Source organism: Salvelinus sp. IW2-2015, linkage group LG37 (genome assembly GCF_002910315.2).
Source record: "Salvelinus sp. IW2-2015 linkage group LG37, ASM291031v2, whole genome shotgun sequence".
Classification (NCBI taxonomy): Eukaryota; Metazoa; Chordata; class Actinopteri; order Salmoniformes; family Salmonidae; genus Salvelinus; species Salvelinus sp. IW2-2015.
Window position 1 is genome coordinate 11,427,367 of NC_036876.1, and position 72,089 is coordinate 11,499,455.

Here is a 72,089-nt window from a genome sequence, read left to right on the forward strand (position 1 = left end):
GCTCGTTAGGGAATAATTATACATTTACTGGGAAATTAAAGAAACAGGCTTTGATATTACTGCACAATTACTAATTATCCCTTCAGGTTGTACATAGTCGGAGTCAAATTAATAAAAAACATTTGCATATATTTAACATATTGTAGGGCCATGTTCAAATTCTTTTGGTTTTTGGAAAGGGGCCTAGTAGACTCTGCATACCCTTCACGAAGACCCACAAGAGGCTGTGTTGTTCTCTGAACCTCCTACTCTATCTCTCGTGCATCTGTGCCACACAAAATGGATGTCCGTGTTTATTTCACTCTAATTCCTAATTAACTAATGACTCATTTACATTTTGTATTTTTATCCTGTTGCTTTGGATCTGACCCTGGATCTCCATTGTGGAGCTAGCCTATAAGCCAATTGAATTACTCATGTCCCATTCGATATTTACTAGGTTTTGCTGCTGTAACATAAGATGTGGCTACTCTCGTTAGGGAGTGGTGGAAGAATGAATTCTATCATTATTTTCCTGGGAAAAAATCTGGAAATTGGAATCAGATAAGTGTTATGGAGGGAATTGATCATTTTATAGTGGTGACAGGCCAACTAAAGTCCTGTCAAGCAACAGTAGACTAAATATTTCATTGATCTTTTAACGATTGGATTTGTCTTTTCTAGAACTTTTTGAGGAAGGTTTATCTGTATGAGTGACAACACACATGCACAATGAAATCTGCCACTCACGAGCCAAACCCGTCATAAAAAAATTCCCCACAACAACACAGCCGTAAATCTTGGGGTCTTTCTGGTGTGTGATGTTTACCGCTCAGTGAACCCGCTCGGTGCCAATGACCTCAGTCTGACCACATGGGTTCGCTGTGCGTTCCACCCGCCTGTCCGGCCCAGCCAGGGAGTGAGCTCAGACCTTCTCCAGCTGGAGAGACTTAAGACTTCCTCCTCCACACACAGCACGCACGCACGCACAAATTATATACAGGGAACAGATACTGTACAAATGTGTATGTCTACGAGAAGACAATTATGTGGGGATGAACAGTGAATCAGTGTATGGAGTTGGGTGAACTTTGAACTTGTCGCTGCATTGAGGAAAAGTTGTGTCTTAAATACCACATGATTTACTATGAACCCTTTTAAAAGACACTGCAGACAAGACCCTTTTCTTCCCTTTTGAGAGAACTTCGTAAACTGAACCCAAAGTTGAACTTTGTTTCTTGCTTGCTACCCACCAAATAAAAGTAATCAAACCCTACAACAGATGTTGACGCGGTTTGACAGTTTATGCCTCTGAACAAGAGACATTTTTGTGTGTCCACAACAGGGCTGGAAATGTTGCATTCAGCCCCATGGCAACACAATGAACAGTGTTTTCAGGATGGTAAAACTAACAATCACCCAAATAAAAACTAGAAAGTCAGGGAACATCTAAAATGTAAAAAATGTCATGCCATGAGGCCCCTATTGATTTTTTTAGAATGTTTGAGTGACTCAAATACAGTAGCATAAGAACACGGCAAAAGCCATTGCAAAATGTGTAGAATTGCAGGAAATGTGCTTTAAAACGGCACATTTTCTCTCAGCCCATGACAAAATGTGTAAACTTGCAGGTAACTAGCTTTAAAACTATTACATTTTCTCTCCACCCCTTGGCAACGTGTGTAGAATTGCAGGAAATTAGCTTTAAAAGAGCAACATTTTGTCTGCAGCCAAGAGGATGATCTCTAAACTGCTTGGCCGGAGAATGCGCCGTTGGCCACGCCCACTACCACATCCCCCCCACACTACCTTTGCCTTCGCTGCCGGAAAAAATCCTGACGAGTATCACATAAGAGAAACAAGGTGAAAGTTGTTTGCTCTCTTTCTGCCAGAGAAAATAACCACTTTTCCCTGACCTACATTTAGACCTCGGTGCTCATTGTTTTCTCTTTCTCTCTACCTCTTTTTCTAATGCTATCATTCTCTCTAATTCTCTCTTCTCGGATGGAGAGTCTCTGGACTTCCTCAAAGCTGCGTGGCAAGATGTCACACACACACACACACACACACGTGGGCTCTGGCCGAATACAGGGCGTTAATTCTTTGCTATTGTTGTAGTTGGCGATGGGGGTCAATGGGTCACAGAGAGAGCAAGAGGGGGATGTATTTTTTTTATTTGACCTTTATTTAACTAGGCAAGTCAGTTAAGAACAAATTATTATTTTCAATGATGGCCTAGGAATAGTGGGTTAACTGCCTTGTTCAGGGGAAGAACGACAGACTTTGACCTTGTCAGCTCGGGGATTCGAGCTTGCAACCTTTCGGTTACTAGTCCAACGCTCTAAACACTAGGCTACTTGCTGCCCCATGCGTGTGTCACTTCCTGGATAATGTCACGCTCATTGCCAGGTGAAATGTGGGGCAGCGGGTCGATTGGCTGTTTGGATCTTAGCAGACGTGGAAACGCAGGCAGGGCTCTTAAAGGATTGATTTCTCCCATGTGCAGGGAGGAAATGAGGAAGGGAGGGATGGATGGAGAAAGAGACACTATGGCTTAGTAGCTTGCTCAGGTCATTAAAGCACACTCGTCGGTGTAGAACTGTAAACAGTCATCGGTCTTGAGTGCTATAAGCTTTCACACATCCACCCCCAGGTCCAATACAATGTCCGTCATGTCTATTGGATTTAGGCCACGAAGCGTAATTCAGCATAACTCCCTCCCTCTGGCTTTCCAGGAAGTTAATTCTCCTGAGAGCTCCTTCACCTACAGGGAGAATGTCAGAGTCAAAGCTTTAACTGTCGATAGAGTTTCTCCATCTTCCTATGCTTAGCTAGAGTGCATCTTTATCAAAATACACAGCCATTGGCCTTCAGTATTGTTCGCGTCGGTCCACGCGGCTCCAGAAAAACTGACCTTAGATCAGGCCCATTAGGGACAACCCATCCTATTCTTAAACTGAATCGTATATCTTCATTACTATTCAGACACAGCCAGAGACCTCAGGCGGTTCGGGGAACAGTCGGCCTGCTAACATAGAACAAACCTCAGAATGTTATGGATTCATCACCTTCAGACCAGGAAGAGTAAATAGGACAAAGCTCAGTTCTGTATGCTATCGATACTATGGCAGGGAAAATAACACAGGGTGGAGGTGGGTTCACAGATATAATAACGTGTCCTCCCATAGGACGGTGTTGGAAAGTCAAGTAGATGCAAAGCCTCTTCACGCTCGTTGTCAGCTTGCAGCGCTGATGCATAATCTCTCACACCCAAAAACAATTTGTCACGGCAAACTGTTTTTTAAGCAAATAATACCTGAGGAATCATCATTGTGATGCAGCCATAGGTACGAGGCGGTAGCCAAACCAAGGATAGCTAAAGTTAAAAAAGAGACTGGCCCTCTGGCTGACATACAAATAAACGAATGTGTTGTATGTTTTAGGACATAACTGACATATAGGTAGATGTCTATGGAAAGAGTGCACTGACAGCCCCCCCGAGACCCCTCTGCAGTAGACCCAGCTCCTGACCCTATGGTGGTCTCTGGGCGGCCCTCTACTGTCTCTATGTGACCTTTGAGCCACGGGGTCACGATCCCAGGTGATAAAGGAACACAGGAGGGAAAACAGGGACACAGAGGGCAACACACAGGACACCCCATGAACACTACGCAACAAATAATTCATGGCCCTGACATTTAGTTTTAAGCCAATATGTCCTTCCGTTTTGGACCTTAAAGCACCTCTGTGTATGTAGTTGAGTAATGAAGGTGTGGTAGTAAGAACAATATGACAGTATTTTTTATATTTGAGATGTTATATTTGAGATCTGCAAAGCAAATAGCAGAGTAGCTCCACTACTAAAAACTAAAATGTACTTATCTAACCAGATTTAGGTCTCAAAATTCCGATATGTGGAATTAATTACAAGCGCAAGTATGTATGTACAGTGGGGTCTGAAATTATTGACACCTGCTGATAAAGATGAGCAATAATGACTGTGGAAAATAAATAATTAAAATACTGAGCTGTATTTTATCCTAAAAAAATGGGAAATTATATTATTTTATACATACAATTGCTCAGAGAAAAAAGGTAGGGGTCAAAATTGAAACCCCAAAAGATTCTTATCAATAAAGTAGTCAAATGTTTATTTTTTGGTCGCATATTCGATTCTTATTTACAATAAAAGTGACTCCAAAATGACACAATACATTATTTAACATTCCTTTCTATTGGCCACAAAATAATCTGAAACACAACCAAAACTAACTGTAAACGCATTCCAACACATTTGTAGAGTCACAAGCTTGATGTAGTCATTGCGTGCAAGGATTATGGGACCAAATACTAAACTTTTGCCTACTTTATTTATAAGAATCTTTAGAGATGTCAATCATTTCAACCCCTACCTTTTGAGAAAATAAAGTATTACTGTTAAACAAAATCTCTTTCCTCATTTTTTTCACTTACAATATAGCTGGGTATTTTAATTATCCTTATCAAGGGTGTCAATAATTTTGGACCGCACTGTATGTATGTATGTATGTATGTATGACTGATAGTCACAGCTATTCTTGTAGCATCATATCACAGCATCAACTCCACATCTAAAAATAAAAATACAAAAAAAACGAGTACAATTGAAATAAAACATTGCAATAATGGTCCAAACTGAACTGAGCGTTCAGTTGGAGTACTTCATTTTCTTGAGTGGTCTGGTGGAAGGTCGGAGATCGTCTGGGCCATGGGCGAAGGCACACTCCTCGGCCTGCAGTGGGCATCCGTGAGGGTGGTGGACGTGGAACCAGCAGGCCCGGGTCTTCAGGGCACCAGACATTAGGTGCTTCCGCTTAGAAACATCCCTGGTACCCTGCAGCCCTCTAGGCCTCTGGGCCTGTACCCGCCAGTCCCGGATGTGGACCATACCACCTTCCACTGAGGGAGAGAAGAGTGGAGGAGAGGGGGGAATTTAGTAAAAAACGTTTTTCTTGCACTGACTAGGTATTTTCCAGGCCTGTAATCAGGTTAAAGAAGCAAGCCTTAAGAGAGATTGCAAAATGCAAATTCCTTCATGCTGAGTGCAAATTCCTTCAAGATGAGAATGGGAATGATTCCATCGACTTTTCCAAGCATTTCATATCTGTATGTGGCATTCCAATAAGCCCTGGATTGCTTCAGTATGATTCATGTATGCAGACCCAGAGCCAATGATATACAGTTCAGCAAACTTAATAGCCATCATGTTAGCACCAAAAGTTCCAAAATAATCAACCTTATCGTGAACATGCAAATAAGAACGCTATTTTCATGTGATGTTTGGTGCCGAAATAGACACAGCAGATCTCCACATAGTATCTACTGTATAGACATCTATGGCAGCATCCCAAACATCCCTACCCTTACCCTTTGGGCCCTGGTCCAAAAGTAGAGCACTATATAGGGAATAGGTGCCATCGCTCTGGTTAGACACACTTGGGGCTCAATCTTCTTTGAGAGGAGTGTGTGGATGCGGAGTTTGTACTGCACGTACCTCTGAAGACCTGGTGGTTGTTCTTGAGCAGGGTCTGCAGACCGCCACATTCTTTCTTCAGGACCTGCAGAGTCTCCTGCTCCAACAACTCAGCCACCTCTCTCACGGACAGCCTTCCTGGAGAGGAGAGAGCCAAGAGTGCAATTTGGAATGAAAAAGGAGAAGAGGAGGGTGGTTAAGGGTTCAATAATGGAGGACTAGGACAAAGGGATGAGAAAGCCATAGGAGGTGATAGTGGTGTGATGAACATTACATTGGCGTTGTAGGAAAAGGACTTGGGTGGGTAGGAGTGACTTTTGGGATGAAACCAAGGCTGAGTTCCAAATGGCACCCAATTCTGTTAATAGTGCACTGCTAAAAAGCAGTACACTACAAAAGGAATAGGGTCCCATTTGGAAAGCAGACAGAGACAAGGGAGTTGTGATAAATTAGAACCTCAGAAAATAACTTATTCTCTCAGACAGTTCGTCTAAGGTGTCAGACCGTCAGAGCTGTGAAGTCAATTAAAATCATAATAACAGAGGACATTTTTGCCAGCACAGTTCCCAGCGGCCATTTTAAAATAAATCCTGAGACATTGTTGTCTGTTATTTCCCACCACCACCATTTCCCCACTGAGGGACATATTAAAATGAACCCATTCCCCATGGGTCTTAGATAATGCATATACATGGCCAAAAAGTCTAGGTGTTTCCACAATATTTGTAATCCGAGATATAAATTCACATTTTAGCTTGCAGCAGAGCAGCTAGCCAATCTTTAAGTTCCATTTCATGGAAATTAAGGTATTTCTGTCTTTGCTTTCCCCTTCTCCATGGATAATTCAATCTGTGTTGACCTTTGGTTGATATAAATGACAATCTTCTCTCTTTGGCATATGGGAGCGCAATTCTACCTTTGGTTCCCTTCCCTCATGCTCCTTGTTATTTTATTTTTGTTACATCATATTATATCAGAACGAGTTGTCGTGGCACCCATTGTAATTTTTCTGCTGTGGCAAAGCCTTACTAACAAATTACAGCGCAAAACTTGCCAATCAATCAAGACCCATCCACTCTTGATTATCAACTTCAAAACAGTTCTGTTGGTTTTGTATACAAAGACATTATACATAAACTACTTAGATTACATAGAGATCATTGTTTTAGTACTGTACCACATTACGTAACAATTCAAGACACTCAAGTTTTGTTTGCAGCTAGGAATAGTATTCCAACGTATGTGTGAACGGAGGGCAGCAAAGAGCAGTCAGAGCAGAGACGCCAGGGGGGCCCAGGGCCTTAATATAAGATTAATACTACGTTTACAGCTGCCCTTAAGAGACTAGAGCCTACAATGCTAATAGAGATTAATGGGATAAGTGGGGCTATTGACAATGTGGATTCAGTTTGGACCTGGACTGGCCTCCCAAACCGTTATTAATGGATTGTCCATAGATAGTGTGTTTGTGTAATGCTGTGGGCTTAAAAAGGTACAGTCAGCAAGGTGACATCGTATTACTGAGTGTATTAAATGGCTCCTAGGTAGATGCTCAGCTAACATAACATTGATTGCGGGTTAGCAAGTATTTATTTAGTGATATTCTATAAGTGGAAAGAGAAATGCTGCATTTAATCCTGTATGCTAAAATAGTGAATACTTAAAGTGGAACTCACAGCGTTTTAGTAACATGAAATCTTTGCAAAATCTTTTCAAATACACCCACTGGAGGAATTAAACCTTTAAAAAAAAAATTGTTCTGACAAGCGAGCAGTTAGATATGGTCATTTTCACGTTTTAATAAATTCATAGAATATTAGGGCATTTGTGAAAATTCTAGAGCAATATAGAGTGGGAAAGCGGCCGTGCGTTTGTCCAATTAATAGGCACTGTAGTAAATATAACCTTAAAAAAACATCTTACTTGTCCAGACCGGAGTCTACGCAGCCTGGTGCATCATAGTCAATCAGAGCTACACACGGGCCTGCCATCATTCACTTTGAACTGAACTGTGTGTTTACAGGCAGTAGCAACAGCGTGACTTTAGATCATTTAAACACATTCGCCAAAGGCCATAAAATACACCTGAATGGATTTCTACAAATATTGAAATACCAAGCGAGTCCTCTTACATTTGGGAACTTCACAATCCTATTGATCAAACAGCCTACCCTTTTCATTGTTCTCTCTCCCTTAGTTGCTTATGCACATTAACAAGACCAACAACTAATGCTAGCCAGAGCGAGATGAGCTAAAATCTAACGAGGGAACATTAGATAAACCCTCTAACTTTTTCAGTTAGTTGGCTGTCAAAATTGAACTGATAAACGATAGGGAATAGTAGCCTGCTCATCCTTCTGCAGCTTGCCCCAACCCACATTTTGACAACTGAATAGGAACTTGCCTGCCAGCCCGCCCAATTTGATTGATGCTAAATACATTTGATTGACAACGAAGAGATATACCAACTATAGATACGTCGTTCAAGTTCAGCGTAGTTAGCTAACAAAGCAATTCACATTTCTTACTAGCTAACCAAATGACACCTGAATCTTTAGCTGTAGCCACCTAAAAACAATATGAGGGGGGAAAGTTGGTCACTCAGCCACTCCTCCCAGCAGCTAGCTAGCTAGCTAACATTAGGCTCCGTGTTTTTAGCTGCTAAATAAATAGCTAGCTACATAAATAGAAACGCTAGCCCAGGGGTGTCAAACTCAATCAGCTCACGGGCCATATTGTAAAAAAAAATACAAAATCAGCAGCCGATTATTTTATTTGAAAAAACATGGGCCTTTATAATGTCCACTTGTGTAACATAGGATGATATATTTAAGCAATAAGGTTCGAGTGGGTGTGATATACTGCCAATATAACACGTCTAAGGGCTGTTCTTATTCATGGCGCAACGCGGAGTGCCTGGCTACAGCCCTCAGCTGTGGTATATTGGCAATATACCACAAACACCCAAGGTGCCTTATTGCTATTATAAACTGGTTAGCAAAATAATTAGAGCAGTAAAAATAAATGTTTTGTCATACATGTGGTATATGGTGTTATAAACTGGGTGGTTCGAGCCCTGAATGCTGATTGGCTGAAAGCCGTGGTATATCAGACCGTATACCATGGGTATGACAAAACACTTATTTTCACTGCTCTAATTACGTTGGTAACCAGTTTATAATAGCAGTAAGGCACCTCGGGGGTTTGTGATATATGGCCAATATACCACAGCTAAGGGTTGTATCCAGGCACTCCCCGTTGAGCTGTGCATAAGAACAGCCCTTAGATGTGTTATGTTGGCCATATACCACACCCCCTCGGCCAAAAGAGATAAATAACATTTGTCCAGCCTTTGCTTGCAGATGTGCATAATATGTTGAAGTTGAATTCACCGATGCGAGTACATCAGGCTATAATTAGTAGATGACTCAACTGTTGACTCATTTATATTCGCTTCTGTGTCCTATTCGGCCCGCAGGCCTTATGTTTGACACATGTGCGCTAACCTATTAGCCACGTTACGACTGACTTGTGATCATTGCCCTTTCTAGTTGGATTGTTTTGACATTTCCAGCCTTAGTTAGTCTTCCATTTTTGTTCAAAATATTGAGTCATGGAAACTGAAACAGCGCATCCCAAATGGGTGGAGGCAGCAAACAACGTACCAGGCCAGCTGTGATTTACAACCTGATACCAATATATTTTGGACTACCAAGAAATGTATTGGTGAATTATATTAATCATGCATTGAACTGCATACATCGACTATGTCAACAATGTCTTATTGTCTGTCATGGAATTTTGAGTCAAATGGTTTTGAAGCATAAACTGGGAATATGATATTTGTTACTGATATTATGATTGTCTGTTTGTTTAATATTTGCAAAGTAGTTAAAACGCTGTCAGTTCCACTTTAATAGTAGCACTTTGCTTTGCCATCTAAAACGGCACATTGAAACTCGGGAGCTAGCCACTGTCCATGCAAGCTGCCCCGGCTTAACCCCCGCTAACCCTCCCTCTTTTCAGAGCAGCGCCATAAAGTAACTGGTAGAAATACCTCAACACAAATACAGACTCATGCATAAAAGATGGGCCAGAGTGCATTATTCATTCAGTCATCTCCATCCTGGATTACAGGCTCTGTCTCTTCCCCTCTTTTTCTCTCCCTCCCTTTTTCATTCCCTCCCTTTTTCACTCTGACTAGACTTCATCTTCTTATCTCATTCATCGTACAGGGGGAGGGGTGTGTGTGTGAGGTGTGTGTGTGTGTGTGTGTGGTGTGTGTGTGTGTGTGTGTGTGTGTGTGTGTGTGTGTGTTGTGTGTGTGTGTGTGTGTGTGTGTGTGTGTGAAGGATGAGGGGAAAGTCCGGAAAAGGTTGATAAAAGAGAGATGGGGACAGTGTGTGAATGTGGTGCCGAATGGCGGAGGATGAAACACTGACAGGGTTCAAAGCAGGGTTGTGCTGCGCCACCAGGGGCTTTCCTATTGGTGCTGAGAGGGAGCGATAGACAGGAAGAGGTAGAGATACAGAAAGAGGTGGGGTGGGTTAAGGGCATGATGGCCCACCAACATTGAGTTCCTGCACACACCCGATCATCCCGAATTTCGCTGAATCAACAATACACCATGTAGTACACAGTACACAAATCCAATACACTCCATAATAGTAATAAATCCAAGATCAGATATGTACTTCATGTTCTGTTTTCCTAAACCTGTTATGACCTCAATTACAGCGCATGTAAATGCAGACTGAGTGAGACTTTATTGTATTTTGAGGGAGAGATTACCTTGTGATTTGATTGACAGTTTAGCTATTAAAGGCCCATTCTCTTACCTCCCGTGTTCCAGCTGCCGGGGACATCCCCACCTTCGTCCTTGGTCAACCCCAGCAGAGAGGTGGCCACACGTAGGACTATACCATCTACAAAGTCCCGGGGAAGGGCGGCACAGTTCCGCACTGTCTCGATCCTCTCTCGGGGCTGGAATCCAGCTCCCCAGTTGGTGCCGTGGATCCTGTCAGTCTCTGAGTGGTCGTGGTGGTGCTCGGCTTCACCCTCGGCGTTTGACTCTCGAACTGTGACCCCGGAGCAGGTCTGACGACCCTGTATATACTTGTCTCTACACTCCTCTGCCTGCGGCTCATCCGACAGCTGGTAGCTCCTCGACTTTCCTACCAGACACACCTGTAAAGCAAGGGGTTAGATTAAAACAACATGAGTGGTTTGCATTAACATGTTAGCGTGTACAAGTGTCATTGTTAGCATTAGCATACCCGCTTTGTGGAGGGGATTCTCAGGCAGTCCTCCTCTGTGTTGAACCCACAGGCTGTGCTGACTTCAGAGATGAAGTCAATGTATTCCTTATACTGGGACTTCTTACAGTGTCTCCGCTGGTACTTCCCATAGAAGTCAAAGAAGCAGCACGGCAGGACAAAATACCGGCAGGAGAAAGATGACCTAAAGTGGGAGGAAAGTGACCGAAATTACACATCAAAACCATGTGGTTTGGTCACAGTTATCAATGTACTTTATAATTGTCTATTCATCCTTAATTCATCCAGGTGAGTTTAAATGAGATATGATGGAACCTCTTTTTTAAGGGAGCCCTAACCACAGATAGCAGGCAGCATAGAGGTGAGAAAATACCACAAGTACAATGGATGTAAGTACAACTGACTCAAAGTGAGGTGAGAAAAATATGAGATTAAGGCAGGAGATGAGGACAATTTCAAATCTATGGAGGTTGTTGGAGCATTCAAACCAGAACAGGAGAGTCAATGCAAAGTTAGAGCCAAGCTCAACATTGCCACCAGGTGGCTGCCGCATCAGACACGACACTTCACACACCTCCATTCCCCCTTCCCAACTCATGAAAAAAACATGATTTCAAATTCAAGAGATCAGTTGCCACTTGAGGCGGCTAAGCCAAATTGTTTCTGCTGATGACTTGCCTGGCCGCTATAACGGGGATCCACGGTGTGAGCTCGTCCGAGTGGTTTCCAATCAGCCAGTCTGTGCCCGGGAATAAGAAGCCATCACTGGGAGTGATTGCCGTTTCCTGGAATAGAAAAAAAGGCCCCCGACCAAAAGCACAACAGGCTTCTTTAGATCAGAGAGAAGTACCGCCGACAGTAATTAGATTTTTTTTCATTAATCATTTTTGAATTACAAATGGCTTATGACACCCCCAGCCGCTTTCTGTCGCGAAATAACAACTCTGTTACCAACTTTTAATATTGAAGGAGGATAATGTTTAATGTGATTGTTATCTCAGCTCATTTAGTGTCTGAGTGGGTATGAAGAAGGGTGGTCTGAAATACAAAGTCGAATGAGGTTACAAATTCAGAAAAATACTTTTCAAAGCAACATTTTGTGCCTCTTCCCATGTATGGACTAGAGAAATAACTGGTTTTATACTCTTTTTTTTTTTTTAAACAACAATAAAAGTAAATAAGTGATTTCAGGCAAAAACTAAGGAACAACTAAGGAAACTAGTTGAAAGGAAAACACAAAAAATTACAACAAGGAAAACCCCTTTCGGTGTTGGAGGCCACTTCCATGTTCTATACACCCATCATATCCCATCACCGACAATAAGGATACCAGAAAGAACCCCGAGCCGTTAGCTAAAAGTACATTGTGTCCCTATGGGAACAACTACCTCGCCTAGCTACTTCCAGCCTGGTCTACACACAGTGAATAATAGATGCAAGGGAACATTCAGCAGCTTGTCTTCTGATGAAACATTGAAGCCGTGAAAAGTACAGCACAGCAGAGCGTGTCTAACAAGGTGTGGGGTTCCCCGCAATCCCATGTGCAATTCCATGTGTATCTATTGTGGTTTAGACTATATGTGATTGTCATTTTACTTCATTTGAAAAGGTGAACGAAATAGTTCATATAATACCTACATATCTTGTGAATTAATCTGGTATTCATAAATATTTCAAATACTGCGGTAGTTTTGTTTGCTTTCAAAAAATGGGAACACAAAATATCCACAAAGCCCTCAAAATTAAGTTGATATGAGTTGCTATGAACCCTTTCCACTCAGAGTCCCTGTAAACGGGTTGAAAATGGTAGATTGTCATTGATTGGAATGCAGTGGATGTACATTAAGTGCAGTAAGTATTCAGACCCTTTACTCAGTACTTTGTTGAAGCACCTTTGGCAGCGATTACAGCATAGAGTCTTCTTGGGTATGACGCTACAAGCTTGGCACACCTGTATTTGGGGAGTTTCTCCCGTTCTTCTCTGCAGGTCCTCTCAAGCTCCGTCAGGTTGGATGGGGAGCGTCTCTGCACAGCTATTTGCAGGTCTCTCCAGATATGTTCGATCGGGTTCAAGTCCGGGCTCTGCCTGGGCCACTCAAGGACATTCAGAGACTTGTCCCGAAGCCACTCCTGCATTGTCTTGGCCGTGTGCTTAGGGTCGTTGTCCTGTTGGAAGGTGAACCTTCGCCCCAGTCTGAGGTCATGAGCGCTCTGGAGCAGGTTTTCATCAAGGATCTCTCTGTACTTTACTCCGTTCATCTTTGCCTCGATCACAGTCCGCTGTAGATATTTTTTAGTACCCTTCCCCAGATCTGTGCCTCGACACAATCCTGTCTCGGAGCTCTACGGACAATTCCTTTGACCTCATGGCTTGGTTTTTGCTCTGACATGCACTGTCAACTGTGGGACTTTATATAGACAGGTGTGTGCCTTTCCAAAAGTCAAGGGGCTTGAGTACTTTCTGAAGGCACTGTATCTACCTCTATCACTCCAGTATCCCTGCACATTGTAAATATGGTATTGGAACTGACCCTGTACACAGCTTCTTACTTTCTTGTGTTCTTCTTATTTCTATTTCTCCTGTGTTTTTGTTCTAACTTATATCATTTTTGTACTACATTGACATTGATTACTGCATTGTTGGGTTTGGAGCTTGCAAGAAAGGCATTTCACTGTACTTGTGCACGTGACATTAAAACAAGGATGACATGTGTTATTCCCTGGGTTGTCCTGAACAGAATGAGCCTGTTTGTCATATTATGAAGAAAATTTGCCGCAGAGCACGGACTTGAATGGACTCATGACTCACCAACAACATAACAATATGTTTGTCTGAAGTACCTTTTGAAACCCAAACATTCTACGTTTGTATTTTATAACTTAGCTAGCCATGTTGGCAAAAGAATAAGCGTTCAAATAATGCCCATCTGACCCACATTGCGATTTATAATGGAACGTTTTTTGGATTACGTAAAACAACAACAGTAATTGTGTGATGGTGGGGACGCAAGGCTGTGTTCCAAACAAAAAAACACATGTGTGCTTACCTCAGTTCCATAATGGCAAAGCAAGGAGAGCAAAAAAAACGACCTTATAGTTGAAAGCTCTTTCCTCGAGTCACAAAAGGTAATTGAAATTCATTAGGAACTGTGCACCGTTTGGAGGTGTGTGGTCACTTAGAGACACCTGTTAGACCTCTCACTCAAACCCTTGTAATCGTTTTTTCTTGCACCTAAAATGTTTATGAATATTCTTATTATGTTACTGAATGTATCCAGAGTATTGTCCAGTGTAATGTTTGGATTCAGTCTTGTGTCAGGTGAACTGTTGTTCTTGTGCAGTATATACACCCCTAAATCAAGTAGTTGAACTAGGCTGAAAGAAAAACACTATCCTAAAACAGAGTTCCACATAGCCCATCCTCACCTCTAGATGTGTTTGGGGGCCGTACATATCCCAGATCTTCCTTTTCCTCACGTCAATGCCCTTTCCAGGGTGCTGAAACACAAGTAGGCATGACGGTCAGTCCTTAATCACTTCATCAAATGAACGTTGGGTATAGTAACACACTTTCCACCTACCCCGTGTGTAATTTCAATTACGGATATCCAGCGTTTTGATTGGACGTTAAATCACATCACTGATTAAATGGAACATTGTCCTGGAATTGGCACAGAGTAATTCTGCGTCCCTAATGGGACCCTATTCCATATATGGTGTACTATGGGCCCTGTTCAAAAGTAGTGCACTATATAGGGAATAAAGTGCTACTTGGGACACGGCCTAAAGCTTGTCATTGATTAAGCATCCAGTGGACATTTGTAAATTAAAGGAGATCTGCTAGAGAGGTCAGTTTTCCACATGGAGTATTTCAGCCCGTAATCCTGGTGTTACTATTCAGTACCAGGGCATATCAGGTTATATTATGTAACTGTGTTCTGGTGAACCTAGTGTAATGTTTATCACACATACCCCTTCATTGCTTAGAATGTGAACCAGGAGACCATTTCCACAACCAAGATCCACAAAGGACTGTTTGACGGTCAGACCCTTCACTGCTCGCTCCTCGCCCCATAGGACCTGTGCATTAATAGACAATGGTGTTATTGTCATTAGAGTTGGCATTTTACTCATATTAGCATTCCGTCAAATACATTGTTGTAGTTACTGTCCATGTACAGAGGAGACCTACCAAAAGATAGGTAGCGATGGCAACATCTTCAAAGACAAACTTCTCTGGATCCGTCACTTCAGGCCATACCTACGCAAAGACAAATATATTAATGCGTCCAGGAACTGTTGTGACAAATCTATACCGTAAAAGACAAGACCTTGACCATGAACTATTAACCATACACTGGCCATGCATTGACCATACCATGACCATATTAATCATACATTGACCATACCTTGACCATCTCCTTGTACTTGTCTTTCAGCTGTTGGTACATGATGCTGTACTTCTCTACAGGCAGGAGAGACAGCGTGCTCTTGAACTCACTGGTCTTACTCTCCGTGGCCCAGCGCACCAGTTTGGGCAGGAGCTCCCCACCAAGCCAGGGCAGTTTGGGGTAGGCCACCCCGTCACTGAACCAGTCATCAGGCCGCATGAGATGTAACTCTAGTGTCCTGGAGATTAGATTTACAGAGCAAACCAATGCAGACACTATCCAATGCGTCCATGCTTTACTGGATCAACGGAAGGATGGGTGAAGAAGCAGACACTGAGGTTAAACATGGAAACACTCACCATTCATCACTCTTCTCAGCCAGGAGATGTATCTGATAGATGTTGTTCTTCCGTAAAGAGGCAGTCCCTTCCTCACTCTCTTCAACTGGTAAGAAGCTTACTCTTTGAGTGTTAAAGTCTGAAAATGTTGAGTAAAAAATAACACACAGGACACTTTCACACATCAGACTGTATTCAAATACCTGTGTTGCGTACATGTTGTAAAGTCAGCCAGAACTCAATGATAAGCAGCTTAAACATCAGCTGAATGTCATTAACGCTTACCTTTGAGTATAATATCTTTATGTACAGTTGTGCCATAACAGTTTACTTTAGGAATGAATGTCCTCACACAAAAAGACCACAGTCTCTCCTTGTCATGTTCGAGTTCAACGCCACTATTCAAGAAAGTAAGAACATCCTTGGACTCTGAAGTATCACTTCCATGAGTTAGCAGAATGTTTACAAGTTCTTCAAAGCCAACATTCTTACTCTGTGTCTCTTTGACTCCACAAAGACGTTTGTTCACAACGTGTGGTTTCTTTATCCAAACATCAATGGCAGACCAAAATCCTCCCGTATTAGATTTGTCTGTAAATGTTATCGCAAAGAGTTTCGGCATAGTTTAGAAAATAGTAACTTGCATGCCACAACAGGATAACAAAATGCAAACGTGTGTTTACCAAAATTACTTCCGGGAACTTTTACGTTCAATGGATTTTGTCGCTCGTTGATGACACCATGATGGAGCGCATGATAGAAAATATGGTTGTTCGAAAAAGAGGCAGCAGAGGGTGGTGTTGTATATTTAATCTCAACATATTGAACGACACTGTACTGGTTCTTATTATTATATATATTTTTTTATCAAATCATGGTTCTGCTGTCCAGCACCATTCAATTGGACATACACTACATGGCCAAAAGTATGTGGACACCCCCTAAATGTGTGTATTCGGCTATTTCAGTCACACCCGTTGCTGACAGGTGTATAAAATCGAGCACACAGCCATGCAATCTCCATAGACAAACATTGTCAGTAGAATGGCCCATAGCGAATAGCTCAGTGACTTTCAACGTGGCACCGTCCTAGAATGCCACCTTTCCAACAAGTAATTTTGTCAAATTTCTGCCCAGCAGAACTGCAAGTGCTGGCCTGCACAGAGCCTTGACCTCAACCCCATCGAACATCTTTGGGATGAATTGGATCGCCAGCTGCAAGCCAGGCCTAATCGCCCAACATCAGTGCCCGACCTCACTAATGCTCTTGTCGCTGAATGGAAGCAAGTCCCCGCAGCAATGTTCCAACAGCTAGTGGAAAGCCTTCCCAGAAGAGCGGAGGCTGTTATAGCAGCAAAGGGAGAACCAACTCCATATTAATGCCCTTGATTTTGCAATGAGATGTTTGACGAGCAGGTTTCTACATACTTTTGGCCATGTAGTGTGCTTTGGAAAAGATGTGAAATCCGCATGCAAAAAAACAACACAAGTGTGCTCTCACACCAATGACTAATCTGGGTAATAACCTTTTTCTATTTTGCCTAGGCCTATGCTTAATTATGGGCAAAAGGTTCAGTACACGGCATTACTTTCTGTATCAGAATGAAGGCTGGCACTCTTTGAAGTCTTGTAGATCATTGTTTTTTGTTTATAAAGCCCTCTTGCATAAACTTCCACAGATGTACAAGCTACCGGAAGCTGGTCTAAGAGCATTAGGGATGGCTAACTCTGGAGATCCCATCGATCTCCACTGATTTAGGTAAATGCCTCCTATGGCAATTCAGAAGGCTGATAGAGGACCCTTTTACTGATTTTATTTTTTTATATGATTGTGTTTTACATTTTGTGTATTGATATGTATTGATGTGTATGTTTGATACAGGACTCATTTGTGAAAGAGACCATGGTCTCAGCAGGACTACCTGTCAAAATAAAGGTTGGTTTTATGCGTTGACTGAACAGAGCCTGATAATTACACGTTTTATTAAAACTCTTGGCTGGACTGTCTCGGTCTCACTTCCACATACTCATCCTCTAGATTCATAAACAAAATATCCCATCGCAACTTGGTACACTATTATTGGGTCATTATCTTTCTCAATCCACTTGGTGAATTAATAGTAAATTAGTAATGCATTACTCCTACAAAAGCAATTACTCAAAATCTGATATTGCAATTATTTATTTTCACCATAACAATTCATTTTAAATTAGTAAATATCCTAAGCTTACAAGAAATCCTGCTATGCCCTGCGACGAACCATCAAACAGGCAAAGCGTCAATACAGGGCTAAGATTGAATCGTACTACACCGGCTCCGACGCTCGTCTTATGTGGCAGGGCTTGCAAACTATTACAGACTACAAAGGGAAGCACAGCCGCGAGCTGCCCAGTGACACGAGCCTACCAGACGAGCTAAACCACTTCTATGCTCGCTTTGAGGCAAGCAACACTGAGGCATGTATGAGAGCATCAGCTGTTCTGGATGCTCCCCGTAGCCGACGTGAGTAAGACCTTTAAACAAGTCAACATACACAAGGCTGCGGGGCCAGACGGATTACCAGGCCGTGTGCTCCGGGCATGTGCTGACCAACTGGCAGGTGTCTTCACTGATATTTTCAACGTCCCTGATTGAGTCTGTAATACCAACATGCCCAAGAACACAACGGAAACCTGCCTAAATGACTACAGGCCCGTAGCACTCACGTCCGTAGCCATGAAGTGCTTTGAAAGGTTGGTAATGGCTCACATCAACACCATTATCCCAGAAACCCTAGACCCACTCCAATTTGCATACCACCCAAACAGATCCACAGATGATGCAATCTCTATTGCACTCCACACTGCCCTTTCCCACCTGGACAAAAGGAACACTTATGTGAGAATGCTATTCATTGACTACAGCTCAGCGTTCAACACCATAGTACCCTCAAAGCTCATCACTAAGCTAAGGATCCTGGGACTAAACACCTCCCTCTGCAACTGGATCCTGGACTTCCTGACGGGCCGCCCCCAGGTGGTGAGGGTAGGTAGCAACACATCTGCCACGGTGATCCTCAACACTGGAGCTCCCCAAGGGTGCGTGCTCAGTCCCCTCCTGTACTCCCTGTTCACCCACGACTGCCTGTCTCTTATACACATCTAGATGTGTATAAGAGACAGCTCCAACACCATCATTAAGTTTAGACGACACAACAGTGGTAGGCCTGATCACTGACAACGATGAGACAGCCTATAGGGAGGAGGAGACCTGGCCGGGTGGTGCCAGAATAACAACCTATCCCTCAACATAACCAAGACTAAGGAGATGATTGTGGACTACAGGAAAAGGAGGACCGAGCACGCTCCCATTCTCATCAACGGGGCTGTAGTGGAGCAGGTTGAGAGCTTCAAGTTCCTTGGTGTCCACATCAACAACAAACTAGAATGGTCCAAACACACCAAGACAGTCGTGAAGAGGGCATGACAAAGCCTATTCCCCCCTCAGGAAACGAAAAAGATTTGGCATGGGTCCTGAGATCCTCAAAAGGTTCTACAGCTGCAACATCGAGAGCATCCTGACTGGTTGCATCACTGCCTGATATGGCAATTGCTCGTCCTCTGACCGCAAGAGGGTAGTACATACGGCCCAGTACATCACTGGGGCTAAGCTGCCTGCCATTCAGGACCTCTACACACTATTTGCATTGTGTGCCCCCCCCAACCCCTATTTTTTACGCTGCTGCTACTCTCTGTTCATCATATGTGCATGGTCACTTTAACCATATCTACATGTACATACTACCTCAATCAGCCTGACTAACCGGTGTCTGTATGTAGCCTCGCTAATTTATAGCCTCGCCACTGTATACAGCCTGTCTTTTTACTGTTGTTTTTTTCTTTACTTACCTATTGTTCACCTAATACCTTTTTTGCACTATTGGTTAGAGCCCGTAAGTAAGCATTTCACTGTAAGGTCTACACCTGTTGTATTCGGCGCACGTGACAAATAAACTTTGATTTGATTTGAATATAATCATACAATATCATCTTGGCCTATATCCATATGTTATTGGCATGAAATAAAACCAGTTAACACTGATTTTGAAATGGAAACGGCTTCTTTGATTAGCACTCCTATTTGAAAGGTCTTTTGAATGGATCTCCATGCCCTTTCTAGTGTGTTGTGTATAGCGAGAGGGAGGGAGGTGACTGGGAGGTACTGTACCACCAGTGCCAGGAAGTACAAGGTGCAAGGAGGGGGCACTCCACTGTGTTGCTGTCTGGGTTTACATTCAAATCAGAGGTCATGTGAGAGGCAAAAATCTAGTCAGACTGGTTATGATGGAGCAAACAGGTATGGTTAAGAGAGAGAAAGAGAGTTGTTTCTCTATAGTACTAGACTCATTGCTACTGGCGCATTTCAGCATCATCCAAACAAGACATATAATAATGTGAACACAGACATAAAAAGGAAGTTGAATCAGATTCAAGTTTTGGTCAAATGAGTAGAAAATATTATATTAAAATATCTATGATTATTAATGCCTATATAATTTTAATTATTGTGCGATTGCACCACATTGTGTGTAATATATTATTGTGAAATGACAATTATTTTATGTGTAGGCAGGTGGCTAGGCAATTGTTGCACAGGTGGACATTGAAAAGGGGTGGAGTGAAAATACTAGGAAGAGGCGGAGAGAGCACTGTGGACAGGTAGCCAAAGAAAACACTGAATGCTGTTGCTAAAGTTTTTTGAGACACCAGTTGAAGAGAGGATATTTTGCTATGAGATTAAACAACCGACAAATTTAAAAAAAACTAAAGTATGATCATTTATTTACGAAATTAAGAAAAACAGTATGGCACGTGATGTGGATTATCCGTAGGCCTAGGTCTAACGATCCTATTGGGATTACATTGATTTGTTGTAGCATATCCGAAAGCTGGGTTCATAAATAAGCAAGATCGTGGCCCTGGTGGACCGTGGGTCATTTTATTGACGGTTAGTATTTAGCTCTTATCTACGTTGACTGAACTTCAGTATCAACTTGCCCCACCATACAGCAGCCTTGCCCTATACAATAAGTCCACAGTCTTTATTCTAAAAGTCTACAGTAGACTATGTTGTATTAAATAACACATAGGCCAACACCTGTAGGTCTACTTTCATTGATTCATTATTGGGGAATGTTCTGCCCTCCCTTTTTACTGATTTAATATAAAATCCTGTGTAACAAATGAAAGAGTTACTTTTATGGATAGCTAACTCATATGAGAAAAGATGGCAATGAGATTTCGATGGGCAAGAATTAATCAAATAAAAAAAATATTGGAGAAAGGCTTCATTGTTCTTGAACGTGCTTCAGTAAGCTCCAAGGCGTACTTTTGAGTGCATGAACCAGATAATTCAGAGCCTTTTGTTCTAAGTTGAGAAATGGATAATCATTCTAATGCTGACCTAATAGATTACAGTTGTGCAATACTTAAATTTTATATAGGCCTACAGGTGGCAATTCCACGATAACAGAATGACTCCTATTTTTCTCTTTTAAAAGTATGCCAAACAAAATACTTTTATTACAAAGTTAAAGAAACCAAAAAACTCTATGCACAGGGACAAATTTTAACAATTTCCACTGAACATTTTACAAAAACACATTTACTTGAGAAACAGTGCAGATGTAAAGTTTGGTAACAGAAGGGATAAAATCTCCCTCTGTTTTATTATTCTAATGAGGTCCGATTTAGTAAAATTATTAAGTGTTTTAATCACTTAATAAATCCTTAACCAAATTTGTATCAGTTAAAACACTATAACTATTTGGTGGGTCTACCGTTCCTTGTTAGTTCTGTGAACTTTCATTATCCTCCCTCATGTGGGAGAAAAATGTGAAAATTCTTTGTCTTAAAGATATGTGAGTTTTTGGTAACAGAATGACCATACACTAGGCAATATTTCTTAAACTTACAGAAGGCAAATCATTTCTGCAAAACTAAATATAAATGTTGATATTAGTTGGCAGGGGTCTTTACGTCAACATTACTGTGTTTTGACGTATTCATAATACCTTTTAACACTTTCTCTACTAGATGTTTTCTAAGACCGCTCTTCACCTGTTTGACCAGAAATGAAATCAAAGCCTTTGCTTATTCAACATTTTTAGGATGGAAAATGGTTGAAACAATTGATATATGCCTTAACGTGTCATGAATATATACTCTTAGCTTTCATTTGACACCAAATTTGATGTGCTCCCATAAACTTCGTGTTAGTGCTCATGGGGCCTTTTGCATGGAAATTCCCAGGGTTTGATGCCTTTTTCATAAGGGAAAATCAAGTCTGAAATGTCTGTGTTTGGTTGCTCATGTGTCTTTACTGCTACTGCAGAATTACAAACTTCAGAAGTCTTTTTAAACCTCAAATACACCACAAGTTTTACATTTCCTGCATTTCACGAAAGTTCTCCTGCAACAGCGTGATCAAATTAAGATCCTACATCTGTACCAGCGAGCTCAGGATAAACTCCTCTTGACAAAGAATTAGTGTATAGCTTTTGAGTGTTTTGCTTCTCAATTTAGGCATGAATTTGGATTTATGAACAGATACTTATTTAACTAAGGGGAAAAGTTATGTCATAGCTGAGAGAGTTTGGTGTTACAGTGCATGTTCAGGACATCATGTATACCTGAAATAATTATTCAACTTCCAGGAAACTTTTTTGTTGACTGATTGGTGACAGTACTGGTTGGGTCAGTCAGTCAGTCCATGCGTTCTCTGTTACAAGAGCCTTTCTCTGTAAGGAGACGTTATACAAGTTTATTGTGTCATTATGATTCTTTGTCAAACTGTTTTTGTTAGAAACCCTGCTTGTCAAGGATAATGTGTCCAGTGGGTTTTTAGACGTCTCCAGTTACCCCATTAGAGGATCTCCATTTGATCTTGAGTAGCTTTGAATATACACAAAGCCTCCAAAATGCTTCATGGACAGAGCAAATAGGCCCAAACCTTCTAAATACTGACTGCATGCAAGCTTAATAGATGGCTGCTAAGTAACAACAACAAACTAAAACTCGCCAGCTTCCTCTCTCTCCTCTCCACACACTCATTAGTTGCCACCTACCCTCTGCCGAGTCCGTAACAACCGGGTGTTCAGGTTTTCAGGGGAAATGGAAAGAGAGCTTTTGATGCTTCCACATTTACTGGATTGGTTGAACAGTGCAAAAATGAACCTCCACCAAAACATTTATATTTTTCTTGTCAAAACCAGTATGTAGTGGATCTAGGCATTTATTTTATGCCTGCTACATTAGGTTAGTTACCACCCAAAATTATTCAGTAGTTGAGTGGGTTAAAGATCTATACATGTGTACATAAAGCAAAATGACCTTAAAGGTGCAGCAGTTTTAAAAAAATCTCATATCAAATCATTTCTGTGTATCATTTCTGGATAACAATTTCTGGGTACCTTACTATGATTGTTTTCAGTTAAAATGGTCAAAAAGAGACAAAAAAGGCTTCTTAGCAAAGATATATTTCTCAAGCAAGAATTTTGTTAGGAGTCTCTGGGAGTGGTCTGAGTGGGGAGGGGGAAACTGAAAACTAGCTGTTCTTGGCAGAGAGGTTTGGAAATCTCTTTCTTATTGGTCTATTAACTAATTTACCGCCTTGTGACAGGTTGAAATTTCAGGCGGTCTTTTCAAACAGCTCTTACACTAAAAGGGCATTATCATATATTTGTTTTACAATTTCACAGTATTATTCAAACCTCATAGTGTGGTAATATACTGTATATTTAAACACAGCAACATCTAGTTTTTGAATGTACTGGGTATTTAAAACAATGGGACGTGTGTGAGAAATAACGTCAGTTTTTGGTTGCACACGTGTCTTTACTGCAGAATTGCTCCACGGAGTTTCTCAGATGTGATATTTGGGTGTGGGTTTGGGAGTTGTCTTTGGGAATCTATTATGACATGAGAAAGTGCTTGTCCGGGCTAGCCCCTAGCACCTCAGGCTGCATCAATGTGTCTGTCTCAAATAGAATCAAATCACATTGTATTGGTCACATACACATGGTTAGCAGATGTTATTGCGTGTGTATGATTTTAATGCTTGTGCTTCTAGTTCTGACAGTGCAGCAATATCTAACAAGTAATAACTAACAATTCCACAACAAATACCTAATACACACAAATCTAAGTAAAGGAATGGAATAAGAATATATAAATATATGGATGAGCAATGACAGAGCAGCATAGGCTAAGATGCAATAGATAGTATAAAATACAGTATATACAGTGGGGAGAACAAGTATTTGATACACTGACGATTTTGCAGGTTTTCCTACTTACAAAGCATGTAGAGGTCTGTAATTTTTATCATAGGTACACTTCAACTGTGAGAGAAGGAATCTAAAACAAAAATCCAGAAAATCACATTGTATGATTTTTAAGTAATTAATTTGCATTTTATTGCATGACATAAGTATTTGATACATCAGAAAAGCAGAACTTAATATTTGGTACAGAAACCTTAGTTTGTAATTACAGAGATCATACGTTTCCTGTAGTTCTTGACCAGGTTTGCACACACTGCAGCAGGGATTTTGGCCCACTCCTCCATACAGACCTTCCCAGATCCTTCAGGTTTCGGGGCTGTCGCTGGGCAATACGGACTTTCGGCTCCCTCCAAAGATTTTCTATTGGGTTCAGGTCTGGAGACTGGCTAGGCCACTCCAGGACCTTGAGATGCTTCTTACGGAGCCACTCCTTAGTTGCCCTGGCTGTGTGTTTCGGGTCGTTGTCATGCTGGAAGACCCAGCCACGACCCATCTTCAATGCTCTTACTGAGGGAAGGAGGTTGTTGGTCAAGATCTCGCGATACATGGCCCCGTCCATCCTCCCCTCAATACGGTGCAGTCGTCCTGTCCTTTGCAGAAAAGCATCCCCAAAGAATGATGTTTCCACCTCCATGCTTCACGGTTGGGATGGTATTCTTGGGGTTGTACTCATCCTTCTATTCCTCCAAACACGGCGAGTGGAGTTTAGAGCAAAAAGCTCTATTTTTGTTCTCATCAGACACATGACCTTCTCCCATTCCTCCTCTGGATCATCAGATGGTCATTGGCAAACTTCAGACGGGCCTGGACATGCGCTGGCTTGAGCAGGGGGACCTTGCGTGCGCTGCAGGATTTTAATCCATGACGGCGTAGTGTGTTACTAATGGTTTTCTTTGAGACTGTGGTCCCAGCTCTTCTCAGGTCATTGACCAGGTCCTGCCGTGTAGTTCTGGGCTGATCCCTCACATTCCTCATGATCATTGATGCCCCACGAGGTGAGATCTTGCATGGAGCCCAGACCGAGGGTGATTGACCGTCATCTTGAACTTCTTCCATTTTCTAATAATTGTGCAACAGTTGTTGCCTTCTCACCAAGCTGCTTGCCTATTGTCCTGTAGCCCATCCCAGCCTTGTACAGGTCTACAATTTATCCCTGATGTCCTTACACAGCTCTCTCTGGTCTTGGCCATTGTGGAGAGGTTGGAGTCTGTTTGATTGAGTGTGTGGACAGGTGTCTTTTATACAGGTAACGAGTTCAAACAGGTGCAGTTAAAACAGGTAATGAGTGGAGAACAGGAGGGCTTCTTAAAGAAAACTAACAGGTCTGTGAGAGCCGAAATTCTTACTGGTTGGTAGGTGATCAAATACTTATGTCATGCAATAAAATGCAAATTAATTACTTAAAAATCATACAATGTGATTTTCTGGATTTTTGTTTTAGATTCCGTCTCTCACAGTTGAAGTGTACCTATGATAAAAAATGACAGACCTCTACATGCTTTGTAAGTAGGAAAACCTGCAAAATCGGCAGTGTATCAAATACTTGTTCTCCCCACTGTACATATGAGATGAGTAATGCAAGATATGTAAACATGATTAAAGTGGCATTATTAATTATAGTGACTAGTGTTCCATTTATTAGTGGCCAATGATTTCACGTCTGTATGTAGGCAGCAGCCTCTCTGTGCTAATGATGGCTGTTGAACAGTCTGATGGCCTTGAGTTAGAAGCTGATAGAAGCTGTTTTTCAGTCTCTCGGTCCCAGCTTTGATGCACCTGTACTGACCTCGCCTTCTGGATGGTAGCGGGTGAACGGGCAGTAGCTCCAGTGTTTGTTGTCCTTGATGATCTTTTTGGCCTTTCTGTGACATCAGGTGCTGTAGGTGTCCTGGAAGGCAAGTAGTTTGCCCCCGGTGATGCATTGTGCAGCCCGCACCACCCTCTGGAGAGCCCTGCGGTTGTCAGTTGCCGTACCAGGCGGTGATACAGCCTGACAGGATGCTCTCAATTGTGCATCTGTAAAGGTTTGTGATGGTTTTAGGTGACAAGCCACATTTCTTCAGCCTCTTGAGGTTGAAGAGGTGCTGTTGTGCCTTCTTCACCACACTGTCTGTGTGGGTGGACCATTTCAGTTTGTCCGTGATGTGTACACCGAGGAACTTGAAGCTTTCCATCTTCTCCACTGCGGTACCATCGATGTGGATAGAAGGGTGCTCCCTCTGCTGTTTCCTTAAGACCACAACCATCTCCGTTGTTTTGTTGACGTTGAGGGAGAGGTTATTTTCCTGACACCACACTCCGAGAGCCCTCACCTCCTTCCTGTAGGCTGTCTCGTCGTTGTTGGTAATCAAGCCTACTACTACTGTGTCGTCTGCAAACTTGATGATTGAGTTGGAGGCGTGCATGGCCACGCAGTCGTGGGAGTACAGGAGGGGGCTGAGCACGCACCCTTGTGGGGCCCCAGTGTTGAAGATTAGCGAAGTGGAGATGTTGTTTCCTACCTTCACCACCTGGGGGCGGCCCATCAGCAAGTCCAGGACCCAGTTGCACAGGGTGGGGTTGCGACCCAGGGCCTCAAGCTTAATGATGAGCTTGGAGGGTAAAATGGTGTTGAATGCTGAGCTATAGTCAGTGAACAGCATTCTGTTCGGCCAAACCCTCCCTAACCCGGACGACGCTAGGCCAATTGTGCGTCGCCCCACGGACCTCCCGGTCGCGGCCGGCTGCGACAGAGCCTGGGCGCGAACCCAGAGACTCTGGTGGCGCAGCTAGCGCTGCGATGCAGTGCCCTAGACCACTGCGCCACCCGGGAGGCCCGTGAACAGCATTCTTACATAGGTATTCCTCTTGTCCAGATGGGATAGGGCAGTGCGCAGTGTGATGGCAATTGCAACGTCTGTGGACATAGTGGGGTGGTAAGTAAATTGAAGTGGGTCAAGGGTGCCAGATAAGGTGGAGGTGATATAATCCTTGACTAGTCTCTCAAAGCACTTCATGACGACAGAAGTGAGTGCTACGGGGCGATAGTAATTTAGTTCAGTTACCTTTTCATTCTTGGGTACAGGAACAATGGTGGCCATCTTGAAGCATGTGGAGACAGCAGACTGGGATAGGGAGAGATTGAATATGTCCGTAAACACACCTGCCAGCTGGTCTGCGCATGCTCTGAGGACGCGGCTAGGGATGCCTTACTCACGTCGGTCACGGAGAAGGAGAGCCCACAGTCCTTGGTAGTGGGCCGCGTCGGTGGCACTGTATTATCCTCAAAGCAGGCAAAGAAAGTTTTTAGTTTGTCTGGAAGCAAGACGCCGGTGTCCGTGACATGGCTTGGTTTTCCTTTTTTAGTTTGTGAGTGTCTGTAGACCCTGCCACATACGTCTCGTGTCTGAGCCGTTGAATTGCGACTCCACTTTGTTCTATACTGACATTCTGCTTGTTTGATTGCCATGCGGAGGGAATAACTACACTGTTTGTATTCAGCCATATTCCCAGTCACCTTTCCATGGTAAAATGTGGTGGTTCGCATTGTCTGTCTGTGTCTGTGGACATACTCAATGTACAGTGCCTTTGGAAAGTATTCAGACCCCTTGACTTTTCCCACATTTTGTTCCATTACAGCCTTATTCTGAAATGGATTAAAATAAAAAATACTTTATTTGCATAAGTATTCAGACCCTTTGCTATGAGACTCGAAATTGAGCTCAGGTGCATCCTGTTTCCATTGATCATCCTTGAGATGTTTCTACAACTTGATTGGAGTACACCTGTGTTAAATTCAATTGATTGGACATGATTTGGAAAGGCACACACCTGTCTATATAAGGTTCCACAGTTGACAGTGCGGGTCGAATGAATTGGGATTAAACGTCAGGAATTGTGAAAAACTGAGTTTAAATGTATTTGGCTAAGGTGTATGTAAACTTCCGACTTCAACTGTATATGTGAGAACTGGTTAGAGTTTGCCAGAGTACTTGACACAGGAATGTAGGCCTCTGACTCACCCTTCTCTCTGATAACTCTGTTTGTTTTATGGCTGCAATTCCCTGAAGCGGAAGTCCACAGACAGACAATGATATGAGATGACAAGAGGCCTGTGTGTGAACTGTGAACATAGCTAGTTACTGTAAAACAGGCTGCCTCGTTATTAAATTGCAACTCAGAAAAGGTACTGCCTCCTTTGGTTACAGCTCTTCGACTTTCTCTAATGTCCCTCCACTGAACAACATGAGTGAATTCTCAATTAAATTATGCATATTCAATTGGTGCATCTGCTGGTGAAAAAGCATCAAGGCAATGCTTATGGCGCTGTTTCTTGTAATTGGCTTGAAAAGCATCCTCCCTTGAGGTTATCACTGGTAATGACTGGACTGGTGAAAGTGCCAGAGCCGCTGGCCGCTGGTAAGCTTTCTTGACTTGGACATACATTTGAAGTCGGAAGTTTACATACACCTTAGCCAAATACATTTAAACTCAGTTTTTCACAATTCCTAACATTTAATCCAAGTTAACATTCCCTGTCTTAGGTAAGTTATGATCACCACTTTATTTTGAGAATGTGAAATGTCAGAATAATAGTAGAGAGAATTATTTATTTCAGCTTTTATTTCTTTCATCACATTCCCAGTGGGTCAGAAGTTTACATACACTCAATTAGTATTTGGTAGCATTGCCTTTAAATTGTTTAACTTGGGTCAAACGTTTCCAGTAGCCTTCCACAAGCTTCCCACAATAAGTTGGGTGAATTTTGGCCCATTCCTGAAGACAGAACTGGTGTAACTGAATCAGGGTGTAGGCCTCCTTGCTTGCACACGCTTTTTCAGTTTTGCCCAGAAATGTTCTATCTGATTGAGGTCAGGGCTTTGTGATGGCCACTCCAATACCTTGACTTTGTTGTCCTTAAGCCATTTTGCCACAACTTTGGAAGTAGGCTTGGGGTCATTGTTCATTTGGAAGATCCGTTTGCGACCAAGCTTTAACTTCCTGACTGATGTCTTGAGAGGTTGTTTCCATATATCCACATACTTTTGCTTCCTCATGATGCCATCTATTTTGTGAAGTGCACCAGTCCCTCTTGCAGCAAAGCACCCCCACAACATGATGCTGCCACCCCCGTGCTTCATGGTTGGGATGGTGTTCTTCGGCTTGCAAGCTTCCCCCTTTTTCCTCCAAACATAACAATGGTCTTTATGGCCAAACAGTTCTATTTTTGTTTCATCAGACCAGAGGACATTTCTCCAAAAAGTACGATCTTTGTCCCCATGTGCTGTTGCAAACCGTAGTCTAGATTTTTTATGGTGGTTTTGGAGCAATGGCTTCTTCCTTGCTGAGTGGCCTTTCAGGTTATGTTGATATAGGACTCGTTTTCCTGTGGATATAGATACTTTTGTACCTGTTTCCTCCAGCATCTTCACAAGGTCCTTTGCTGTTGTTCTGGGATTGATTTGCACTTTTCACACCAAAATACGTTAATCTCTAGGAGACAGAACGCGTCTCCTTCCTGAGTGGTATGACGGCTGCATGGTCCTATGGTGTTTATACTTGCGTACTATTGTTTGTACAGATGAATGTGGTACCTTCAGGTGTTTGGAAATTGCTCCCATGGATGAACCAGACTTGTGGAGGTCTACACTTTTTTTTCTAAGGTCTTGGCTGATTTCTTTGGATTTTCCCATGATGTCAAGCAAAGAGGCACTGAGTTTGAAGGTAGGCCTTGAAATACATCCACAGGTACACCTCCAATTGATTCAAATGATGTAAATTAGCCTATCAGAAGCTTCTAAAGCCATGACATCATTTTCTGGAATTTTCCAAGCTGTTTAAAGGCACAGTCAACTTAGTGTATGTAAACTTCTGGCCCACTGGAATTGTGATACAGTGAATTTTAAGTGAAATAATCTGTCTGTAAACAGTTGTTGGAAAAATGACTTGTGTCATGCACAAAGTAGATGTCCTAACTGACTTGCCAAAACTATGGTTTGTTAAAAATACATTTGTGGAGTGGTTGAAAAACGAGTTTTAATGACTCCAACCTAAGTGTATGTAAACTTCCGACTTCAACTGTAAATGTTAGCCAACACATTGCTAACCTTTGTTAATTAAATCAGCTAAACTGCTGCTTTAAGCAAAAATGTGTTTTGAGTTATAACTTTCTAGCTAATCAGCCCTTAGAGTTTACACTTCCTCTTCCAAATGCAATGTGGGGAGGTCAGAATAATGAAAAACTATGTACCCAATCTATTCATTTTCAAATTATGATTACTTCTCCTTGTCATTATCATTCACCTCATAAGACAATAAGTGAAAATAATTGTTTTTGCTAACATACAATGGGGGTCCCTGGTTCGCCAGTTTGCCTAGTGCTGTGGTGACCCGCAGGGTCATGCTGATGGAACAGGACACTCAGTGGCTGTACCACCTCCTGGCCGAGGTCCAGTTGGAGAGGTTTTACCCGCGTGTCCGGGACAGCCTCAACATCACCCGCGTAGAGCATTTCACCTACGTCAAGGAGTCTGACCTCGAACAGATTGGCATCAGCAAACCAGGTCAGTACACTGTGGTTATTGTTGTCCTTTTAAAAAATGATTCTATAGCTATTTTTGGTAACACTTCATATGAAAAGCCCCTATGTTGTGCATTATAATGCACTATGAATAGTTCACATGGGATTATAAATGCCCTTATGAAGAGGGTATTCATGTGAAGTGTAACCCTTGTTTGTATGTTGTATGGCCATATCTTTTATATCGAATATTTGTCTACATGTAGGACAGAGAAGATTATGGGAGGCTTTAAAAAACTACAAGATCAGCGTGAGGCCCAAATCGTGGATGGCCAAGGTAAGACCTTTACATGGGGCTCCCGAGTGGCGCAGTGGTCTCAGGCACTGCATCTCAGTGCTTGAGACATCACTACAGACACCTGGGTTCGAATCCAGGCTGTATCACAACTGGCTGTAATTGGGAGTCCTATAGGGCAACAATTGGCCCAGTGTCGCCTGGGTTTGGCTGGTGTAGGCCGTCATTGTAAATAAGAATTTGATCTTAACTGACTTGCCTAGTTAAAGAAAGGTTAAACATCTCTCAAGTCCCTCCAGAATGCAATTTACTATTGTACACCATTTGTTTCAAGGTAGTGGTGAGTTCTTTGAAATAAGTACCAGACATTATTGATTGACACAACATAATATTTGGAATGCTCACCTGTCACTCATGTTGATCTGTTGGTCCCCCAGGCGTTCAGTGGGTGTGGTCCGGAGGGAGGTGACCAATGGGGCAGTGTGGGGTCAGGCCAGGAGAAAGGGGGGCGGGCCCTCACCTGTCTGATCCAGGACGATGAGCTGACTCTGGGGGAGAAGCTGGGAACGGGCTCCTTCGGCGTGGTGAAGAGAGGAGAGTGGCAGACCCCCACTGGGAGAGTGGTGAGTGGATTTTTAAACGTATAAATGTTCAAATGTATGTTGCTTCTGGTGGGACAGTATTTAACTTTTATTTTACTCACCAACAGTAAAAGGCAGAGCTAGGTTGACAGTTTAGAAAGCCACAGGGCAAGATACTGTACCTTCAAAAGGATCAATAGAAATTGCATAACAGAAATCAAAAATAATTTGCATTGAAGTACAGTGCATTCGTGAAGTATTCAGACCCCTCCCCCCTTTCCACATTTTGTTACGTTACAGCCTTATTCTAAAATGGATTAAACACTTTTCCCCCCTATCAATCTACACACAATACCCCATAATGACAAAGTGAAAACAGGTTTTTAGAATTGTTTGTACATTTATTAAAAATAAATGTAAAAATACCTTTTTTACATAAGTATTCAGACTCTTTGCTATGAGACTCGAAATTGAGCTCAGGTGCATCTTGTTTCCAGTGGAGTCCACTTGTGGTAAATTCAGTTGATTGGACATGATTTGGAAAGGCACACACCTGTCTATGTAAGGTTCCACAGTTGACAGTGCATGTCAGAGCAACAACCAAGCCATGAGGTCGAAGGAATTGTCCGTAGAGATCCAAGACAGGATTGTGTCGAGGCACAGATCTGGGGAAGGGTATCAAAAATTGTCTGCAGCATTGAAGGTCCCCAAGAGCACAGTGGCCTCCATCCTTCTTAAATGGAAGACGTTTGTAACCACCAACACTCTTTCTAGAGCTGTCCGCTCAGCCAAACTGAGCAATCTGGGGAGAAGGGCCTTGGTCAGGGAGGTGACCAAGAACCCGCTCCAGAGTTCCTCTGTGGAGATGGGAGAACCTTCCAGAAGGACAACCATCTCTGCAGCACTCCACCAATCAGGCCTTTATGGAGAGTGGCCAGACGGAAGCCACTCCTCAGTAAAAGGAACACAGACAGACATAAAAGGAGCACCTAAAGGACTCTCAGTCCATGAGAAACAAGATTCTCTGGTCTGATGAAACCAAGGTTGAGCTCTTTGGCCTGAATGCAAAGAGTCACGTCTGTAGGAAACGTGGCACCATCACTACGGTGAAGCATGGTGGTGGCAGCATTATGCTGAGGGGATGTTTTTCAGCGGGAGGGAGTTGGAGACTAGTCAGAATCAATGGAAAGATGAACGGAGCATAGTACAGAGAGATCCTTGATGAAAACCTGCTCCAGAGCGCTCAGGACCTCAGACTGGGGCGAAGGTTCACCTTCCAACAGGACAATGACCCTAAGCACAGAACCAAGACAACGCAGGAGTGGCTTCGTGACAAGTCTCTAAATGTCCTTGAGTGGCCCAGCCAGAGCCCGGACTTGAACCCGATCGAACATCTCTGGAGAGACCTGAAGATAGCTGAGCAGCGACTTTCCCCATCCAACCTGACAGAGCTTGAGAGAATCTGCAGAGAAGAATGGGATAAACTCCCCAAATAAAGGTGTGCCAAGCTTGTAGCGTCATACCCAAGAAGACTTTAGGCTGTAATCGCTGTCAAAGGTGCTTCAACAAAGTACTGAGTAAAGGGTCTGAAAACGAATGTAAATGTGATATTTCAGTTTATTTATCTTTTATAAATTAGCAAACATTTCTAAAAACCTGTTCTTGCTTTGGCGTTATAGGGTATTGTGTGTACAAAACATTTTTTAAATCCATTTTACAATAAGGCTGTAACAAAACATAATATGGAAAAAGTCAAGGGGTCTGAATACTTTCCGAATGCTCTGTATATTCCCAATCAATTTAAATTACATTATAATCTTTACCAAATGGTATTTATCAGTACACCTAACTCCTCCATCCTTCCCCCTCTTCTTTCTGTTGCCATGACAGCTGCCGGTGGCAGTGAAGTCTCTGAAAAGTAGTCTTTCCCGACAGACAGACACCATGACAGACTTTCTCCAGGAGGTGACCACCATGCAGTCTCTAGACCACCCCAACATCATCCGCCTCTACGGAGTGGTGCTCACACAGCCCCTCAAGATGGTGAGAATTCTCTCTATCCTCTTCAAGGTGGACTACAAAACATATTTAGTATTATTCCTATTTCTGCGTTGTAATCCTTTCATGCATGGGCCTTGCATATGCTAATATTCTAATTGGTAGAATTGCTATTGAAATACAGGCATGCAAATTTAAATAAACATTGAACGGTCATTCAGATGTTATGTCTGTCTCAGAATTCACTCAGGGAATTGGAGGGAACATGTAGTGTAAAGAAGTCACTTTAAAACCCTATTCTCCTCCTCCCAGGTGACAGAGTTGGCCTGTCTGGGGTCCCTGTATGACATGCTGCGCTCTCGCCAGCACGAGTACCCCCTGGCACGTCTCTGGCTCTTCGCCACCCAGATAGCAGCCGGTATGGAGTACCTGGAGGGTCGCAGGTGAGGCACGAAACAGTCCCACTCTACAGACAGACTACAACCAAATATGCAATTTTAACCACTAACTTCACTGTAACCCTAAACGTCAACAATTCCTCTGACCAACTTCATGCATATATTTTTCCACAATGGACTGGAATTTCCGTAATGCCAATGAAATTTCAGCAGAGGCGGAAGGAAGACACTTCTAGCCAATGAAAATGCTGAACCATTCCTGGTTGTAGCCGGTATAGTGGGCCTGTGCTATATCTCCCCCAGGTTCATCCATAGGGACCTGGCTGCACGGAACATTCTGCTGGCCTCCAGGGAGATGGTGAAGATTGGGGACTTTGGTCTGATGAGGGGCCTGAGCCAGGAGACAGACCAGTACGTGATGACGGCCCACAGACGCATCCCCTTCGCCTGGTGAGCTGAAGGGGAACATCAGGGTGTTTGTGGGTGGATATATCAATGATGAGTCATTTATTCTTTAACAGTGTGACCGAATGGAAGCCGGTGGGGAGAAGGGAGATATCACTACTATGGAATTTTCTTTGGTAAATGATTGGCAGTTTTTGGTAATTCCATCTCTCTCTCTCTCTCTCTTTTTTCTCCATATCTCTCCTCCCACGCTCCCTCCAGGTGTGCCCCAGAGAGTCTGCGTGTGGGCTCTTTCACCCACTCCTCTGATGTGTGGATGTTTGGGGTCATTCTCTGGGAGATGTTCACCTACTGTGAGGAGCCTTGGCGGGGGCTATCTGGCAGACAGGTATGTGTAGACACACTGTACACATTGTTATGATGCCAGAGTCAGACAGAACTTGCTTAGGCAGGAAAGAAGAGGAATTTGTACACAGCCACCGCTGGGGTTTTCCAAAATCTAGGAGCATTTACTGTTTTCCAAATTTAGAAGCAGAATCAGAGATAGAGCTTAAAAAGTAGCTTGATTTAGCTTTCTTAATCGAGAGAGTACATCTGTTTCTCAATTGGCTGACAGATTGCCAGTCCACTACAGAGTCAGTTTTCCTTGCTTTGGCCCAGGCCTGATTTCTCATCTGAATGAGCTCAGATAACTCAGAAGAAAACCAAGGGGTAGATCTACACTACATGACCAAAGTATGTGGATACCTGTTCATCGAACATCTCATTCCAAAATCATGGGCATTAATATGGAGTTGGTCCCCCCTTTGCTTTTATAACAGCCTCCACTCTTCTGGGAAGACTTTCCACTAGATGTTGGAACATTGCTGCGGGGTCTTGCTTCCTTTCAGCCTCAAGAGGATTAGTGAGGTCAGGCACTGATGTTTTGCGATTAGGCCTGGCTCGCAGTCGGCGTTCCAATTCATCCCAAAGGTGTTCAAGGGGGTTGAGGTCAGGGCTCTGTGCAGGCCAGTAAATGTTCTTCCACATCGATCCTGACAAACCATTTCTGTATGGACCTCACTTTGTGCATGAGGGCATTGTCATGCTGAAACAGAAAGGCCCTTCCCCCAAACTGTTGCCACAGAATCGTCAAGAAAGTCATTGTATGCTGTAGCGTTATGATTTCCCTTCACTTGAACTAAGGGGCCTAGCCTGAACCATGAAAAACAACCCCAGACCATTATTTCTCCTCCAGCAAACTTTACAGTTGGCACTATGCATTCAGGCAGGTAGGGTTCTCCTGGCATTACGCCAGATGGTGAAGCGTGATTCATCACTCCAGAGAACGCGTTTCCAATGCTCCAGAGTCCAATGGTGGTGAGCTTTACACCACTCCAGCCGACGCTTGGCATTGTGCATGGTGATCTTAGGCTTGTGTGCAGCTGCTCGGCCATGGAAACTAATTTCATGAAGCTCCCGATGAACAGCTCTTGTGCTGATGTTGCTTCCAGAGGTAGTTTGGAACTCGGTACGTATGTATATAATTATATATATATATAGTGTATCTTTGACTCTGAATTGTTTAAAAGGGGCATGTTTATCTGCCAGAGGAATAAATATAGAGGATACATTTTCTAGAGCCAACTCAGTGTCAGGAATACAGGAGATAGTGGCTAACTCAGAGTACAACATGTCGTGTAAAAACCCTTGAAGAGAAATCGTTTTAAAATCTTTCTTCTTAATTAAACGAGGATTAGTATTTTTTTGTTTCATATCTGTAATACATGCTATGGGACAATGATCACTGAGATCATATGCAAATACTCCACTAGACAAATATTTCTGGGGGTTACTAGTAAGAATTAAATCAACCAATGAGGAGTTAACTGTGTGCCAAGCATTGGGAACATCCGTGTAGAACAGAAGGTCTACTTTTATTTCCTTGATTCACTTTCAGGATGAAGTCTGCCCTCGGAGTCTCTGGGGATTTGAATTTCTTTTTTTCTGACTCACTTGGAACATTTTCAGGGTACGTGATGGCAAGGCGTCTGAAACAATGCTTAGACAAGGCATCCATCTTCTTCTCCGTGGTGACCTCTAAACAATGCACTATGCTCTAGAATGATGTGACGTGTCTCTTGATGGAAGCACTTGTTTAAATAATGCACCTATAGATAAATGCACTTTCTAAACAATGCAGTTTTATGAATAATACAAATAAAGATATGAAATGTGTTTTTCAATGACACAACACATTACACAGAAATGAAGACACGCTCTCAATGTTCAGAATGTTTCCACCTCCTTTCCCAGTGTTCTTTTGCTTGTTCGTTTGTTCGTCTGAATGCTTGCTTCCCTCAAGGCCTGAACTATCCTCCAGAAATCCCTCAGAAATCCTTCCTCTTTCTCCCTCTGTTGGTTTTGTGTTTGTTTTGTCGATGTCCTAATTCTTCTTGTTGTCCTTGTTGGGTTTATGGTCCCCCTATCCCATTCCTTCCTTGTGTTGCCTGTTGATTCAGCAGATGAGTCCTGCAAGAACCAAGTCGATCAATCTCTCAAAACCTCTCCAAACTATTTCCACAAAAGTATCTTCCAATTCCTCTAGATGGGCAGAACACAGCAATGCACTAAAATAACTCAACTGTTAACATATAATACACATTATTACAAAAATTACAATTTAAGGACGAGCTCTTGTTAAGTGCTGCTGCTCATGGAATTGGTTTCTAGGAGATGATACTGGCAAAAGAGGAAAATAACAATATATACATTTAGGATAAATTAAATACTAAATACAGTATATGGGGAACATGAACGCGCCAAACAATTTACAAGGGGAATGAAATAATGAGCGTTCGTAACGAGAGCTAATGAGTCAGATTTGTCACGTACACCTTGTAGGTAGAGCACTTTAAGTTGAACCATGACTCAAGGGGACACAAGGCTCCAAGCATTTGTATGACCTCTGAAATATTTGAGCCTTTTGTACCAAATCAAATATTCAATATTGTGTAGGTGTGTGTGTGTTTGTGTCCACAAACATCTTCAATATCACAACAATGCAATGTCTTTGTCATTAAACGTTCCCCACTCTTTTTTTTCTCTCAGATCCTCTGGCGTGTGGAGCTGGAGGGACAGCGTATGGAGAGACCCCCTGACTGTCCTCAGGAACTCTACTCTGTGATGAGAAAGTGTTGGGCCTGCACCCCCTCCAACCGACCCACCTTCTCCCAGCTCACCACCCTGGTCGCAGAGGTAACACTGTAAATATATGTACAGTACCAGTCAACAGTTTGGACACACCTACTCATTCAAGGGTTTTTCTTTATTTTTACTATTTTCTACATTGTAGAATAATAGTGAAGACATCAAAACTATGAAATAACACATATGCAATCATGTAACCACGTAACCAAAAAAGTGTTAAACAAATCTAAATATATTTTAGATCCTTCAAAGTAACCACCCTTTGTCTTGATGACAGCTTTCCACACGCTCGGCATTCTCTCAGCTAGCTTCATGAGGTAGTCACCTGGAACGCATTTCAATTAACAGGTGTGCCGTAAAAGTTCATTTGTGGAATTTATTTTCTTCTTAATGGGTTTGAGCCAATCAGTTGTGTGTGACAAGGTAGGGGTGGTATACTATTTGGTAAAAGACCAAGTCCATACTATGGCAAGAACAACTCAAATAAGCAAAGAGAAACGACAGTCCATTATTACTTTAAGACAAGAAGGTCAGTCAATACGGGAAGTTTCAAGAACTTTGAAAGTTTCTTCAAGTGCAGTCGCAAAAACCATGAAGCGCTATGATGAAACTGGCTCTCATGAGGATCGCCACAGGAAAGGAAGAACCAGAGTTACCTCTGCTGCAGAGGATAAGTTCATCAGAGTTACCAGCACCTCAGAAATTGCAGCCCAATTAAATGCTTCACATAGTTTAAGTAACAGACATCTCAACATAAACTGTTCAGAGGAGACTGAGTGAATCAGGCCTTCATGGTCGAATTGCTGGAAAGAAACCACGACTAAAGGACACCAATAATAAGAAGAGACTTGCTTGGACCAAGAAACACAAGCAATGGACATTAGACCAGTGGAAATCTGTCCTTTGGTCTGATGAGTCCGAATTTGAGATTTTGGTTCCAACCGCCATGTCTTTGTGAGACGAGTAGGTGAACGGATGAGCTCTGCATGTGTGGTTTGCACTGTGAAGCATGGAGGAAGAGGTGTGATGGTGTGGGCGTGTTTAGCTGGTGACACTATCAGTGATTTATTTAGAATTCAAGGCACACTTAACCAGCATGACAACCACAGCCTTCTGCAGCGATACACCATCCCATCTGGTTTGCGCTTAATGGGACTATCATTTGTTTTTCAACAGGACAATGACCCAACCCACCTCCAGTCTGTGTAAGGGCTATTTGACCAAGAAGGAGAATGATGGAGTGTTGCATCAGCCACCCTTTGCCTTGATGACAGCTTTGCACAGTCTTGGCATTCTCTCAACCAGCTTCACCTGGAATGCTTTTCCAACAGTTTTGAAGGAGTTCCCACATATGCTGAGCACGCATTCTAAATATATCACAGACCGTGTCACCATCAAAGTACCCCCACACCATAACAACTCCTCCTCCATGCTTTATGGTGGGAAATACACACACGGAGATCATCCGTTCACCCACACCGCATCTCACAAAGACATGGCGATTGGAACCAAAAATCTCCAATTTGGACTCCAGACCAAAGGATAAATTTCCACCGGTCTAATGTCCATTGCTCATGTTTCTTCACCCAAGCAAGTCTCTTCTTATTGATGTCCTTTTGTAGTGTTTTTTTGCAGCAATTCGACCATGACGACCTGATTCACACAGTCTCCTCTGAACAGTTGATTTTGAGAAGTGTCAGTTACTTGAACTCTGTGAAGAATTTATTTTGGCTGCAATTTCTGAGGCTGGTAACTAATTAACTCTTTCAAAGTTCTTGAAATGTTCCGTATTGACTGACATTCATGTCTTAAAATAATGAGTGTACTGTCATTTCTCTTTGCTCATTTGAGCTGTTCTTGCCATAATATGGACTTGGTCTTTTACCAAATAGGGTTATCTTCTGTATACCACCCCTACCTTGTCACAACACAACTGATTGGCTCAAACCAAACGCATGAAGAAGAAAATAAATTCCACAAATGAACTTTTAACAAGGCACACCTGTTAATTGAAATTCATTCCAGGTGACTACCTCATGAAGCTGGTTGAAAGAATGCCAAGAGTGTGCAAAGCTGTCATCAAGGCAAAAGGTGGCTATTTGAAGAATCTTATATATAAAATATATTTTGATTTGTTTAACACTTTTTTGGTTACTACATGATTCCATATGTGTTATTTCATTTTCTACAATGTAGAAAATAGTAAAAATAAAGAAAAACCCTTGAATGAGTAGGTGTTCCCAAACTTTTGTACATTTATTATATGTGTATAAATGTATGCTCACATTTGCATTATACTCACTTAATACACTCTAATCAAGTGGCTCCTAAGCATGTTTTCATTAGCATTTAAGAGTCAATATGGCCAGTGACCAAAATAAAGGCAGTTGGACTACGAGACAGTGGCATAAAATGGTTTCCTCTCCCCTCTTCCCTCTCTATCCAGGCTCAGCCTTTGGAGGTGTGTGCTGTAAGGGACTTTGTGGAACCTAGAAAACTCACCCTCCTGTCCAACGACCTATTGACCATCATAGACCATAGGTAAGAGAGAAGAAGGATGGGAAGATGGAAAAAATAGATAGGAAGAAACAGAGGTTAATTGTTCAATTTAGACATATTGCTTCAAAGAGCTAAACTTCTAAACCTGAATTCCGTTGCATTGACTGTTAACCCTAATCCTCACATTCTTGCCACCTTGTAGTAATTCTTGAGAGGGGTGGTCTAAGGCCTTCAAGTCAGATGCCAAGAATAAAAGATTTGAAGATCTGACTCAAGTTTGCTAAAGTTTTCAGAGAGTCCTATGTAAAAGGGTGTCAAGAAAGTTTATAAGAGAGTTTTATAATAGTTTATAGAGAGTACATTTTTTGTGAATATGCAGTTCATAAATCATCAATAAACTGTTATGTCATTTGTTGGACTTGTATGATTGCCTTTTCTTAATGTGACCATTCAAATTGTATCCATGTCTTTTTTATTTCGCTTACTGTATACCTACATGTGGCTTATATTTGGCTTATATGTGGCTTATATGATTTGACTGTATGGTTCTCCTCCTGTAGTCTGGAGCTGTGTGAGTGGAAGGGCCAGAACCAAAGGACCTTGATAGTGGGCTGGTTCCCCCCGAGCCTGGCTGCACCCTCCCTCTCCGCCCCCAGCAGCGTCCCTGCTCTTCCCACCACAGCCCCCGTCGCTGCATCAAGCCTCATCTCGCCCCCCCTGAAGGGCAGTCTGCAGCACACGGGGCAGAGTGAGACCCACCCCGACCGTAACTGGGGCACGCCGGAACGCCTCGACGAGTCAGTAAAGTTTACACTTTTTGATGATTCTTTGATATATAGCTGTTGAGCATCATCATGCTATATGCTAGCCAGTGTTCCTGACTATGTTTGCTGTCATTAATGCCACATTGTTGCCTTGTCTTGTTTAGCATTACAGATATCCGTTGTCATATATTGATAGAAATCAAGTGAAAATTGCATTTGTTTGCGTCTTTGTTGGTGGCCCACTATTGGTGGTATACAAATCTTACAGAGTAAGTAAGATGAATGCCTTGAACCTTTGTTATTGTCAGTGTACAACCATGACCCATGTTTGTTTGAATACTGTGTTTTTAGCTGACCTCTGACCTTTTCAGGAGAGTAAACTGGAGAAGAAGCCCAGCAAATAGAGAGAGAGAGGGCGGCTCCAATTTACAGAAAATGTCAGGTACCAACTTCAATAAGTTATTTACTCTTTATTTGATTATTATATGACTGATACTAACATGTTCTCCAAATAATATTAGCTAATATTCAATCCACAGATATAATTGTTTTGTGGGTAGCAATCTATAGCTAATTGGGCACATTACAACTCTTCTAATTGTTTAGACCTTTGGTACCCTTCGTAGTGTACTAGCCTCAAGAGCAGAGGGTCACAAGTTTGATATCACCTAGGGAAAACCACCCTCAACATGCTGTACACTGTAGTTATTTTGTACAAAATACATATACTGTATACAGTACCAGTCAAAACGGTACCAGTCAAAACCTATTTAATGGTTTTAATTTTTTACTATTTCTACATTGTAGAATAATAGTGAAGACATTAAAACTAAGAAATAACACATACATTTGATATTCTTCAAATTAGCCACCCTTTGTCTTGATGACAACTTTGCACACTCTTGGCATTCTCTCTACCAGCTTCATGAGGTAGTCACCTGGAATACATTTCAATTAACAGGTGTGACTTGTTCATTTGTGGAATTTCTTTCTTTCTTAATGTGTTTGAGCCAATCAGTTGTGTTGTGACAAGGTAGAGGTGGTATACAGAAGATGGCCCAAATAATGTAACATACACATCTCAACATCGACTGTTCAGAGGAGACTGCGTGAATCAGGCCTTCATGGTCGAATTGCTGCGAAGAAACCACTACTAAAGGACACCAATAATAAGAAGAGACTTGCTTTGGCCAAGAAACATGAGTAGAAATCTCTGCATGTGTGGTTCCCACCGTGAAGCATGGAGGAGGTGGTGTTATTGTGTGGGGGTGCTTTGCTGGTGACACTGTCAGTGATTTATTTGGAATTCAAGGCACACTTAACCACCATGGCAACCACAGCATTCTGCAGCGATACGCCATCCCATCTGGTTAGCGCTTAGTGGGACTATCATTTGTTTTTCAACACACCTCCAAGCTGTGTAAGGGCTTTTTGACCAAGAAGGAGAGTGATGGAGTATCATTTGCATCATCTGATCTGGCCTCTACAATCACCCGACCTCAAACCAATTGAGATGGTTTGGGATGAGTTGGACCGCAGAGTGAAGGAAAAGCAGCCAACAGTGCTCAGCATATGTGGGAACTCCTTCAAGACTGTTGGAAAAGCTTTCCAGGTGAAGCTGGTTGAGAGAATGCCAAGCGTGTGCAAAGCTGTGATCAATGCAAAGGTTAGCTACTTTGAAGAAACTCAAATCTAAAATATATTTTGCTTTTTTTTTACACCTTTTTGGTTACTACATGATTGCATATGTGTTATTTCATTGTATTGATGTCTTCACTATTATTTCACAATGTATAAAATAGTAAAATAAAGAAAAACCCTTGAATGAGTAGGTGTGTCCAAACTTTTGACTGGTACTGTATGTTTAATAGAACTATCCATCTGTCCCCAGGTATGACCAGGAGTCTGGAGTCTGTCCTGAGCGGTCCCCAGAGCAGGACCTTAGGAGGGGTCAAAGTGGACCCCCGTCGTGGACCCCTCGCCAACGCCATGGTTGCCCGCAGCGTTGTGGTGCAGCAGGATCCCCATCGGTTCAGCGAGGCCAGCATCAACCCCCCACCTCGACCGCTCCCGCCCAACCTCAAACGCATCAAGATTCCCCAGGTGGCCTTGATCCGAGATCGGAGGCCTGTAAATCCATCCCCAGGTTCCTTGTGGCCTCCACAACCTCAAAAGCATCCACAGCAGCAGATGCTACAGCCACCCCAGCCCCAGCTGCAGCAGACCATGGGGGGCAGTGACCTGTGCAAGATGGCCCACATGGCATGGTCCAAACCAGCACTGGATGACTATGGGAACAAGGAGAGGGATGGTGAAAAGGAGTGGGTGGTGAGGGAACGAGAGAGGGAGAGGTACCCGCCTCAAGTACAACACACCAGGGAAGGCTTCATAGCACAGGTATTGAATGGATGTATGATCTTTAGTTCTTGAGTTGTTAGACATATTACAGAATTCAGGCTTTGTGATTGGCCTGACGTTCTAAGGTCCTCTAGTCTGATTGGTCAGGTCATGGAAGCAGTGCATGGAGTGACCAATGAGGAGGTTCGGAACGCACTTCACTGCAATGAATGGAACCCTATAAGGGCCCAGCAACAACTCAAGGTTAGACAGAATTACTCTAATTCATACTTAATACATATATTATTTCCATGTACTTCAAAATGTATTCTCCATCGACCAACCTAGTTTACTAAGAATGCAAAAATTATGTAATATTAAATGTGATGCACCAACCTTGTGCTCTCTCTCTCTCTCATTCCCTCCTTCCTTCTCAGATGGAGCAGCTGCACTCTCTGAGCCTGTGTTCTCGTGACGACTGCCTAAGGATCCTGTCCCGCTATCAGTGGGATCTACAGCTGGCCAGCCGCTACCTGTTCAGAATGGTACGGGGGGAGAGGACTGGAGGAGGAGGAGAAAGGGAGAGGAGGGACGGAGAGAGAGAGGCACCCCCTGCTGCCATGGAGAGACGAGGAGTATGAGAGGTGCGGGGATGGAGGGATACTGGAAACAGAGGACAATAAAGAGTTACGAAATTGAAGAGGGACTGAGGAGCTATTTGAGGAATTTAAGAGATGGGATGGTTGATTAAAAAGGAATGGAATATATATGAAGTGAACCATAAAGACATTACAGTCCTCCAAAATACGATTTTTATCCCTTTTTACAGTTCTGTTTAGTCTTTTTTAATGACGTGACAGACAGCCACGTCCTCTCTGTTCTCAAAAGTAGTTGTGTATCATGATGAATTTGTAAATACAGTGCCTTACAAAAGTATTCAGACCCCTTGGACTTCTTCACATTTTATTGTGTTATAAAGTGGGATTCAAATTGATTGAATTGTAATTTGTCAAATTTACACAAAATACTCTGTCAAAGAGGAACAAAGATTCTAACATTTTAAAAACTAAAATATAGTAATTGCATTAAGTATTCAGCTCCCTGACTCAATACATGTTAGAAAAACCTATTGGCATCACTTACATCTGTGAGTCTTCTTGGATAAGTCTATAAGAGCTTCATATACCCAGATTGTGCAATATTTGCGCATTATTATTTAAAAAATTCTTCAAGCTCTGTCAAGATGTTGGTGATCATGGCTAGACAGCAATATTGAAGTATTGACGCCGATTTAAGTCAAAACTGTAACTTGGCCACTCATGTACATTCACTGTCTTCTTGGTAAGCAGCTCCAGTGTAGATTTGGCCTTGTGTTTTAGGTTATTATCCTGCTGAAAAGTGAATTCCTCTCATAGTCTCTGGTGTAAAGCAGACTGAAGCAACTTTTCCTCTAGGATTTTGCCTGTGCTTAGCTCCATCCTGTTTTTTATTCCTGAAGAAATCCCCAATATTTGCTAAAGGGAAGCTTACCCACACCATGATGCAGCCACCACCATGCTTGTAAATAAGGAGGCAGTTGTGATGTTGTTGGATTTGCCCCAAACATAAGACTTTGCATTTCAGCCAAAAAGTGTATTCCTTTCCTATGTTTTTTTTGCAGTGTTACTTCAGTGCCTTGTTGCATTCAAGCTGCGTGTTTTGGGAATATTTTAATTTTGTATAATTGTATTATTGTATTATTTTAACTACAATAGTGTCGCTACCATCACAGCCATTGAACTCTGTAGCCAATGGCTCAATGGTAACACAGCAGTTTCATTCCTGTCCTGCAGCTCAGTTCAGGATGACAATTTACGTGTCTGGGTGGTTTAATACATAATCCACAGCATAATAATTAACTTGACCATGATTAAAGAGCTATTCAATGTCTGATTTGTTATTGTTACCCCCTTTCACTATCCTTTGATTCTTTCGAAAAGCTTTGTAGTTGAATCTGTACTTGAAATTCAATACTTGACTTTACAGATGTGTGTATGGGGGACAGAGAAAGAGTTAGTAATAAAACAAATCCATGTAACTTATGTGATTTGTTAAGCCAAATTTCCTCCTGAACTAATTTAGGCTTTCCTAAACAAAGAGGCTGAATACAGATGCAACAACTGTATTTTAGTTATGAATATTTGATTTATCTTTAAAAAATATATATATAATTTTACTTCCTCATTTAAGAGCATTTTGTGTAGATTGTTGACAAAGAAATGACAACTAAATCCATTTGAATCCAACTTTACCCCAATAAAATGAAGAAATTCAAGGGGTCTGAACACTTTTGCAAGGCACTGTGTTGTATTAGCATTGATTATATTTGTTGAATAAATTGTTGATACAAATTGTGCATGAGCTAGTGATGTGTACATATGCCCCTCAATTTAAACCCAGTCAAGAGAGCTGGGATGTTGTAAGAATCAAAAGATGATCTACAGAGTGATGTAATTTCCTTTCAGAGGAAGTGTTTGTCAATTCTCTGCTTTGACTTCCTTTACCGCGTTAGTTGAGGAAGGTGAATTGTGAGCTTCTCGTTACGCTGTCTATAACTACAGCTTTACAGGAGCTGGTCACATAGGGCTGGAGAATCCACATTACTAGGGAGGGACATGAGCTTATTTTAACCTGTACCTCAGCATGCTTCCAGCAGGGGGGGGGGTTAATGAGAGCACCTCTCCCTTAGTGGGACAGGCCTTTTTCTTTCTACTACAGGGCTTAGTTACATTTCAGGCCCTCCTGGCACATTGCCACTACCATTTTAGGAATGGTTAAGAGTTATGGAATGAGACTAGGGGCCATAATGTAATTGACTTGGAAAAAGGTGGATGGAGACTGGAGAGAGACGAAAAGCCTGTGGTGATCGGATCACAGACCTAAGACTCAATTCAATCCGTAACACTAATGCAGTAACATTGGCTTTAAATGTATTTATGTATGTAGATCTCCAGCGATACGGATTGAGTCGAGATCCGAGTGTAAAATACAGGTCGCGCAGAACGAAAAGGTACAAAACTGCTTTATTTACCACAACTGTTTGACTCAGGGCTGGATTCAATCTGTAGTGCCGAAGATATGCATGGTTGAAATTCAAAAAGTCATTTTCGATTGAGCCGACATAAGCAGAGTTTACTGCAAATGCAGAAACCTTGCATTTAAATTTCAATCAGCTTTAACGCTGAACTTCAGCAATACTGATTGAATGCAGACCCTTAAAGCCTAATACAAATTTAACAAACCTTTCCCTAAACAGTGCAAAGAGTCATCATACTCACCCCATGAACAAAATGACACTATTTAACACCAAGGAAACATTTTACCATGAAATTGGCCCCAACTCTTCACTGTGTCCCTTAAGTCTGGTAAGCACATTCCTTCATGATGTGGGAGTGCCCTGCAGTGATATATTCTTCTGGGACAAAGTAAAAAAATAACATTTGAAGTGCATGAACGTAAATATTCAATGCTTCGCATCAATTATGTTACTTGATGATGATAGCTCCTTGTATCTGACCATCACTGCTGCAAAAATAAATGTCACCTCACTCCCAATTCCCCAGTGGATACAGTTACTATTAGAAGTAGTAACATTAAAATGATCGACAGCGTGAATGAATGGTGCTTGTCAAGGAACAATTGAGGCCTGGAAAAATATACACTAAGTGTACAAAACATTAGGTCCACCTTCCTAATATTAAGTTACACCCCATTTTGCCCTCAGAACAGTCTCAATTTGTCAGAGCATGGACTCTACAAGCATTCCACAGGGATGCTGACTCCAATGCTGCCCACAGTTGTGTAAAGTTAGCCTATGGGTGGCGGACCATTCTTGATACACAAGGGAAACTGATGATCGTGAATACGCCAACAGCATTGCAGTTCTTGACACAAACCGGTTTGCCTGGCACCTACTACCATACCCCATTCAAAGGCACTTAATCTTTTTTCTTGCCCATTCACCCTCTGAATGGCACAAATACACAATGTCTCAAGGCTTAAAAATCTTAACCCTGTCTCCTCCCTTTCCTCTACACTGATTGAAGTGGATTTTACAGGTGACAACAGTAAGTAATCATCATTTTCACCTACTGTAGATTCACCTGGTCAGTCTCATGGAAAGAGCAATCTGTCATAATGTGTACATTTGCTTTACAAAAGACATGTTGATGCAAAATATAATCATTACACACAAACACAGAAAATACCAAAATAAAGAATCTAGAATGTAATACTTCAACTGAAGCTGTATGGTATGATAAAATGCTTGCCATGGCAGTGACTAAAAAGAAAAAACTGAAATAAAGTATTAAGAACATGTAAAGTTTCCATACTGTTCTGAACCCCAAATGCACATAGATAACCAAGAAATCAATTTGAGTTGAAAGTGCTCAGTCCTTCTCGAAGAACATGAAATCCTGTGAAGCAGAAAAGAGAGAAATGTCAACTAAATTTCCTCCAACAACTGATCATCTTATCAGCATAGTAATAGGCTTTACACGTCAAGTTCTGTGATTACATTTTTTTTTTTAAAGACAAATTTACTTACAATGAGGAAGCAGGCACCCATGAGCACAGCCTTCATCTTGACGTCCAGATCCATGGGGAACTGGATGCCAAAGTTGTCCGTGTAGGTGAAGACCTCCTTTATCAGGCCACCCCACTGCTTACTGATGCGGCCGATGGGCTTGCCTCCATCTTTCCCCGTCAGCTACGAGGGGGCAGCAAAACACATGGGTCAGATACAAAGATTTGTCCACTGCACCTCATCACATCCCTACTTCTGAAAGGATTGGATGAGTGTGTAGACAAAAGGGTAACTTATCCAATCTTTTCTGGTCTAAAAGAAAAGTCAAAGATAAGGTTTGTTCTAGTTAAATAGGACTATTATGAACTGATTTCACCGAAAGAAAGCCCAAACTGTATGACCCTTCACCTCAAAATTGACATCCCCGCAGCAGTTGCAGGCAAAGCAGGGTCCTTCCAGCTTCATTACGGTCTCCTTGCTGGCCCCCTTGATGGAGAACTTGGGCACGCAGGGGTTCCAGTCCTGGGACACATAGCCTATGGTGGTGCCAGGCGGGGCTTGGACCTCGAGCTGAGGGACACACAATTTGAAAGGTATTTGACCATGTTTAAAATCAGGCTTCGGGCTGTACACCGTGGCTTTAAATAGCATGTGCTTGGGTTACTGCAGAGCTCGCTTCCGCAGGTAATATGGCACTAATTTGATGAGTGCATTGATGTCTGATATTGGCGTAGTAATCACTATTATGACTGAGGTAATATGCTTCAAATGGTAACTGTGGGGCTATGTCTCCATAGACACTGAACTAATGTGTGAAAACGCAGTCATAAGGGACCTTAGGAATGTACTATACTTCACGGCTCCACCAGTACCCGAATACCAGAGACCCTATCCGGGACCCGAGCAGGTCCAGATCCAGAGTTCTAAATAATGTCACAGGTCAGAATGTACTGTAGTTAGCCTGCCAGAAAATGTGATTCACTAGAGACAGAGCTGAAAGGTGAAGAGATGGCACCAGATCAAGACGGTCTGGGAGAGGGTTTGGACTGACAAAAGGACCATTCAGCGTCATTCATGGATCTTTACAAAGCAGACACTAAGGATTTGGTAGGACAGTCCAAAATGGCTTTGAGTCCAACAGTTTCTTTTTAGCATTAGCATCGTTAACTTGTAATACATAGTGTTGTATAGCAATGCTAACCTGAGGATAAATAAACCAATTGCATTTTAGGTGACCTGTCCCTTTACTCCTAACACATCAAGACTCAATATGATGATTTTATGCATTTTCTTTCCTGGTTTGTGTCCTGTTTACATAGTCAAATATTTGTCTCAGGGTTCAGCACCCCATCGTACCTCTTGCAGGCAGCAGGGGCAACAGCAAGAGGCACAGCGGAAGGGTCGTATGAAGCGGATGACCTCGCGGTCCGTGTTGTCCTTGATCTTCATGTCGAAGCTACGCAGGGCGCCGCAGCAGTTGCGCGTGCAGCAGTCGTTTTTCTCCTTGGCCTTGTAGATCTTCTGACCCAGGCTGTTCTTGATCTCGTACTGGTTGTTGGTCTCAAAGCCAGTGAACACTGAGGAGAGGGGAACGGAGGGAGGAGAAGGAAGAGGGAATGGTGGGAGGACAAACGCAGGAACGTAAACAGGAAAACAGTAGTTTGGCGGTGGTCACTTACTCCTCATGATCTATCAATTTTTACAATGCCTTTACTTCGGTTCTCTGTACTCAGATAAGACTAGCAAGCTCACCTTCCAGCAACTCCACTTTTTGGTGTATAAGGATCTGGTCAATCTGAAATGTAGAACAGAGTATGAGATACAGTGTACAAAACATTAGGAACATCCTTCATGACAGACTGACCAGGTGAATCTAGGGGAAAGCTATGATCCCTTATTGTCACCTGTTAAATCCACTATAAATCAGTGTAGATGAAGGGGAGGACACAGGTTAAAGGACTTATAAGCCTTGAGACATGGATTGTGTATTTGACCTTTATTTAACCCAGAAGACGCTGGGCCAATTATTCGCCGCCCTAAAAGACTCCCAATCACTGCCAGTTGTGATACATCCCGGGACTGAACCAGGGTCTGCAGTAATGCCTCTGGCACTGAGATGCTGTGCCACTCAGAAGTCCCTGAGTGTATGTGTGCCATGCAGAGGGATGTTTGTGAAATCAGTGTATTTGACAGCCTGTTGTGATACTCTTCCCAAGCAAACCTACCTGTGTTAGGTACTCCAGACCAGGTGGAACTCCAACAGGCACAACTGCTGCAGGGGCTGGGGAGATGGCTGCAGGAGGGCCCGGGTTAGGTGCACCGTATTCAGGCCCAGGCATGGGACCACCATAGCCTGGGCCCATTTGAGGTACCCCATATTCAGGCATGGGCACAGGCTGGTACATCACAGGCTGGCCTGGGTGGGGTTGTTTGTGGTTGTAGCCCATATGGAAGCCAACCAGTGGGGGAGCATGGTTAGGGTCACCATACCCACCATGAGGAACAGGGTAGGGGGTCGTGGAGTAACTTCCAGGACCCTGGTGAGGGGATGGGTAACCTGAGGAAAGTCAGATTCATATTGATAATATATTTAGATTGATAAAAAGCTAAACGTGAATATGGAGTTATGGATGCAAAAGTGGGGAGCGTGAACTGGTGTTATTAAAGCTCATGCATTAGAGATTCTGCATTAAGGAAATTATTGTATGGCATTAACAAAAGTGGGCCGTATTGTTGGACACCAATGGACTCCCCACACCGTACCACTCATTTAATGGAAACTGCAAGGAACAAAAGTAATTTTCCACATTATCTAAGCTTACAGCAACGTAGTCAGCCTTTTACACAGCAAGCTTTTTCTTATCTCCAATACATAGGAATAATTACACAAATCCTATGGGGAAAATACCCAGGGGGAGTTTCATTACGGTGCAACAGGGACATTTGTGATGTTGTCAAGAATCTGCAGTTGTCCTGCTCAGAATCTAATTCCAGTCAAAGCATTTTGACCACTGCTTACTATTCTTATCAGGTAGTGGCTGGATGGAAAATCATGACTAAAAACATACAAAATGGGTACTTTAAAGATTAATATTTTGAATAAATGGTGAAAAATGACATTTCATTATCTAGACGACTCCATATTTAAAAACACTATAAAGGAGTATAATTACAAGATGTCTATCATATACACATTTCACAGATCTTACAGGAGGGCATGTATAGGTCTAAAAAGGGACTAAAATTGCCACGTATCATGATTCTCAAAAATGGTTTGTGATACAAATATAAAAACTATGTCAATCATCCTTCCTCCCAATGAAGTTTCTATGTGAAACTTGCCAGAACAATCTGAGACTCCAAAAGTATTTCCAGGCTACGCTGGCATGGAATCACCCAGATGTGAGCAAAGCAACCCACTATGAAATGTGGCCCTATCTCCCCACCCCTTTCCACATTCCTACCTCTAAGGAAGGAAAACAAAAAAGTTGACTAGCTTGCTTTTTACTGAAAATTTGCCCCTGGATTACAGACACCTAGACCAAGAGTGGGGAGATTGAGACCAGCTGATGTTTGCACTTTTCCTTTTTGTAAACCACTGAATGTAAAAATATTGTTTTGGAAGTAAAGAACATTTTTACATCGTATTTAAATGTAAGAACATGTAAATAAGAATGTTCTGAACTGACTTACCTAGTTAAATAATTGGGTGATGGACATCCACCATTTCGTATATGTTACGAATAACAATTCGTATTGTATGTTACGAATTTGTAAAAATGTACGATAATGTAACGAATTCTCAGAACGCCAGCAAAAAACGCCTAAATTGACATGCTGTTTATGAGTCAATTTGACTACCTTTGGATTATAATTGGATTTTAAGGCTCGTACGAGTGTCCTGCTTAAGATAATGTCTAATTGTCGCAAATCAACTGCATCATACTAAAAAACACTAACCAGTACAATGGCTTTTTGGATAGCCTTTGCTACAGCCTGTCAATGTACATTAGCATTCTAGCTAACAACCGCTACATCCGAAATAGTTATTTTGCAAAGACCAACCAACTATTTTACGCGTATGAGATCCCAAAACAGTTATTTTGTTTAAGTAATACAAAACGTAATTCTAGACTAGGTTGAATGGGAGCAGATGGCGATGACTTTCTTTCTACAGCCAAAAGTTGAGCTTCTGTGTGTAACGTCAGTCATGTACTGAAAAGTGGCCTATGAACACAGTTATCCTGCAAAGATGCAATTTATGAGAAAAAACAAACAGCAACACCAGTATAATATGATAACTAAATTAGATATGTAGAACATATTTACCTGGGGCTGACATGACTTAGTGGACAAGCAGTGGATAGCAGGCGGACTTGCTCGTAACGATGTGCGCTGAAAGTCGGGAAGCAATTCAGGGAGTGAGTGGGTGATTTAATAAAAACCAAGAACGCAGACATGAAACAGAAACAAAGAAGCCTGGGGAAGGAACCAAATGGAGTGACATAGGGCAGGTAATCAAGGAAGTGATGAGTCCAGGTATCTGACGATGCGCTGGTGCGTGTAACGATGGTGACAGGTGTGCGCCATAACGAGCAGCCTGATGCGCGAGAACCTGTCGCCGGCTGGGATGCAGGAACCTGACAGGCAGGGGAGCCTGGCGATCCGGTTGAGACATAAGAGCCTGACGATCCGGTGAAGGCATGAAAGCCCGGCGAGCCGGCTGAGGCAGGGGAGCCTGTCGATCCGGGCTGAGGAATGAGAGCCTGTAGCAGCTCCCAGACCCAACGTCATTCCCACCTAACCCCAAAAAACACTCCATGATGCTTCCCTTATGTGAGGCGTCATTCTGTAAGGATGTGCGCTGAGAGTCGGGAAGCAAGTTCAGGGAGTGTGATTTAATAAAATAATCAGACCATAATACAAAACAAGACCGCACAGAAATGAAATAGAAACAATGACATCTGGGGAAGGAACCAAAGGGAGTGACAAATATAGGACAGGTAATCAAGGAAGTGATGGAGTCCAGGTGAGTCTGACGACACGCAGGTGCGCGTAACGACGGTGACAGGTGTGCGCCATAACGAGCAGCCTGGTGACCTAGAGGCCGGAGAGGGGCACACGTGACACTTGTCCACTCCGGTAGACACTATGGAGGAAAAAGAAAACTATGGCAAGACCAATTTCAGCACTCTGAGTCAAACACATCAAAATATATAAACATGTGCCCGTTATGGCGCCACTGATATGAATGTTCTTGCATATGTTGAGTCTTGACAGTGTTTGCAGCATGTGTACCAAATATGAATATTCTTGACTGATTCATATGCATTTATGTTCCAGAACACGCCCACATTAATGTTTATTGGTCAATAGCGGCAATGTTGCACTGGTGTGGAAAATATTGCGTTGATAGACCGTTGTACTGTATATCAAGTTTCATGCAGATCGGTCATTCGGTTCTAAAAGAGTAGCATTTTAATTGTTTTTCACAAAATTCTAAATCGAGGAAAATACATCATGGAGGACCTTATGGATCCAAAGGAAAATGTGTTCCTTTTGAAGAGAGGGACCGATGTATCACCTTTCATAACTCTAGGTAAAACAGTGTGAGTTGCGTGAACTTTCAAAGTTTGCATTTTCCGTCTCTTGTTATAGCGCCACTATCTGGCCAATCAGTGTAATTTGTAAATGCCTGATCTCAATGCATCATTCACCCGAGTTTCGTCAAAATCGGGCCAGTGCTGTCTGAGATACAAACGTACGAATGAACGTACGGGGACAGAGACAGATTCACATGCCCCTCCCCGATTTCATCGTGGGGGACAATGATGGGTTGGTGGGTTAGGGATATAAAAACAGAGCAGAGAGAGCAGGGTTGTTGTGAATGAGAGGGATAATGACACTAAAACATGTCCACCAGTCCAGACAAACCATTCACAATAAGACGCTATAAAAACAAACTTTGTCCTTTCATATTCTCCAACATAAGATCTAAAACATGCATCCATAGAGCCCCACAGTGGAGTTGTCATAATACCCAGAAAACCCAGTGGTCAAACAGGGAAATGGTTCCAATCGTTTTTCCACCATTCATTTTTTCTAAAATCCCCTATGGGAGAAATGAATGGTGGAAAAACCGTTGGAACCATTTCCCTGTTTGACCGCTAGGTTCTATGGGTATTATGACTCATTTTGTGGTACTCTATGCATAAGTGCAATTAGCCACTCAATGTTCTAAAAGCATGTGATTATGCAACTTGTTTGATACACAGTACAATACACCCAATAAGCAAATAAGTCTTTTAGTTTCTTCCAATAGGGTCTGGCTCCAGAAGGTACCTTCTCACACCACAGACACTGTGAGATGAGACAAGATGTCAATTGGTGACAGAGAGAGGACGCTGTGTTACTGCCACCAACAGCACAGGTGTTGAAATTACATTTAGAATCAGAAGTTAGGCACTAACAAGTGTTTGCTAGCTAGCATTTTACTAGCTTGCGTGTAGGACGTTCACCCATAAAATTAATTCATTCAAGGATTATACAAATATGTCCATTCAATAGAGAATTGCGTGAAACATTACATAATATATACAGTTGAAGTCGGAAGTTTACATACACTTAGGTTGGAGTCATTAAAACTCGTTTTTCAACCACTCCACAAATTTCTTGTTAACAAACTATAGTTTTGGTAAGTCGGTTAGGACATCTACTTTGTGCATGACACAAGTAATTTTTCCAACAATTGTTTTTACAGACAGATTATTTCACTTATAATTCACTGTATCACAATTCCAGTGGGTCAGAAGTTTACATACACTAAGTTGACTGTGCCTTTAAAAGCTTGGAAAATTCCAGAAAATTATGTCATGGCTTTAGAAGCTTCTGATAGGCAAATTTACATAATTTGAATCAATTGGAGGTGTACATGTGGATGTATTTCAAGGCCTACCTTCAACCTCAGGGCCTCTTTGCTTGACATCATGGGAAAATCCAAAGAAATCAGCCAAGACCTCCACAAGTCTGGCTGATCCTTGGCAGCAATTTCCAAACACCTGAAGGTACCACGTTCATCTGTACAAACAATAGTACGCAAGTATAAACACCATGGGACCATGCAGCCGTCATACCACTCAGGAAGGAGACGCGTTCTGTCTCCTAGAGATGAATGTACTTTGGTGGCGAAAAGTGCAAATCAATCCCAGAACAACAGCAAAGGACCTTGTGAAGATGCTGGAGGAAACAGGTACAAAAGTATCTATATCCACAGTAAAACGAGTCCTATATCGACATAACCTGAAAGGCCACTCAGCAAGGAAGAGCCATTGCTCCAAAACCACCATAAAAAAGCCAGACAATGGTTTGCAACTGCACATGGGGACAAAGATTGGACTTTTTGGAGAAATGTCCTCTGGTCTGATGAAACAAAAATAGAACTGTTTGGCCATAATGACCATTGTTATGTTTGGAGGAAAAAGGGGGAGGCTTGCAAGCCGAAGAACAACATCACAACCGTGAAGCACGGGGGTGGCAGCATCATGTTGTGGGGTGCTTTGCTGCAGGAGGGACTGGTGCACTTCACAAAATAGATGGCATCATGAGGAAACAAAATGATGTGGATATATTGAAGCAACATCTCAAGACATCAGTCAGGAAGTTAAAGCTTGGTCGCAAATGGGTCTTCCAAATGGACAATGACCCCAAGCATACTTCCAAAGTTGTGGCAAAATGTCTTAAGGACAACAAAGTCAAGGTATTGGAAGTGGCCGTCACAAAGCCCTGACCTCAATCCTATAGAAAAATTGTGGGCAGAACTGAAAAAGCTTGTACGAGTAAGGAGGCCTACAAAACCTGACTCAGTTACACCAGCTCTGTCAGGAGGTATGGGCCAAAATTCACCCAACTTATTGTGGGAAGCTTGTGGAAGGCTACCTGAAACGTTTGACCCAAGTTAAACAATTTAAAGGCAATGCTACCAAATACTAATTGAGTGTATTGAAACTGCTGACCCACTGGGAATGTGATGAAAGAAATAAAAGCTGAAAAAAATCATTCTCTCTACTATTATTCTGACATTTCACATTCTTACAATAAAGTGGTGATCCTAACTGACCTAAGACAGGGAATTTTTACTTGGATTAAATGTCAGAAATTGTGAAAAACTTAGTTCAAAAGCATTTGGCTAAGGTGTATGTAAACTTCCGACTTCAACTGTATAACAGAAAATTATTAGTCAAGGACTGAAATATATACATTTATGTACATAGTACAGTGCAAATTACAATTACAAGACATAAAATGTCAGTGTCTCTTCACAGTCCCCTTTGTGCAGGAAGGTGTTATTTTATAATTAAATAAAAAACTGTTATTATTGCTAGCTTGTGTTACCTGGGCTGGCACAGAGTTCCATGTAGTCATAGCTTTATTTAATATTGTTTCCCAGCTTCTGTTCTGGACCTGAGGACTGTGAAGATACCTCTGGTTGCATGTCTTGTGTTGTACCGATGAGTGTCCAAACTATGTACCAACTACTTGAACAGACAGTTCGTTACCTTCAACACATCAATACCTCGCACAATGACCCATAGTGATGCAGTCAATCTCTCCTCAACTTTGAGCCAGGAGAGACTGACATGCATGTTACTGACACTTCCCTCCGTGTACATCTAAGTGCGATACACGCTGCTTTGTTCTGGACCAACTGCAATTTACCTATGTCATTCTTTGCCGCACATGACCACATAGCTGGGCAGTAGTTCAGGTGCGACAAAACTAAGACCTGTCTGGTCGACTGAAATGTCAAGAAGGCAGAGCAACGCGTTATCATGGACAGACCTCTTCCCATTTAAGCAACCATTGTGTCTATATGTTTTAACCATGGAAGCTTGCCATCTAGGGTTACATGCAGCAGTTTAGTCTCATCAATTTGCTCAATAGCCACATTCTTCAATATCTAAACAAGGTTTGGCATTGAGCTAATGACTTGTCCCAAAAATTATTCTTTTAGTTTGAGACGTTCTAAAACTAACTGGAGCTCTATGTTAAATGTCTCCGTTATTTCATTTACACTTTACACAGGCTTTATTGAAGGTCAGTGGAACATCATTTTGTAAAAACAATTAATGGCCCTACCCAGCTGCCCTGTGGTACACCACACAACTGAATTTGCATGAGAGAGGCGTCCATTAACAAAAACCCTATGTTTTCTATTAGATAGGGGACTTTCAATCCATAATAAGGCAGCGGATGCAAATCCATAACACCTACGTGTTTTCAGCAGTAGGTTATAATCAATGACATCAAAAGCTGCTCTGGAGTCTAACAAAACAGCTTCCACAATCTTCTTACTATAAAAACATTTCAGGCAATCAGTCATTTGTGTCAGTGCCGAGCATGTTGAGTGCCCTTCCCTATAAGCATGATGAAAGTATGTTAAGTTGTTTTCTGTAAAAAAAAAAAAAACGTTGTATTTGATCAAACAATGTTTTCCAAAACTTTGCTAAGCCCTTGTAACAGGCTGATTGGTCAGCTGTTTGAACCATTAAAGGGTGCTCTGCTATTCTTGGGTAGCGGAATGACCTTTGCCTCCCTACATGTCTGAGGGCACACAGTCTTCTAAGATTAAATTGAGGATGTGGCAAACAGGAGTCACAATGTATTCATCGACCAACCTCAGTCATTTACCATCCAGATTGTCAGCACCAGGTGGTTTGTCCTTATTTATAGATACCAACAACAACAAAAATCACCTCTTCCACACCCACTTTGTGGAACTCAAAACTACAGTGCTTGTCTTTCATTATTTGGTCATTATGGGCATGTTTAAAAAGTGGTCACTGCTCAATAGAACCAAAGATTTTTATAACTAACCCAAGATAGACCACAGCCTGGCGTTTCCAATGGGAGCAAATTAATCATAGTGGTTAATCATAGTGAGCAGAACAAGTCTGGAGGTGGGCACAGCGAAGCACGAGCTAGCGAGATCTATTGGCACGTTCTAGCATGTATTTGCATATTTCCATTAGGGAACACCTACTCTGTGAAGTGTGCGCTTGCAATAAATCAATTTGCCCTTGCACTCCTAAACAACACCATTTAAAAAAACTGAGGTTTACAAAACATAGTCCACTCTGTTCGTAACAGATTATATTTTTGGGAACAGCAAACTGTATTGAGATCAAATGTTTAATTGATGGGAAAAAGTGCAGAATGACAGCCAAAATCGATCTCGCTCCATCTTCTCCCACTATACATCTGGTGAAACAGCTGTCTCATTGCTCTATCTGTGATAGAACTCTGTGGTGCTGTTTCGCGGCAGAACGGCGCTAACTTTGAACGTCAAATGACCAGCTAACTAGTGGCTGCAGGTTTCTGAGTGAAACTATGGGATTTTTCTAAATGAAATCCACGAAATTCAAAACAAAATAGGGACTAATTATACACTGAACAAAAATATAAAAACGCAACATGTAAAGTGTTGGTCCCATGTTTCATGAGCTAAAATAAAATATCCCAGAAATGTTCCATATGCACAAAAACCTTATTTCTCTAAAATGTTGTGCACAATTTTTTTTACATCCCTGTTAGTGAGCATTTCTCCTTTGCAAAAAATAATCCATCCACCAGGTGTGGCACATCAAGTAGCTGATTAAACAGCATGATCATTACACAGGTGCACCTTGTGCTGAGGACAATAAAAGACTACTCTAAAATGTGCAGTTTTGTCAACACAATCCCACAGATGTCTCATGTTTTGAGGGAGCGTGCAATTGGCATACTGACTGCAGGAATGTCCACGAGAGCTGTTGCCAAAGAACTGAATGTTAATTTCTCTACCATAAACAAACTCCAATGTCACTTTAGAGAATTTTGCAGTACGTCCAACCGGCCTCACAACCGCAGACCACGTGTATGGCATTCGTGTGGGCGAGCGATTTGCTGATGTCAACGTTGTGAACAGAGTGCCCCATGGTGGGGTTATGGTATTGGCAGGCATAAGCTGCGGACAACGAACACAATTGCATTTTATCGATGGCAATTTGAATGCAAAGAGATACCGTGACGAGACCCTGAGATCAATTGTTGTGCCATTCATCTGCCACCATCACCTCATGTTTCAGCATGATAATGTATGGCCCCACGTTGCAAGGAAATGTACACAATTCCTGGAAGCTGAAAATGTCCCAGTTTTTCCATGGCCTGCATATTCACCAGACATGCCACCCATTGAGCATGTTTGGGATGCTCCGGATCAACGTATTCCTGCCAATATCCAGCAACTTCACACAGCCATTGAGGATGAGTGGGACAACATTCCACAGGCCACAATCAACAGCCTGATCAACTATATGTGCAGCATGAGGCAAATGGTGGTCACACCAGATACTGACTGGTTTTCTGATCCACGCCCCACCTTTTTTTTAAGGTATCTGTAACCAACAAATGCATATCTGTATTCCCAGTCATGTGAAATCCATAGGTTATGGCCTAATTCATTTATTTCAATTGACTGATTTCCTTAAATTAACTGTAACTCAGTTAAATCTTTAAAATTGTTGCATGTTGCGTTTATATACAGTGACAAGAAAAAGTATGTGAACCCTTTGAAATTACCTGGATTTCTGTATAAATTGTTCATGCTATTTGATTTGATCTTTGTCTAAGTCACAACAATAGACAAACAGAGTGTGCTTAAACTAATAACACACAAATTATTGTATTTTTCTTGTCTATATTGAATACATCATTTAAACATTCACAGTGTAGGTTGGAAAAGGTATGTGAACCCCTAGGCTAATGACTTCTCCAAAGGTTAATTGGAGTCAGGAGTCAGCTAACTTGGAGTCCAATCAATGAGACGAGATTGGAGATGGTTAGAGCTGCCCTGCCCTATAAAAAACACTCACAAAATTTGAGTTTACTATTCACAAGAAGCATTGCCTGATGTGAACCATGCCTTGAACAAAAGAGATCTCAGAAGACCTACGATTAAGAATTGTTGACTTGCATAAAGCTGGAAAGGGTTACAAAGTATCTCTAAAAGCCTTGATGTTCATCAGTTCACGGTAAGACAAATTGTCTATAAATAGAGATCGTTCAGCACTGTTGCTGCTCTCCCTAGGTGTGGCCGTCCTGCAAAGATGACTGCAAGAGCACAGTGCAGAACGCTCAATGAGGTAAAGAATTCTAGTGTCAGCTAAAGACTTACAGATATCTCCGGAACATGCTAAAATCTCTGACGAGTCTACGATACGTAAAACACTAAACAAGAATGGTGTTCATGGGAGGACACCATGGAAGAAGCCACTGCTGTCCAAAAAAAACATTGCTGCACGTCTGAAGTTTGCAAAAGAGCACCTGGATGTTCCACAGCGTTACTGGCAAAATATTCTGTGGACAGATTAAACTAAAGTTGAGTTGTTTGGAAGGAACACACAACACTATGTGTGTAGAAAAAAAGGCACAGCACACCAACATCAAAACCTCATCCCAACTGTAAAGTATGGTGGAGGGAGTATCATCGTTTGTGGCTGCTTTGCTGCCTCAGGGCCTGGCAAGCTTGCCATCATTGACGGAAAAATGAATTCCTAAGTTTATCAAGACATTTTGCAGGAGAATGTAAGGCTATCTGTCCGCCAATTGATGCTCAACAGAAATTGGGTAATGCAACAGGACAACGACACAAAACACAGAAGTAAATCAACAACAGAATGGCTTCAACAGAAGAACATACACCTTCTGGAGTGGCCCAGTCAGAGTCCTGACCTCGATTGAGATGCTGTGGCAAGACCTCAAGAGTGGTTCACACCAGACATCCCAAGAATATTGCTAAACTGAAACAGTTTTGTAATAAGGAATGGTCCGAAATTCCTCCTGACCGTTGTTCCTCCTGACCGTTGTCTGATCTGCAACTACAAAAAATGTTTGGTTGAGGTTATTGCTGCCAAAGGAGGGTCAACCAGTTAATAAATCCAAGGGTTCACATACTTTTTCCAACCTGAACTGTGATTGTTTACATGGTGTGTTCAATAAAGACATGAAAATGTATAGTTGTTTGTGTTATTAGTTTAAGGAGACTGTGTTTGTCTGTTGTGACTTAGATGAAGATCAGATCAAATTATAAGACACATTTATGCAGGAAACCAGGTAATTCCAAAGGGTTCAAACTTTTTCTTGCCACTGTATTTTTGTTCAATATATACACTACCGTTTAAGCACTTTTTGTCCATTATAACATCAAATTGATCAGAAATACAGTGTAGACATTGTTAATGTTGTAAATGACTATTGTAGCTGGAAATTGCAGAATTTTTTTCAAATCGAATATCTACAAAGGCCCATTATCAGCAACCATCACTCCTGTGTTCCAATGGCACGTTGTGTTAGCTAATCCAAGTTTATTATTTTAAAAGGCTAATTGATCATTAGAAAACCCTTTTTCAATTATGCTAGCACAGCTGAAAACTGTTCTGATTAAAGAAGCAATAAAACTGGCCTTCTTTAGACTTGAGTATCTGGAGCATGAGCATTTGTGGGTTCGATTACAGGCTCAAAATTGCTAGAAACAAACCTTTCTTCTGAAACTTGTCAGTCTATTCTTGTTCTGAGAAATGAAGGCTATTCCATGCGAGGAAATTGCCAAGAAACTGAAGATCTCATACAACACTGTGTGTGTGCTACTCCCTTCACAGAACAGCACAAACTGGCTAGAATAGAAAGAGGAGTGGGAGGCCCCGGTGCACAACTGAGCAAGAGGACAAGTACATTAGAGTATCTAGTTTGAGAAACAGATGGCTCACAAGTCCTCAACTAGCAGCTTCATTAAATAGTACCCGCAAAACACCAGTCTCAACGTCAACAGTGAAGAGGCAATTCTGGGATGCTAGCCCTCTAGGCAGAGAAATACATGCATATTTCCTGTGATAGGTCTAATTTTCAATAGCTCACTGTCCATATGAGCTACAGGTCAACAGACAAGTGTGGCGGGTTTCTTGACCTCATATCAAAAGGTACAGTCTTGGCCAAAAGTTTTGAGAATGACACAAATATTAATTTCAACAAAGTTTGCTGCTTCAGTGTCTTTAGATATTTTTTGTCAGATGTTACTATGGAATACTGAAGTATAATTACAATCATTTCATAAGTGTCAAAGACTTTTAATTGACAATTACATTAAGTTGATATAAAGAATCAATATTTGCAGTGGTGACCCTTCTTTTTCAAGACCTCTGCAATCCGCCCTGGCATGCTGTCAATTAACTTCTGGGCTACATCCTGACTGATGGCAACCCATTCTTGCATAATCAATGCTTGGAGTTTGTCAGAATTTGTGGGGTTTTGTTTGTCCACCCGCCTCTTGAGGATTGACCACCAGTTCTCAATTGGATTAAGGTCTGGGGAGTTTCCTGGCCATGCACCCAAAATATCAATGTTTTGTTCCCCGACTTAGTTATCACTTTTGCCTTATGGCAAGGTGCTTCATCATGCTGGAAAAGACATTGTTCGTCACCAAACTGTTCCTGGATGGTTTGGAGAAGTTGCTCTCGGAGGATGTGTTGGTACCATTCTTTATTCATGGCTGTGTTCTTAAGCAAAATTGTGAGTGAGCCCACTCCCTTGGCTGAGAAGCAACCCCACACACGAATGGTCTCAGGATGCTTTACTGTTGGCATGACACAGGACTGATGGTAGCGCTCACCTTGTCTTCTCCGGACAAGCTTTTTTCCGAATGCACCAAACAATCGGAAAGGGGATTCATCAGAGAAAATTACTTTACCCCAGTCCTCAGCAGTCCAATCCCTGTATCTTTTGCAGAATATCAGTCTGTCCCTGATGTTTTCCTGGAGAGAAGTGGCTTCTTTGCTGCCCTTCTTGACACCAGGCCATCCTCCAAAAGTATTTGCCTCACTGTGCGTGCAGATGCACTCACACCTGCCTGCTGCCATTCCTGAGCAAGCTCTGTACTGGTGGTGCCCCGATCCCGCAGCTGAATCAACTTTAGGAGACGGTCCTGGCGCTTGCTGGACTTTCTTGGGCGCCCTGAAGCCTTCTTCACAACAATTGAACCACTCTCCTTGACGTTCTTGATGATCCGATAAATGGTTGATTTAGGTGCAATCTTACTGGCAGCAATATCCTTGCCTGTGAAGCCCTTTTTGTGCAAAGCAATGATGACGGCACGTGTTTCCTTGCAGGTAACCATGGTTGACAGAGGAAGAACAATGATTCCAAGCACCACCCTCCCCTTTTGAAGCTTCCAGTCTGTTATTCGAACTCAATCAGCATGAGTGATCTCCAGCCTTGTCAACACTCACACCTGTGTTAACGAGAGAATCACTGACATATGTCAGCTGGTCCTTTTGTGGCAGGGCTGAAATGCAGTGGAAATGTTTTTTGGGATTCAGTTCATTTGCATGGCAAAGAGGGACTTTGCAATTAATTGCAATTCACCTGATCAACTCTTCATAACATTCTGGAGTATATGCAAATTGCCATCATACAAACTGAGGCAGCAGACTTTGTGAAAATGTATATTTGTGTCATTCTCAAAACTTTTGGCCACGACTGTACACCTTTGATTTGGTCAACAAGCCTCCCCTTTGATTTTCTACAAATATTTATCAAATTACAGCTGTGTTTATTAATTCACGTACATATCTGATTTTCAATAGCTTCCAGTCCAATGACATATACATAAAATAAACCACTTGATGTTATCTCACTGACCGCCCTACTCCCTAGTACACCCATTAGAATTGCCATTTTCATTGCACTGATTTTATATGAATATCTCCTGTGATACATTTAATTGTCAATACCTTCCTATCTACCATATTTTAGCTACAGGTCTACAGAAAATTGCAATGTGTTCCGTGACCTCTCTTATAAAAGTTACACTTTAAATATTTTCAAAATTCCTCCCCTTTGATTTTCTACAAATATTTATCCTATTACAGCTGTGGTTATTAATTCACATACAGATCTAATTTTCAATAGCTTCCAGTCCAAATGACATATACTGTACATATAAAACCACTGGAGTTTATGTCTTTGACCACCCTTGTCCATATGTAAAATTGTCTTGCTTCCGTTCCTCATCTTGCCCCAAACTGGGCTAGAAACGGGGACTCTCTGAACACATCGACAACAGTCACCCAGGAAGCATCGTTACCTATCGCTCCACAAACACCACAGCTCTTGCAGAGCAAGGGAAACAACTACTTCAAGGTGTCAGAGCGACTGAGGTTACCGGTTGCAACGCTACTAGCGCGCACAGCTAACTTGCGAGACATTTCACACCGGTTAAATATAGTAAATGTTATATTTCACTGTTATATGAATATTTCCTGTGATAATTTTCAATACCTGACTGTCCATATACGCTGGATTCCTTAATTAACCTCTTAAAAGGTACACCGTTTCATTTTTCATAATTCATCACCTTTGATTTTCTACAAATACACTGTACTCTACACGGAGCCTTTTTATAAAATAATTTATGAGATTGGAGAACACATTGGGAATCTTTCTAGATACTTGATATCCTTTGTCTGTGCTTATTGACTGCCCTCTTCAATTCAAACCACAGGTTTTTAATGGGGTTCAAGTCCCATTGCAAAATGGCCATTGTAAAATGTTGATTTTGTGGTCAATTTACCATATATTTTTGCTTGGGGTTATTGTCTTGCAGCAGAGTCAACCAGGTTTTGGGCTAAAATGTCCTGGTACTTGGTAAAGTTCATTATGCAGTTATGCAGCAAAATAGCCTCATAACATCAAAGATCCACCACCACCATATTTTACAGTAGGTTTCTGCATATGCCTCCATTTCTCAACGCCAAACCCACCTCTGATGTGCGTGGCCTAAGAGTGCTACTTTCATTTCATTGGACCATAGCACTGGTTCCAATCCAAATGCCAATGCCGTTTAACAAACTCCAGACGGTTTTTGTTTCTTAATCCCTCCCAAAAGCATTGAAGATCATTTTCAAGTTCCATTTCAAGTTATAAAACAAATCTGCCCTACTGCCTATCAAGACACTGATGGAGGAACCCATCTCTATTTATGTAATCCCAATCATTTCCCATTTTAAATATTTGGGAATATGTACACTGCTCAAAAAAATAAAGGGAACACTTAAACAACACAATGTAACTCCAAGTCAATCACACTTCTGTGAAATCAAACTGTCCACTTAGGAAGCAACACTGATTGACAATAAATTTCCCATGCTGTTGTGCAAATGGAATAGACAAAAGGTGGAAATTATAGGCAATTAGCAAGACACCCCCAATAAAAGGAGTGGTTCTGCAGGTGGTGACCACAGACCACTTCTCAGTTCCTATGCTTCCTGGCTGATGTTTTGGTCACTTTTGAATGCTGGCGGTGCTTTCACTCTAGTGGTAGCATGAGACGGAGTCTACAACCCACACAAGTGGCTCAGGTAGTGCAGCTCATCCAGGATGGCACATCAATGCGAGCTGTGGCAAGAAGGTTTGCTGTGTCTGTCAGCGTAGTGTCCAGAGCATGGAGGCGCTACCAGGAGACAGGCMAGTACATCAGGAGACGTGGAGGAGGCCGTAGGAGGGCAACAACCCAGCAGCAGGACCGCTACCTCCGCCTTTGTGCAAGGAGGAGCAGGTGGAGCACTGCCAGAGCCCTGCAAAATGACCTCCAGCAGGCCACAAATGTGCATGTGTCTGCTCAAACGGTCAGAAACAGACTCCATGAGGGTGGTATGAGGGCCCGACGTCCACAGGTGGGGGTTGTGCTTACAGCCCAACACCGTGCAGGACCTGTCTCTTATACACATCTAGATGTGTATAAGAGACAGGGTTCACACTGAGCACATGTGACAGACGTGACAGAGTCTGGAGACGCCGTGGAGAACGTTCTGCTGCCTGCAACATCCTCCAGCATGACCGGTTTGGCGATGGGTCAGTCATGGTGTGGGGTGGCATTTCTTTGGGAGGCCGCACAGCCCTCCATGTGCTCGCCAGAGGTAGCCTGACTGCCATTAGGTACCGAGATGAGATCCTCAGACCCCTTGTGAGACCATATGCTGGTGCGGTTGGCCCTGGGTTCCTCCTAATGCAAGACAATGCTAGACCTCATGTGGCTGGAGTGTGTCAGCAGTTCCTGCAAGAGGAAGGCATTGATGCTATGGACTGGCCCGCCCGTTCCCAGATCTGAATCCAATTGAGCACATCTGGGACATCATGTCTCGCTCCATCCACCAACGCCACGTTGCACCACAGACTGTCCAGGAGTTGGCGGATGCTTTAGTCCAGGTCTGGGAGGAGATCCCTCAGGAGACCATCCCCCACCTCATCAGGAGCATGCCCAGGCGTTGTAGGGAGGTCATACAGGCACGTGGAGGCCACACACACTACTGAGCCTCATTTTGACTTGTTTTAAGGACATTACATCAAAGTTGGATCAGCCTGTAGTGTGGTTTTCCACTTTAATTTTGAGTGTGACTCCAAATCCAGACCTCCATGGGTTGATAAATTTGATTTCCATTGATCATTTTTGTGTGATTTTGTTGTCAGCACATTCAACTATGTAAAGAAAAAAGTATTTAATAAGAATATTTCATTCATTCAGATCTAGGATGTGTTATTTTAGTGTTCCCTTTATTTTTTTGAGCAGTGTATATTTCCTTCCTTAGATAAAACCATTGCCAGAAACGTTAACAAATAAATTGAATCTGACCTCAGTAGATGGACTAACATCCCAGTTGCTTTAACCGGCAGAATATCTATTGTCAAAATGAATATGCTTCCCTTGTCTTCCGGGATAGAATCCATAGTGCGGTTTCGCATTGTAAGCGAGCCCGGAAAAAATTAGGGAACGACACAGGAGGACTATCCGTACCAAACTTTAAATTGTATTTCCAGGCGCTAGCATTTCGTCCTATCCTAAATTGGTTTAGACATGATTCTTCCGCCCAATGGCTGAGTATAGAGATGAATATGGTGTCTCCTGTCGCCATGGAAGAGGTGGTATTCACTGATACACAACATGACCAAAAGAATGCGGACACCTGCTCGTCGAACATCTCATTTCAAAATCATGGGCATGAATATGGAGTTGAATGTCATTATATGCTGTAGAGTTAAGATTCCCGTTCATTGGAACTAAGGAGCCCGAACTGTGAAAAACAGCCCCAGACCATTATTCCTCCTCCACCAAACTTTACAGTTGGCACTATGCATTCGGGCAGGTAGCGTTCTCCTGGCAGCTGCCAAACCCAGATTTGTCCATTGGACTGCCAGATGGTGAAGCGTGATTCATCACTCCAGAGAACGCGTTTCCACTGCTCCAGAGTCCAATGGCGGCGAGCTTTAAACCACTCCAGCTGACGCTTGGCATTGCGCATGGTGATCTCAGGCTTGTGTGCGGCTGCTCGGCCATGGAAACCCATTTCATGAAGCTCCCGACGAACGGTTCTTGTGCTGACGTTCCAGAGGCAGTTTGAACTCGGTAATGAGTGTTGCAACTGAGGACAGAGAATTTTTCAACGCTACGTGCTTCAGCACTCGGCGGCCCCGTTCTGTGAGCTTGTGTGGCCTACCACTTCGCAGGTGAGCCATTGTTGCTCCTAGACGTTTCCACTTTAGAATAACAGCACTTACAGTTGACCGGGGCAGCTCTAGCAGGGCAGAAATTCTATGAACTGACTGGTTGGAAAAGGGGCATCCTATGACAGTGGCACGTTGAAAGTCACAGAGCTCTTCATTAAGGCCATTCCACTGCCAATGTTTATCTATGGAGATTGCATGGCTGTGTGCTCAATTTGATACACCTGTCAGAAACGGTGTGGCTGAAATAGCTGAATCCACTAATTTGAAGGGTTGTCCACATACTTTTGTATATATAGTGTAAACTACGCTTTGGTCATATTATTTCTCACACAATGTCTATTTGGCACAAGCATGCCCATACTCTGTTTCACAATAGCTCCTTGCAATCTGAAGGGACGTCTTTTGCATCCCCCCAATGATCCAAATGTGGAATCCATACCCTTGCCAATAGCATGGACAGTAATGGTTTGAGAACATTCCAAGATTTGAAAGACACACACTTTACCAGGCAAATCCTTTTTTATATCTACAACTTAGGTCAGCTATGCTGGCCTATGGAGTCCCTTGGGAAACCCAACTACCGAACCATCCAGTGATGGGATTTATAAATAAATGATCTGCGCTCCCGAAAGGACACGTCTCTATAATTTATAAACAACTTTTGGAAAGCTCATATTGCGAGCTAACCATTAAAAAAGTATGGTCCACAGATTTAATTGTATCTGAACAACCCTTTAATTTAACAGAATATGGAAAAATATGACCTTGGCATCCATAATCTGAACCATCAATTTATACATTTTAAGTTTGTTCACAGACTGCATTTAACACCAAGGAAACATTTGACCATGAAATTCACATAAGCAGTGGCGGATTTAGGTATAGGCGACATGCGCGGCATCTTACTGGGGGCGGCACGGGGCGCCCGCACAAAAAAATTGGATTAGTGACATTTGTGCGATCGGTTTTCTATCGCTCGTTTGCACGTCACGTCAATGATATCATGTCACCGTGTGGGACTGTGGGTCAATTAACCTTGTCGGAGTGGGCACCCTGATTCTAGTTTGTGAGCTAGGCAGGCTACTGCCTGAGAAGGTCTCCCACTCAGAAGTACGAGATGGGTAGAGGGGCGGGGGTAGGTTGACCTCAGGTCTCCCCACTGGAAGCCCGGGGTAGGGGGAGCGGGGGAATCTATCAAATAGCGCACCTCTAACTTTGTACAGTACTAATGCAATTAGTACAATCAGTCACACTTTGAAATGCTACCAAATAAACCACAATTCATTCATAATACTGTGAATATATAGTTTCACAGACATATCGTTGCATTTTTCTCCCAGGTTCTCCCAGGGAGCCATACAAGCTAGAACCGCCACTACCCATAAGTCAGGCAGGCACATTCCTTCATAGGATGTGGGAGCACCCTGCAGTTAAATGTTTCTGGGACAAAATTAGGAAATTAATTTTGAAGTGCATGAATGTAAATATTAAATGCTTTGCATCTTTTATGTGACTTCACGATGATAGCTCCTTGAATCTCTCAATCAATGATAGACGAGCACTGCCGCAAAAAAATATGTTGGCTCACTCTCTCCCAATTTGCAAGTGGATACAGTTACTATTAGAAGTTACAACATTAGAATTATTGACAGTGAGAATGAATGGGGCTAGTCAAGGAACCATTGAGGCCTGGACAAATATACTTGACTCTGTAAAGAATAACCTCAGCTAAAGTCCAACACATACAAATAAAGGGGTGGAAAGCATGGTTTTAGGGTGTGGCCCACAGGTAAATATGATATGAACTGAATATTAAAATATGAATTTGTACCATGGTCTGACAAACACCGCTATAGGTTGGCCACCTTCCACCGCAGATGCGGAAGGCCGACATAGAAGGATGTGGTGGATTGAGACACAGCCCATGCAAAAAGCTTATATCTCTAGCTTTAACTGACAGATTGTATTTTTATTTCATTTACCCCTTATTCTCCCCAATTGGTAGATACAGTCTTGTCCCATCACTGCAACTCCCCTACGGACTCGGGAGAGTCGAAGGTTGAGAGCCATGCGTCCTCCGAAACACAACCCTGCCAAGCCACACTGCTTCTTGACACACTGCTTGCTTAACCCGGAAGCCAGCCGCACCAATGTGTTGGAGGAAACACCGTCCAGCTGGTGACCGAAGTCAGCTTGCAAGTGCACGGGCCCCGCCACAAGGAGTCGCTAGAGCGCGATAAGACAAAGAAGTCCCGGCCGGCCAAACCCTCCCCTAACCCGGACGACGCTGGGCCAATTGCACACCACCTCACGGATCTCCCAGTCACAACCGGCTATGACACAGCCTGGGATCGAACCTGGGTCTGTAGTGACTGCTGCACCACTCTGGAGGCATCAAGTGACACATTTTGATGGGGATTTTTTATTATGTTACTTAGATTGACGTACGGGTGAGTCAATAGATTCTTAAAGATTAACTACTGCATATGGGAATCGGCTCAATGGCTAATTGTTTTTGTGGGTTCAATGCATGATCATTTCGTTTTTTTTTGTCAATCTCATCTACACAGAGATGTGCTTGGTGTTAAAGAGTGTGTGGTTCAGGGGTTGAATCTCAACCTCCTGAAGACTAGGTTTATGGTTCAAACCTCATTTTGTGCGTTTCCACCACTGTCAATGTCATACAAAATACATCTGAAGAAGGCCATTGAAGGCCTAAAGCGTCAATCTTTTAAACTTGATAAATAAAACGACACATTTTTTTATGGTGAGCTAGCGTTGCGCCTTTTCCTTTCCAATGATGTTTACACATTTTTAGGTTGCGCCTCAACTCACGTTGGTTGAGCACCCTCTAATTCTTTCCAGATGTCATACAAACAGAAAGATATACTATACAAAATGTGTGGAGTAGGCAGGAGGGAACTTGGAGGAAAATGCCATTTTATGAAACGAAACTCTCCTTCACTCGCCTGTCATCAGGCAAATTACATTTACAGTGGTGGATCCCAAAAGAAATGTGTAAAGTTCAGAGCTACAACTAAATTGTAAAACATCTGGGGGTCCCCGAAGAGAGGTTTGAGAACCACTGCTGTAGATGTCTGCTCAATTGGAAATTACCTCAATGTTAAGCACGCTACTATGCGGTTAGGATTAAATCCCAGCCAAACTTTGAAATTAGCTGAGGTTGGAGATATTCCACACCCTTTCCACCTGTTCTAAAAAATAAAATAACCAATCACATTCGTTTCTGCCCTCAGAACAAGTTGGAATAAGAAAAACTTCAATCTGCCATTTATTTTGACAGACACTTGAGTGCAGGTGTATTTTTGTCAAAAAAATACCTTATCATTTGGAAAACACAAATGATACAAAACAGCTTCCATTGCCACAAAGCATTTAAATGTTTGACCCATTTGCTTAATGCACACACTGAGCACCATCCATAAACAGCGTGTAAAGAGTCAAAACCGTACTCAACCCATGAACAAATACGAATTACACTAGAACGCTATTTCCTTGGTAGTGATCATGCTGGACACACAAACACAGAATAGTATATTATTGTAGACAGAATAGTACAGTAAATGAAAATACAATAATCAACCATTGTATATTAAATTGAAACACAGCAATACGACACTACTTCAATGCTTTATGATAAGAATGGAGAAGTCATCGACAGATAGGGATTTTGACAGTGCAGCTAGAGATAGTTGGATATAAAGGCACTTTTGTGAACCACAACCCCACCCCGTTGAGGGCCACACCCATGTTATTCATCGAGACACACCGATAAGTAAAATGAAGGCTAAAGCTTTGTTTCATGGATACCCACTCTTGGCGACAACTTCACCACTTTTTCACTGAGCTGTTAATTTACTCCTCCCAATCACATGGTTACATTCCAATGTACATACTAGTTTACTATTTAGGATTAAGTAATGTATTGTCAATGCATTCTAAGTGGTAAGCAAGTGGACATTGAAACAAAGACATCCCATTCTATTAAACAGCAGTTCATAAGGATATACAGTTGAAGTCGGAAGTTTACATACACCTTAGCCAAATGCATTTAAACTCAGTTTTTCACAAATCCTGACACTTAATCCAAGTAAAAATTCCCTGTTTTAGGTCAGTTAGGATCACCACTTTATTGTAAGAATGTGAAATGTCAGAATAATAGTAGAGATAATGATTTATTTCAGCTTTTATTTCTTTCATCACATTCGCAGTGGGTCAGACGTTTCCATTCACTCAATTAGTATTTGGTAGCAATGCCTTTAAATTGTTTAACTTGGGTCAAACGTTTTCAGGTAGCCTTCCACAAGCTTCCCACAATAAGTTGGGTGAATTTTGGCCCATTCCTCCTGACAGAGCTGGTGTAACTGAGTCAGGTTTGTAGGCCTCCTTGCTCGCACACGCTTTTTCAGTTCTGCCCACAAATGTTCTATAGGATTGAGGTCAGGGCTTTGTGATGGCCACTCCAATACCGTTACTGTTGTCGTCCTTAAGCCATTTTGCCACAACTTTGGAAGTATGCTTGGGGTCATTGTCCATTTGGAAGACCCATTTGCGACCAAAAGCTTTAACTTCCTGACTGATGTCTTGAGATGTTGCTTCAATATATCCACATCATTTTGCTTCCTCATGATGCCATCTATTTTGTGAAGTGCACCAGTCCCTCCTGCAGCAAAGCACCCACACAACATAATGCTGCCACCCCCGTGCTTCACTGTTGGGATGGTGTTCTTCGGCTTGCAAGCCTCCCGCATTTTCCTCCAAACATAATGATGATCATTATGGAAATAACAGTTCTATTTTTGTTTCATCAGACCAGAGGACATTTCTCCAAAAAGTACAATCTTTGTTCCCATGTGCAGTTGCAAACCGTAGTCTGGCTTTTTTATGGTGGTTTTGGAGCAGTGGCTTCTTCCTTGCTGAGCAGCCTTTCAGGTTATGTGGATATAGATACTTTTGTACCTGTTTCCTCCAGCATCTTCACAAGGTCCTTTGCTGTTGTTCTGGGATTGATTTGCACTTTTCACACCAAAGTACGTTCATCTCTAGGAGACAGAACGCGTCTCTTTCCTGAGCTGTATGACGAATGCGTGGTCCCATGATGTTTATACTTGCGTAGTATTGTTTGT

General features: G+C 42.3%; 3 protein-coding genes across 4 annotated transcripts; 1 reads left to right on the forward strand and 2 right to left on the reverse strand.

Annotated features, from left to right (window-relative positions):
• Window positions 1–2,136: 2,136 nt before the first annotated feature.
• Window positions 2,137–16,212, reverse strand: trmt44 (tRNA methyltransferase 44 homolog). Its single transcript, XM_023982300.2, has 11 exons — window positions 15,782–16,212; window positions 15,518–15,635; window positions 15,177–15,396; window positions 14,960–15,028; window positions 14,740–14,847; window positions 14,194–14,265; window positions 11,446–11,552; window positions 10,768–10,951; window positions 10,330–10,678; window positions 5,513–5,629; window positions 2,137–4,917 (listed from the first exon to the last, which is right to left on the reverse strand). Exons 1-11 carry the CDS (start codon window positions 16,116–16,118, stop codon window positions 4,667–4,669), a joined length of 1,932 nt encoding a protein of 643 aa, XP_023838068.1. The 5' UTR covers window positions 16,119–16,212; the 3' UTR covers window positions 2,137–4,666.
• Window positions 16,213–20,216: 4,004 nt separating this feature from the next.
• Window positions 20,217–43,721, forward strand: LOC111960061 (activated CDC42 kinase 1-like). Of its 2 annotated transcripts, none has more exons than XR_002876760.2 (15): window positions 20,217–20,483; window positions 30,169–30,362; window positions 30,586–30,656; window positions 31,052–31,237; window positions 33,086–33,238; window positions 33,506–33,636; window positions 33,895–34,041; window positions 34,258–34,384; window positions 37,087–37,233; window positions 39,632–39,726; window positions 40,245–40,481; window positions 40,820–40,890; window positions 42,340–42,845; window positions 42,941–43,049; window positions 43,223–43,311. XR_002876760.2 is itself a non-coding variant. In XM_023981970.2 (15 exons), the coding sequence occupies exons 2-15, from the start codon at window positions 30,200–30,202 to the stop codon at window positions 43,424–43,426; spliced, it is 2,334 nt and encodes a 777-aa protein (XP_023837738.1). In that variant the 5' UTR covers window positions 20,217–20,483; window positions 30,169–30,199; the 3' UTR covers window positions 43,427–43,721. The 2 variants fall into 2 exon arrangements, 1 of the variants encoding a protein (XP_023837738.1); XM_023981970.2 differs by having other exon boundaries at window positions 42,954–43,049; window positions 43,223–43,721.
• A 2,108-nt stretch (window positions 43,722–45,829) lies between these two features.
• LOC111960080 (phospholipid scramblase 2-like) lies at window positions 45,830–52,321 on the reverse strand. Its single transcript, XM_023981985.3, has 7 exons — window positions 51,682–52,321; window positions 49,578–49,909; window positions 49,105–49,147; window positions 48,709–48,929; window positions 47,761–47,922; window positions 47,374–47,535; window positions 45,830–47,242 (listed from the first exon to the last, which is right to left on the reverse strand). The coding sequence occupies exons 1-7, from the start codon at window positions 51,692–51,694 to the stop codon at window positions 47,216–47,218; spliced, it is 960 nt and encodes a 319-aa protein (XP_023837753.1). The 5' UTR covers window positions 51,695–52,321; the 3' UTR covers window positions 45,830–47,215.
• Between the last annotated feature and the right edge of the window lie 19,768 nt (window positions 52,322–72,089).

What these genes read in the sequence shown, in the direction of transcription:
- LOC111960080 (XM_023981985.3), bottom strand. An exon ending in GCCCCTGCTGCCTGCAAGAG is followed by an intron (nt 47,923 to 48,708) that starts GTACGATGGGGT and finishes TGTGTCCCTCAG; the next exon opens with CTCGAGGTCCAAGCCCCGCC. An exon ending in TGGGTGCCTGCTTCCTCATT is followed by an intron (nt 47,243 to 47,373) that starts GTAAGTAAATTT and finishes TCTGCTTCACAG; the next exon opens with GATTTCATGTTCTTCGAGAA.
- LOC111960061 (XM_023981970.2), top strand. Translation starts at nt 30,200, where the DNA reads ATGCTGATGGAACAGGACACTCAGTGGCTGTACCACCTCCTGGCCGAG. An exon ending in GATTGGCATCAGCAAACCAG is followed by an intron (nt 30,363 to 30,585) that starts GTCAGTACACTG and finishes GTCTACATGTAG; the next exon opens with GACAGAGAAGATTATGGGAG. An exon ending in GGGCCCAGCAACAACTCAAG is followed by an intron (nt 43,050 to 43,222) that starts GTTAGACAGAAT and finishes CTTCCTTCTCAG; the next exon opens with ATGGAGCAGCTGCACTCTCT.
- trmt44 (XM_023982300.2), bottom strand. Translation starts at nt 16,118, where the DNA reads ATGCCGAAACTCTTTGCGATAACATTTACAGACAAATCTAATACGGGA. An exon ending in GCCCCCAAACACATCTAGAG is followed by an intron (nt 11,553 to 14,193) that starts GTGAGGATGGGC and finishes TTTCTATTCCAG; the next exon opens with GAAACGGCAATCACTCCCAG. An exon ending in CGGCAGCTGGAACACGGGAG is followed by an intron (nt 5,630 to 10,329) that starts GTAAGAGAATGG and finishes TCTCCTCTCCAG; the next exon opens with GAAGGCTGTCCGTGAGAGAG.